Source organism: Azolla caroliniana, unplaced genomic scaffold (assembly GCF_043228905.1).
Source record: "Azolla caroliniana isolate FFs.n. ecotype wild unplaced genomic scaffold, voAzoCaro1.0.p SCAF_3, whole genome shotgun sequence".
Lineage (NCBI taxonomy): Eukaryota > Viridiplantae > Streptophyta > Polypodiopsida > Salviniales > Salviniaceae > Azolla > Azolla caroliniana.
This window is the reverse complement of record NW_028230438.1, coordinates 24,328,872-24,400,645: the sequence shown is the minus strand read 5'-3', so window position 1 is coordinate 24,400,645 and position 71,774 is coordinate 24,328,872. Positions and strand designations below refer to the sequence as shown.

The 71,774-nt window shown below is 36.5% G+C and overlaps 7 protein-coding genes across 9 annotated transcripts; 4 read left to right on the top strand and 3 right to left on the bottom strand.

The window, feature by feature from the left end:
• The first annotated feature begins 3,062 nt into the window (after positions 1-3,062).
• LOC147866770 (pectinesterase 3-like) lies at positions 3,063-5,846 on the top strand. The gene is made up of 2 exons (XM_087317252.1): positions 3,063-4,863; positions 5,044-5,846. Exons 1-2 carry the CDS (start codon positions 3,504-3,506, stop codon positions 5,739-5,741), a joined length of 2,058 nt encoding a protein of 685 aa, XP_087173378.1. The 5' UTR covers positions 3,063-3,503; the 3' UTR covers positions 5,742-5,846.
• A 6,598-nt stretch (positions 5,847-12,444) lies between these two features.
• Positions 12,445-17,799, top strand: LOC147866769 (3-oxoacyl-[acyl-carrier-protein] reductase 4-like). Its single transcript, XM_087317251.1, has 12 exons — positions 12,445-12,594; positions 12,625-12,870; positions 15,110-15,252; positions 15,473-15,526; positions 16,096-16,176; positions 16,267-16,407; positions 16,491-16,523; positions 16,623-16,757; positions 16,913-17,006; positions 17,088-17,170; positions 17,298-17,352; positions 17,398-17,799. Exons 1-11 carry the CDS (start codon positions 12,450-12,452, stop codon positions 17,328-17,330), a joined length of 1,188 nt encoding a protein of 395 aa, XP_087173377.1. The 5' UTR covers positions 12,445-12,449; the 3' UTR covers positions 17,331-17,352; positions 17,398-17,799.
• Positions 17,800-18,490: 691 nt separating this feature from the next.
• On the bottom strand, positions 18,491-31,960 carry LOC147866768 (DNA polymerase delta subunit 1). The gene is made up of 30 exons (XM_087317250.1): positions 31,547-31,960; positions 30,796-30,906; positions 30,607-30,713; positions 30,361-30,520; positions 29,490-29,685; positions 28,933-29,068; positions 28,688-28,825; positions 28,519-28,596; positions 28,234-28,325; positions 26,614-26,680; positions 26,456-26,527; positions 26,254-26,340; positions 24,180-24,299; positions 24,004-24,102; positions 23,291-23,398; positions 23,105-23,200; positions 22,970-23,035; positions 22,842-22,898; positions 22,262-22,349; positions 22,118-22,197; positions 21,925-22,038; positions 21,613-21,727; positions 20,935-21,107; positions 20,713-20,784; positions 20,521-20,595; positions 20,346-20,435; positions 19,483-19,643; positions 19,331-19,404; positions 19,158-19,245; positions 18,491-19,070 (listed from the first exon to the last, which is right to left on the bottom strand). Exons 1-30 carry the CDS (start codon positions 31,821-31,823, stop codon positions 18,983-18,985), a joined length of 3,285 nt encoding a protein of 1,094 aa, XP_087173376.1. The 5' UTR covers positions 31,824-31,960; the 3' UTR covers positions 18,491-18,982.
• A 2,302-nt stretch (positions 31,961-34,262) lies between these two features.
• On the bottom strand, positions 34,263-43,709 carry LOC147866767 (downstream neighbor of Son). 2 transcript variants are annotated; one of them, XM_087317247.1, is made up of 14 exons: positions 43,450-43,709; positions 42,984-43,042; positions 41,107-41,233; positions 40,948-41,030; positions 40,646-40,808; positions 40,273-40,478; positions 38,456-38,685; positions 37,483-37,578; positions 37,282-37,400; positions 37,098-37,196; positions 35,531-35,640; positions 35,354-35,441; positions 35,087-35,265; positions 34,263-34,887 (listed from the first exon to the last, which is right to left on the bottom strand). In XM_087317247.1, the coding sequence occupies exons 1-14, from the start codon at positions 43,534-43,536 to the stop codon at positions 34,680-34,682; spliced, it is 1,854 nt and encodes a 617-aa protein (XP_087173373.1). In that variant the 5' UTR covers positions 43,537-43,709; the 3' UTR covers positions 34,263-34,679. The 2 variants fall into 2 exon arrangements, with proteins under 2 accessions (XP_087173373.1, XP_087173374.1); XM_087317248.1 differs by lacking the exons at positions 40,948-41,030; positions 41,107-41,233.
• Positions 43,710-51,000: 7,291 nt separating this feature from the next.
• LOC147866766 (delta(12)-oleate desaturase-like) lies at positions 51,001-52,134 on the top strand. Its single transcript, XM_087317535.1, has one exon. It carries the CDS (start codon positions 51,001-51,003, stop codon positions 52,132-52,134), a length of 1,134 nt encoding a protein of 377 aa, XP_087173661.1.
• A 4,715-nt stretch (positions 52,135-56,849) lies between these two features.
• LOC147866765 (transthyretin-like protein) lies at positions 56,850-64,539 on the top strand. 2 transcript variants are annotated; one of them, XM_087317246.1, is made up of 6 exons: positions 56,850-57,088; positions 58,009-58,097; positions 58,272-58,329; positions 59,852-59,953; positions 63,632-63,758; positions 63,877-64,539. In XM_087317246.1, the coding sequence occupies exons 1-6, from the start codon at positions 56,954-56,956 to the stop codon at positions 64,338-64,340; spliced, it is 975 nt and encodes a 324-aa protein (XP_087173372.1). In that variant the 5' UTR covers positions 56,850-56,953; the 3' UTR covers positions 64,341-64,539. The 2 variants fall into 2 exon arrangements, with proteins under 2 accessions (XP_087173372.1, XP_087173371.1); XM_087317245.1 differs by having other exon boundaries at positions 56,854-57,088; positions 63,862-64,539.
• A 1,141-nt stretch (positions 64,540-65,680) lies between these two features.
• LOC147866764 (ATPase family AAA domain-containing protein At1g05910-like) lies at positions 65,681-71,183 on the bottom strand (the record flags this gene model as incomplete). The annotated part of the gene is made up of 10 exons (XM_087316778.1): positions 65,681-66,418; positions 67,119-67,365; positions 67,454-67,519; positions 67,657-67,843; positions 67,961-68,203; positions 68,417-68,556; positions 68,637-68,825; positions 68,959-70,698; positions 70,928-71,023; positions 71,118-71,183. Coding segments are annotated over 10 exons (3,336 nt in total), but the record flags the coding sequence as incomplete, so codon positions are not given.
• Positions 71,184-71,774: the final 591 nt, after the last annotated feature.

The window sequence follows — 71,774 nt, the reverse complement described above, 5'->3', positions numbered from 1 at the left end:
GTGCTATTGCAACATATGTGTGAGGAAATGTTTTATGAGTTTGCGAGCACAAACTCTATGAAGCAATCAACTATGCAATCTCATCTATCGATGTATCCATGATATTTACACAAAGTCTTCCACAGTCCAAAGATGATAAACTTGAGTAATTTGCATATGCTTGCAACATAAGCATGAATATGGCAAAATCTTCTTGAATTACTACATGCATTACATTGATGAACTCATGATAAACCTAGCTTACATCAACACATATTTCCACACTCTACCAATAAGTCATAACTTGCCTTGTTTGCTTAATGTATTCACACATAAATGTTCTATTTGCATCAATCATTTATGAAGAATATTTTGGATATTATTAATCATCAAAATCTCTGCTTAATATATTTGCACATAGATGTTCTATTTGCATCACTCATTTTTGAAGAATGTTTTGGATATTATTAATCATCAAAATCCCATATTTTTTTCATAGTGTTCAAATGAATATTATTAATTTGCACAAGAACTCGTACAATGCTGATTAGTAATTTTCACATCATCATTAACAATGATTAACAACGTGATCATTGTGAGGACGTCGGAAAACTTTAGATGAAACAAGTTAACATTAGAAAAACAATAGATATGATTCTCTTATGCACGCATGCAAAACAATTATCATTGTGATTAAATTCAAACTAGTTTATTAAAACTATTATCAAGGTTATGTAGTGATATTCTTGCAAGAATTCATAACTCTACTAGAAAGGATATGACATATGTTATGCCAATTTCCAATGTTATTATACATGCAACCTCAATGCATTTCAACATGATACATTTTTTGTTCTTGAATGAATACTCATTCGAGATAATGATAACAATATTATACATTTCATTTATTTTTGGGCACAAATCTAATGAGGTTTTGAAAATTTTGAGGTTATAATGGCACAACAAATGCATATGCAAAGGCTTGTTTTCTTCTAGACTTACCAAGTCATACAAGAGAAATCTACTTATTATAGTCAAAAGACACGATGACTTCACCATGACTCAATGTTGATGCATAAAGGATGAACTCTACCTCTCAAGTGTGTGTAATCGTAGCAAATAGCACCAAAATACTTAATCAATTAAATATTAAATAACTAACTTGATAAGTTTATTGTCCTATAGAATTTGAAACAACTGTAAATCCTCATGCATTATCTCAATTCAAGGTTTCTCTTGAGAAGAAAATAATTCACTATTGCCTTATTATCTATGTCAAAACTTCAAGAGTTTCAATGAAACTCAATGTTTACTTAAGGATGCTAACTAAATATTCATGCACGATCGAGTGGACCTTATGCGCTTGTCACGTAATAACCTGTCAAGGGTAGATCTAGGTGGGTGGGAGGGAGTTATTTTACAAGTCTCTAAAAGGCATCAACAACATGTAATTATCCTTTATAGTCAAGAAGAGCACTAAAATCAATTGAAGTTTTTAAAATTTTGTCTTTCTAATTTGTGTGAAAAGTCAAATTGTTGTGGACCTTGTCCAAATTGCTAACGCATAAAACATGTCAAAGGAAGAGTGTGAAGCATTTATAAGTTGCCTCAATCTTAATGTCATCCTTTGACAAAATAAGAACGTGATGTTTTCAACGTCACTAAATGATCTCAAAGACTTTTAGACATCTCAAGTTTATGGATGATAGCATAGATTTTTATGTGACATACTTTTCTACTTATACGAAGGTGGTTAACAAAAATATAATGAGCATAAAATGTGGACTCTATCTAAAAGCATTAAATACAAGCCAAAATGAGCACGCTAATCAATTGAGAACTTGACAAATGATCATGGAAACATAGTCCATGGATTGTGTGTATGTTGAGAGAGAGAGAGAGAGCAACGAGAGTATTAGGTAGGGGTAGGTTGACGTCAAATTGATGTTGAAGTTGGTAAAGGGACTTGAATGTTGATGGTGTGGGGTTTTTCTTCTTATATGTTTTGCAAATCGATATAAAAACAAATTTTGCTATTGTCATTGAAATCAATATATGTATGTATAGTCATTGATCAAAATGACATTAAAATCAAATAAAATTCCAACCATGTGGAATCAACAAGTCCCTGTTTTGTTGTTCTTAATTCACATAAAAACAATGGTTTTATAAACTTGTAGAAAATGCATTGTTTAAATATCATAATGTGCCAAACAAACATTGTTATGCTATAGACAAATAGAATGTTAGCAAAAAGAGAATGTTACAAATGGGCTTGGCGATAGGGGGTCAAGTTTTAATATTAATTAGAATAAAAGATGTTGAAAGGGGGTGAGACTTTTTATTATCCATACTGGACAACAAGATCGTTAAAGTAATAGGTTAGTGCAAATCAGAAATTCCAAGAATGTGAGGGTCAGATGGGAAAGCAAAACGACCAAAAATGGATATTAGAAGCACGATCTTAGAACATGGAGGAGGAACATAAATGTCAAAGGCTGTGGATGAATGACAGCGATACACTGAAGAAGTACCTAGTAACTTGGGGCATTAGCGCGTTACGAAAAGCGCGCATACGGAGCAATAATCCAAAATTGTGAACTTTCGGTGGGCTAGCAAGAGCGAGTGCACATGGGGTTGGTTACAGACATCAGAGGACAGTTAGGCTCAACCCATGATCACCACAGGATACACGAACACAGAAACGATGGGGGCCACAATCATCATCATTATATACGCATGAGACACAAAGGAACTTCAAACAAGCATGTAGTGAGTTGGGGAGGTTTCCACTAGGCACTAGGTTGACTAGAAAGAACTTGTTTTGGGAGAGGGAGGTTATAACTTATAACTCATAGGTATTAAGGGCCCACACTTACTACACATGTGGACTACAGGAAGTTTATGTTTTAAAATGAGCTGTCATCAATGTATAAATTAATCAGCTCTCTACTTATAAAATTGTCAAAAGAAATTGTTTTTTTATCTGATTAAATTATATCATGGAGAACAGTATTTTGGTTTGTTTTATTTTATTGGCTTACAACATATAGTGCTCAGTATTTATTGGCTACCACTTGCTAAATCAAAGTAAGACCAGTATTAACAATAAATACAAAACTAATCAATCTAATATTTAAATAAACAAACGATATATATAAATTACTCTATGCATTTTTTGCAATTTGTAATAATTGTATAGAATCACAGCGATTAGCCCCTCGAACTCCATCATTAGCATTTCTAATTCATTTTTAATCTAGCCAATGTAATTACTAGCACACCTAAGCCCCTTCTGTAACTACTAGTGCTACTGCTATTACGTTCCTTGTCCACCTCCTCAGCTGTTCTCACAATTATAAGTCTAATCATCAGCATTCCTAATTCTAGGAAGAATCACTAGCATTCCTAATTCTTGGAGGAATTATTAGCATTCCTAATTTTCGGAAGAATTATTAGCATTCCTAATTCTTGGAGGAATCATTAGCATTCCTAATTCTTGGAAGAAATTGAAGTAAATAATCATGGAAGTGGATCACCACGTGATGCCGCGCGTGCTCAGCTTCTCGAAGCGATCCAATTCTTCGCTCCGCGCGTACGGGAAGCTCGACTCTGTGAAGCTGAATCCCGAATACGAATCAAGCTACACCGAGAATAATACCAACATCAAGAAATCGCAGGCCCGTTGCTTCTTCGCAGTGATTTGCGGGGTCTTGGTGGTTTCCTTATTGGCGGCATTATGCATCCTGTTGGCAGTGCGTGCGAGACATAATAACAGTTCCGATCCGGACCACGGAAGCGGCAGTGTGGATGACCTTATGTCCGGCACTGCCGCGATCCAAACCGCGTGTAATGCCACACTCTACCCGGAGCTCTGCTTCGACTGGCTCTCGTCCCAACCAGGGGCTCTCTCGGCCAATCCCCTCCAATTGGCCACCATAGCCCTCGGCCTCGCTGGATCCTTCATCAACGAGTCGGTATCAGTATTATTGTCCACTGCGGCTACTCTGAAGAACTCGTCCGCGCTCTCGCAGTCCATCCATGATTGCATCGAGCTAATGGACCTCTCGACCGATCAACTTAACTCATCTGTGGTGGATCTGAAATCGCTCAGCTTGCTCGCGCTGAAATCCGAGCTCTTCAATATCAAGGCCCAATTGAGTGGTACCATGGGTTTTCAATTGGCATGCTCTGAGGGCCTGTCGGATGTCTTTACCAATGTCTCGAGTTCTGGTGGCGATGATAATATGAGGGTTCTACTCGTCGACTCGCAAGAGAAGGTCTCGAAAGGGATCATCATCGTGCTGGGGATCGTAAACGCGCTCTCTAATCTCGGGACTGATGTCTCCTCCTGGAAAGACTTGGTGTCTCAAAAACTCCACTTTAGACGCCGCCGGCTCCTCAATTTCGATTCAGACCCTTCCAATGCCGGTAGCTTCATCTCATCACAATCCCATGGTCACATTATTGATGCTCATCACTTCTCATCAATCCCATCTGAAGACCAACATAACATGATGCATCTGAACAATGACCAACATAACATGATGAATCTGAACAATGCCGATGGGTTCCCCGATTGGTTATCGGAATCCGATCGGAGAATGCTTCAAAGTGCTACGAGTGCGGTGACTGCCGATATCATCGTGGCTCAAGATGGGAGTGGCAAATACAAGACCATAAAAGAAGCCTTGGCCAATGTTCCTTCCAAAAGAACAACCACTTTCACCATCTACATCAAGAAGGGAGTGTATAGCGAGTACGTTACGATACCGAAATCGATGAAGAATTTGACACTCATCGGAGACGGCATAGGGCTAACCATCATCACCGGAAGCAAAAGTTTCACGGGTGGGAGCACCACTTACAACTCCGCCACCGTAGGTAATACAAGGGACATTTCGATCTAGTTTCTCGGGTTTACTAGCACTAGAGATTTCATTGGTGGTAGTGCCCCATTCATTATCATACTTCAAAGCTTTTTTGCCTGCCTTCATAGATCAATGTATATATGCATAATCTGGGAATTAAGAATTTCTAGTTTGGGATTGTGATATTGTGCAGCTGTGTCGCCCCCGTACTTCATCGCGAGAGGGATCACTTTCCGCAACACAGCCGGGCCGAGTGGCCACCAGGCGGTTGCCCTACGTGTGAACTCGGACTACGCGGTCTTCGATTCGTGCGGGTTCGACGGTTACCAGGATACGCTCTACGCGTTGGCGAACCGGCAGTTCTACACGGGGTGCACCATCCGTGGCACCGTCGACTTCATCTTCGGGAACGCGATCGCCGTCTTCCAAAAGTGCAATGTGTTGGGCCGCCAGCCAATGCCCAACCAGAAGAACACATTCACGGCACAGGGCCGGAAAGTGTCGGACGACGTGAGTGGGTTTAGCTTCCACTTGTGCACAGTGGCCGCAGACAAAGACCTACTCGCATCGGCCTACAGTGTGAAAAGCTATTTCGGGAGGCCTTGGAAGGCCTACTCCCGAACGGTGTGGATGCAATGCAGCATCTCGAGTGCCATTGACCCTGCGGGTTGGCTACCTTGGGATCCGACCAATCCTTACACCGACACATTGTATTATGGTGAGTATCAAAATACCGGCGATGGAGCGAAGACGGGGGGACGCGTGGCATGGAAAGGTGTGCGGACGGCAATGTCGAAGGTTGATGCGAATGTATTTACCGTCCAAAATTTCATATCTGGGTCTAATTGGCTCCCTAATACCAAGGTCTCCTTTCAAGCCTCTTTATCCTGAGTGACGAACCACATACATGTTGTCCATCATTAATCCTATCATTTGGATCATTCTTTTGTAACTAACCAATTCCTACTAAAAACAAATTGTATTCATTACCCCTAATTATGTATCTCATGGTTTTTATTCTAAGGAAAAATGAAACAAATCTGTATAGAGAGAAAGAAACATTTGCACACGGAATCGTAACTCTTGCACGCGAGTTTTCTAATATAAGCAAAACATATAATAAACCCCCCCATTCCAACACCCAAATCATCGGAATCTCCAAACCTGTATACTACCCAACTAAAGTAATCCATATTGGCCATGGTTCAGAATTTTCGACAATACCCAAAGTGCATTCCTTTTTTATGCAATGCAAAGCAGTGAGAAAGTAACTTACTCATTTCCAATGTCTATGTATAACAAATACTACTTGTATGCATGTTCTCATACTTGAATTACTAAAAAACTTAAGTTGGAAGTTGATGATGTGAAATCGATTAACATTTGAGTTAGGGTTATCACTCACAAAATTTAATGCCATGTTAAAATCACTCAAATACATAACTCTCTCTCTCTCTCTCTCTCAATTTATCTTCACTTACTTGCACAACACAACTATGATATACACTACTAAAAGAAACTACTTGTTTGGAAGGCCTAACGCTAAAGTTTTCTTGAAGGGTCACTTGATATGCACAAAAATATTATTTACTATGACAATGTCTATATTCACTTGAGGCAAGTGCTACTAAGATTGACTTTGTATTATGACCTTATTGATCAATATCATTAATGTACTCACAACAACATGTCATGTTGACAATAATATTGATAAGACTACTCTATTTGGATGCGCCACATCGGCAATATAAATGCTTCTATGTGTGAAAGAAATGCTATACAATAAGGTCTTTTGTTCTATATATTTCAAAATTGCAAAAATAGTAGGAAAGATTGTCGGTCATATTAGATTTCAAACAATCAATGTTTTTTAGTTCCTTTTTCTTAATGTTGAAATTGATCATAAACAACCGCAAAGTGGAAGGATCTAACCCTAACTTAAAATAACCTGAAATATCGAAAGAAAGTGGCCTTTAAATGAAGAATGATCTTTGAAAGGTAAAATCACTTTCAAACTAAAGCTTATAAATCCAAGAAACTTAAATGATGATTGATGCAAATATAAAATCATAATGTCCATATAAAGTAAAGAACAACATGGTCTAACATGTATTATCATTAAAATGTGTATTGTCTTTACATTCGTCCCTTTGGCTAGTTTTGTCGTTATGATAAAGTACACGCTCATCAAGAGAAGTAAATAGGCCACAAATATGGACAACTTGAGTTTATTCATACTAAAACAAAATTACAATTATCTATGTTTCCTTAATATCCATGGACCATGACAATGATCTTAATGCTTGAGGCAACTTTACTATTGTTAATGATTACTGAGATGATTTTATAGGCACGAAGTACATGACTACTTTGCACGACATGGGTGGTTGTTAGGGGACACAATATCCAATGTTGGTTGTTTTCATATGGACGTCATCAAACACATCAATTGTGACCTAGCAACTGTCTGCAATTGTCTTCTTCTTATCAACTCATTGTCTTTGTTGTTGGGTGGGTAGTTTTTAGGGGACACAATATCCAATGTTGGTTGTTTTCGTATGGATGTTATCGAACACATCAATTGTGATGAGCAAATAATCCCCATGATCTAGCAATTGTATGCAATTGTCTTCTTCCTATCAACTCATTGTCCTTGTTGGCATTCCTATGCTCTCTCAACAATAGTTACACTTTGTTTACGGAGAGCGGGCCTGTAGAATAACCTAACAATGTTTGTTTAACTATGTGCATTGTTAATGCGTGTAAGTGTGAAAGAGAGAAAACATCGATGAAGTTCCTTTATCTATACAAACCCATAAGCAATTGTGGGTTGATTAGCATTTATGGGATTAGATGTTGTTTTCACAAGTGATTACTAATCTCTATACCATTGTTTCATTGTATCTTTTCAATGGTTATAATCTAAAGCCTTAACAAGAATGAAAGGTCCGTAACTCTAATTATGGATGACATATCTTGATACGTGGTTAGTGAAGGTCTTCATTCGAAGTTGCGAACTAGCAATAGGCAATTGTTTCTTCTGCATTGTTTAAGTGAGAGATAGTTGTCATTGCTTCACACAATGTTTGTTTGCTCATCAAAGTTAAATATCTTAGATCCAACAAGTTTGTTGTGTTGACATTATTAACGCTAATATAGTGGTCATTTGAAAAATTCATAGAGGTCAACTTGAAACCAAAGATGGACATCGTATTGTCTTGCCTACTAGCAATTCAACATGTCTCACCACCCATGTAGCGGTAACACTAATGCAATGGTTTTCACATGCAAGTATTAGTAGAATTGTGTGTTTTCCCTAGAGAGAGAGAGAGAGGGGGGGGGGTGACCTTGGATAGAAATGGTGGCACACTTTATAGAGAAGATGGGAGTTTGGTTGGGAAACATCACGGTTGAAGCTAATTGGTGGAATGTCATTAATTCTGGAAAGGATGACAAATATGCAAGATCGTTGATAGTTAGTCATTTGTTGACATCTTAACAAAGTACGTCAGAGTTTGTGCAATGACATCCTCCACAAGAAAGGGGATGTGTAAATTAATTACAAATGGAGGTTCTGGTGACATCAAGGTTGTTGAGATGGAAAGGTAAACAACTTCTTAACCTTCAATTTATCAGATGGCTAGATTGGGTTTGGTAACAACCAATGATGTTATGTTGGTGTGACAAAGAATATTAATGGCTTTTTGAACAACAAGATCAATATTTCGTATTCCAAGAGGTTATTCCTTTATTTGGTAAAAGCTGCAAGGATTATTATCATCATATGGGCCAAGTCTTGATTTAGATGGGGAATCTCAAGAGCTTGATTGGACATTTGTTGGAAACCGGAGATTCGTTATGATATCAACAAATGATGCTTATCATAAGTCAATTGACCAACATAAGTGAATGGAAGAAAGGGTTATAAAGATATGAGGTTTTTGTAAGCCCGTTATTTGGTGGTTTCATGTAATAAAGGCATGTGGGTGTTCTTGATTGATGCTATGAGCTAAGGTATTAGTTTGAGGAGTTATGGTTGGAACCTTAACATTGGGGGATGCATTAAGCAAACGAAACATTGCTAGAGGAATGTGTTTCTTTTATTCGATGGAGTTGGAACATAGTAGGTATACATTTCTTTCATGCCCAATGGCTAGAATGGTTTGGAGCTGTATTATTTAGTGTGGATGTCTTTAACTGGAGTTACAAGAGACTATCTTCATTTAGTTGGGTTCTTGCATATGTCGAGAACAGTGAACGAATGCCTCATTTCCAAAATATTTTCGAGTTCTTGAAATATTAAGGGTTATGGTTCAATCGGAATATGCATAATGCCTTCACTTTTGATTCACAAGTTGGGGCGAGAAAAATATGTTGTAAAGTTAAAAGAACTTCTTTTGTGGCCATTGACAATGCTAGAGAAGTCATGAACTTTCAACTTTAAAGAGAGAGAACTTTGCAAGGTCCCATATCTACATATTTGACATTTGATTTGGTGTGTAGGATGGGATTGAATTCGTACTTGTAGTAATATTTAGATCCCTAGAAGGGTCCTATTATCTATATTTTGTTGTAAGTCAATCTTCGTGGTAGTGTTTTTTTCCATACATAGGTAGGTTAGGTTAGGTAGAGGAGACTAAGAAGTTGTAACAAGTGGATTTTACATAAAATTAATATAATTGTCTGTTTCCACACACACACACATTTAGCATCCGCAAAGAGGCCAATATTGATCTGTAGGACCTAAGTACAACGATTATCTTGATGTGTACTCCCTCCTAAGAAGGGATATTCCTACAAGTCTCAATGTAATAAGCAAGTGATACTCATCCTCTACTAGCCCTTCCTCACATGCCTTATATTTGGCTGATTTTGATTCTATGATGCAACTTCAATACCAAGGTTGCATGATCGAGTGCAAAGGTATGTTAGGGCTCTACGAAAGCTAATATTCATGTTGATGTAAGGTTGAATATGATCAATAAGCCTTATTGCCATATATAAAACCCAACATTTAAGATTGATGTTTGCAATATAATATTCTAAATTTGTCCTATTAGCATCTTTCCACTTATTCCTTGGTGGGTCCATTAATCTTTCCTCAGTAATTACATATTTCATAGCATCACTCGAAAGATCTAAGAGATCTTCCACATCCCATCTTTTGAACCATTTTTGGGTGTCAACTACCCAATTAGATGAGAGAATTCCGTTCTTATGATTCTTTTGAAGTTTACATCCAACATTCCAAGCAAAATGTGGTAATCTATGTTTTGGCATATTCTTGACTTTGTAATGTATCTATATACTCTTTGTAGCACCACTATCTCTATGGGTAGAATAGTTGTTTCCAAGAACATAACTTGATAGGAGGTGGTGGATTTAACTACTAATTGTCTCCTTAAAACCATCGCTTGAATCTTCTCAATCTCATTCCATGCATAAAGAGAGAGATAGTGTCTCCCCACACATCCACTCCATAAATCAAAACTTGTGTTACCGTGGCATTAAATAACATTAGTTTCACTTCCCATCCATAAATATCACTATGGTTGCATTTATGTTCCAACATATAATAACTTTTCCAACCAGCTTGAAGTCTAAACTCAAAGCATATGCTCAATTTATTTGTGGTAGGTACATCGATACCAAGATACTTGATGCTTTGTATAAATTGTACATGTTTTCCCTTATATGTAAACATGGCTATTGGTGAGTCTAGATGGTTCGCACTACACACATTTTTGTTTTATCCACATTTACAGTGAGTTCACTATTTTGAAAAAAATGTTTCTAATGCTCCGAGTAAATGTTGCATACCATCAACATCATATGAAAAGATAACCACATCATCTGCATATAAAAGCAATAAGATAACTTGTTGATAAGTTTTGGGGCATCCAATCCTTCTTCTCTTGCAACCCTGTTCACTGTTTTCTTCTAATTTATCAATGCATAAACCAAATAGGGTAGGTGATAATGGACATCCTTGCTTAACCCCCATGTTACTGAAAAAGAGAGTGAGAGAATGGAGGTAGCTTATTTGTAAGGTTGCCAAATGGAGGCTAGGAGGTCACAAGTTCAACCGTTACATTTGAGAGTGGCATCTAGTAAATTAAGAGTATATGTATAGAGTAATAAAGAGGTGAGAAATTGGGTCTCAAAGACAAGTAGTGTAACAACTTACCATTAGGGTAAGGTAATTATAATAAAAAAGAGAGGGATGAAACGAAATAAGAGCTATTAAACCAAAAGTTAAGCCAATTGCACTTTGTTGACCTATCATAACTAGTGCACATATTAGAAAGAAAGAAATATTAGTGTCTTTTAAGACCAAATTTGGCTCATGAGACAATTGATTACAACAAAATGGGAAGTGTACCCAATCATCTAAAGGAACAACATAAATAAAAGAGTTTTAGTATGGTACAAAAGATGTTATGATATAACATATTCTATAAAGAAAATGACTATGTATTAGGATTGGTTTTATTTCCATCCGAGTCTATCGAAAAGGAGTGGGAGGTCAAAGGGTTTCAACATCCCATGGACATGATGTAAAAGGTATTCCGACCATAGCTTTTAGGTACTGTAGCTCACGTTCCTTTATCTTCTTATTTGCTTCTACAGAACGAGTGACTTTGAGGGCTAATATTCGAGCCCAAACATTTCAGATGATCATTAGCTTTAAGTAGACTAGTATTTTTGCTAATGAGGTGATTGGTTCTTATGTTTATCAACCCTTGTAATATGTTCAATGTGATTGAGCCTTTGGATATACCAAGTAAAATAAGATTGGCTCGTTATTTGTTATAATAGATAATTGAGCCATTGTACATAAATGCTTTGAGCCAATGCTCATATTTGTACTTATGATAGATGGCACTGTAGTTGGTATGAAGCTTTTACAATTGAAGGTGTGAAGCTCTCTTGAATAATTCGATATTAGTTAACATGCAACAATTACAATGATGCTTCTAGTTTTACCTTTGCATTAGAAACGTCATTGCATAGCTCTCGTTATAGCTTTTCTAAACCTCATAAAACAAAGTCTCATAAAATAGCTATACTAAAAGAAAACTCCCACCTTACAAGGACTAAATTTCAGAAGATCTTGAGAGTAGGTGGATTTTGAAGAACAACAATTTCTTATATAATACAAAATGTTTCAAGAACCAGAAAAACCCAGGCTAAGGTTTTATAGCGCACAAACTTTGCAGATCGGACTTTTATTGCCGGTAGCAAACAACTACATAGTGCATATGCATCTCATGTAGTACGGAAAGATTCACTCTATACGAGTAAACTCGGGCCAAGCGAACGGGATTCACGTGGTGAGTTTTTCTTTTCGATGTCTTGCACCATCATCATCTCGGGCACATGGGGGGGTTAGATCGGAACCCGAATGAAGTCAAGTGTAAGGCGGGCACGAGAGAGGTCGAGCCGGGGTTTGTCCGAGTCTCTAATGGCCGGGTAGCCCAAGGAAGGAATGGAGCCATTCTCTCTCTTTTTGCATGATGCTTTTTCATATTATTTACATGGAAAAAGCTTCATCCTCTTCTCTCTCTCTCTCTCTGTGTCTTTCTCTGTCTCTCTCACATGAATGCCTGCTTACTTACTGCTCGCACCACCACCACCACCAAAGCCTTTCATGGTTTTCTAAGAAGTTGTTTTTCTTCTTCTTCTTCTTCTTCTTCTTCTTCTCTTCCAGCAGTACAAAAGGTCCCCCGCGTTCAATGCTGCTGCTCAACCACACTTTCTCCCTCTCGTCTCTTCTCTTCTCTTCCTTCTCTCGCGCACAAGCACCAGTCTCCTCCTCCTCCTCCTCCGTTTTCTTCATCGCCGTCATCTGACATGTCTCTCCTCGCTTCATCTCCCTCCGCTTCCTCCCTGCACACATCCTTCGCCAAGCTTCATCTTCTTCCTTCTCCTTATCCTGCATTTCCCTCTCGCTTCTCATCAACTCCATCCCATGTGAACTCGCGATGTCACTCTCTTAGACATCCTCACCGTGCTACGGGTAAGTCTTCCACTCTCTCCGTCTCTGTCTTTCTTCCTCAAAAATTGTACCAATTTGAGGCTTCTGCTTTTGCTTCAGGCTGATGTAAGAAAAACACTCACAATAAAAAACAAACAAAGGAATGGAAATTTTAGATCTATTCAAACACATTTGAGACAGCTTTTTTCTGAGAGTTCCCATGCAAACAGGAAAATATCTATTCTGAGATTAGATGGATCTCTCTTTTAGAACAAACCTTTGTTTTGATTATTTTCAGTGCCTTTTTAATCAAATGTTGGATTTTTCTTTCGAGCATAATAGTACAACTAGGATTATATTCATATTTTCTATTGTTTTGTCTTTTTCAAATGGAAGCCAATATGGTCATGATGATGACTCTTGCATGCATGCAAATGATGTTCAAAATGTGTTGTCACTTTCTAATGGAAACTAGTATGATTGTGATGATGAACCTTGCATGCCTACAAATTATGTTCCAAATGTGTTTTCGTTTTCAATGTCAATCGGTATGATCATGATGATGTTCCTTGCATGTAATACAAATAATGTCCAAAATATGTTGTAGCATTCTAATGGAAGGCAATATGATTTTAATGATGATCCCTGAATGTATGTGAATAAAATAGAAGTAAATATGGTTGTGATGATGTTCCTTGCATGCATACAAATTATGCTTAAAAAATGTTTATTGTTTTCAAATGGAAGTCAATTGTGGTGGGGATCCTTGCATAGATACAAATTATGTGTTTTCTTTGATTGGAGTAGAAGCCAATATGACTTTGATTATCCTTGAATGTATACATATTATCCTTGCATGGAGTGAATTATGGTCAAAATGAGTGGTCTCCGAATGGAGTGGTCATGATCGTGCTGATTATCCTTACATGTATACATATGATGCCAAACGTGGTGTGTGCTGGCTACATTTTCAACATATCCTGTATATGTACATGTAATACACATAATGATTTAGTGATTTTTAAAATGATCTTCTGTACACGCAATGGGGCATGATTATCATATAGAATTCTAAAGTGAAAACCATTGCAAAAAGGTACTGTAGCTTCATTTAAAAATGATCCAATCCTCAAAAATTAACGATTGCATGAGATTCAGTTTCCATTGTGAATTCTAGGAAAGCATTCACAATTCTGTTTGTAGATTGCCGCCTCATATGTATCAGATACATGTAAAATATAATCGCAATAGATGTTCCAAAAACGTCAACCTTTTCTAACTCGATGGATTAGTGCTAGGAAGACTAACTGCTCCGGAGAGTCAAACACATTTCATTTGCATACTGCAACGTTTGAACTTTTCAGAAATCGAGGAAATAGAAAGATATAATGTCTAAGTGTCTTTATTCTTGTTTACATGTTAACAAAAATTGAACAAAAATTGAACAAAAACTGAGCTTCTTCGAAAATGTGGGAAAAAAGAAAATGTCTTTCTACATGGATTTATTATTTTGAGATTTATTAATTTTATTTGGTAATTCTTGTAAAGTTTATTTTTCTTGCACCATGAACGGTGGAGCTATCTTGCACTTTAATTGGAAACATTTTGGAAAGCTTAAAAATACTCTTGATTATTTTTTCATATATGGAGAGTGCCTATAAACCATTATTGGGGCTTCAGGGAGATGACTAAATGTGCAATCATATATAATGAATCTATGCTTTTGTTAGTTGGACATTTCATTAATGATGTTCTTGTGATAATTTCAGGCAGAGTTTAATAGGGAGAAACAATGTTTCTGTTCATATCCACTTTTGATTTCTGGTATCATTCTTTATGTTTGAGACCAAATTTATCGGATAAGCCAAGTAGTATAATAATTTAAAAGGACAACTTCATCTCCTGCTGAATTGCTTTCAGTTTAATGTGCAATTGCTCATCAATGTGCATCATCGCAAATCTATTGGAATGTGTTAAAACATTAAGTTATCTTGTAGTATTAAAATTTGTTATTGTAAGTCTTTGCATGCAAAATTATTATCACATAAATTTCTATGTTAAAGAACTGCCTTTATTTCCAGCATAAGTCACATATTCTTAGAACTGCAGATACATTCTTTCAGAAACACGTCACTATTTACTTCTCATAGTCACCAATCTGTATATACATTCTTGCAGAAAGAAATATCACTAACATCAAATGAGTTCTTCCACAACACACGTCACCAACAAAACATGAATTCTTGCATACAAACATAACATAGACTTGGTCTCTTTGCAGTGGTTCGATCCATGGTTGCCACAACACAGGAGATTTCTGTTGAAACTGTAAAGGCTGTTGAGGCTCCTGTTGCTGTTGTAACAGGGGCATCCCGAGGCATTGGCAAAGCAATTGCTCTTGCTTTGGGAAGTGCTGGTTGCAAGGTCATATACATACATATTTATTTATTTATTAATGAGAGACACGTTAACCACTCTTAAGAGGCCTGGCCGATGAGACCAAACAAGAGATTACATTTGAAAATGCTTTCTCATTTAAATAATGACAAGTTAAAATAAAATGCTAAAGATGCCGAACTAACAGTTTACCTTAGGATATCTTTGGAAAATTCAGTCACCCTTATTATTATGATTTATACTTCAGGTATTGGTTAACTATGCTCGATCATCCAAGGAGGCAGAGGATGTGGCCAGGCAAGTAAGTGGATGCTTGCCAATTTGCTGTGATATGTTTATGCTGTAAATGGTAACATGCAAAACACAAAGGTACTATAACTTTAAATACAGGTGTGTTTCCCTAAATTTTAGAATAGGAATACAAACATGTAAGGGTGATTCTGCTTTTTTAATATTTGTACACTCTTATAAGAGAATGTGAGCAAAGACCTTGTCTTCTTCATTTGGCCTTCATGATGATGCGCATTATTTTATTATGATATAGAAAAGTTTCTGTTACATACACTTATTTTTTTGTGGACTAGATAATTAATTTGAGGTTACTGATGGATGATTACATCCTATTGGTGGTTGTGTATCATGAAATCTGTAATATGGGTATGTACTTTAATTACCTCTTAGATAACTTTGTATATTACCTGCATGTTATTATATGGTCGTTTTCTAAAATGAGTTGTCAATCAATAAAAAAGACCTAAGATATGTAAGGGCGAGTATCTCTATCCCTGAGGTAAATCTTACTATGATTTACAATGTTATATAGAATTGTCTTTCAATGCTTGTTTGTGTTTCCATTGGTCTTTGATATAGATTGAAAACTTAGGCGGGGCAGCACTTGTATGTGGTGGAGATGTTTCTAAAGAAGAGGATGTGGAGGCAATCATGAAATCAGTGAGTGGATACTATGGATGTGTATTCTCATTTTAACTCTTGCCTTGGTTTTATTATGTATATTTAATGCATTATTCATGTCCTCTGTAGGCTGTGGACAAATGGGGTGCAGTAGATGTCCTTGTGAACAATGCAGGAATCACCAGAGATACATTGATGATGAAAATGAAAAAATCGCAGTGGCAGGAAGTTATTGATTTGAACTTGACTGGAGTCTTCCTCTGCACACAGGTGGTTTCTTGGTCGATTCGTTGTAATACATTCAAGTTGAATGAATGTGAGAACTTAATATGTATATTTTGACTATATGGCAGCAAGCTGCAAAGCTAATGATGAAGAAGCGAAAGGTATGCCAGAGAATTTGGTTGTGCGACTTCTCTGACTTTATAACTCGTTCATTGTTTCCTCTTGACACTATGAAATTCCTACATGGTTCAAAATCTTAGGGAAGGATTATCAACATATCATCTGTGGTTGGGCTTACTGGTAACGTGGGTCAAGCTAATTATAGTGCTGCTAAAGCTGGTGTAATCGGCCTCACTAAAAGTGTAGCCCGTGAATATGCAGCTAGAAATATAACGGTAAGCATCATGTTGCATGTAATATTTATTAGCTAGTAGTGATGCAAATCGAACTAGCTGTCTACAAGTTTGCCTTGGGTTTGGGTTGTGATGGTCGTTTCTGTATTGCTTTTTTGTTAACTGTGACAAATGCCTTGGTGACCTTGTCTTTGCAGGCAAATGCTGTTGCCCCAGGCTTTATAGCATCTGATATGACATCAACTCTTAGTGCTGATATTGAGAAAAAGATTCTCCAAACTATACCACTAGGTATCTTTTTTGCCATATGCATCCATGCTTTAAGGAGAAACAGCAATTAATTTTGACATCATATTTGGTTTGAACTTTCAGGTAGATATGGTGAGCCAGAAGAAGTAGCTGGCTTAGTGAAGTTTTTAGCTTTAGATCCAGCAGCTGCCTATATAACTGGACAGGTCCTTTGCTCTTATTGATTATGGAGTCAACCAAAACTAATGAAACGTCTAGCATTTCTTTAATTTTCAGGTGGTTTGTTTCCCTTGTCAATATATATAATATTTACTATGGGCTTACTATTGACAGGTTTTCACGATTGACGGTGGCATGGTAATGTAAAAACAACACAAAGTGACGATGACTCGAAGATATAATTTCATGAGCATGGTTGAATGACTCGGATGACTCGAAGATATAATTTCATGAGCATGGTTGAAATGTTATATACAACATAATCTCCCCGACAGATTCAGAGGTTTTTGTCGTGTAGAAAATAGATTTCATTCGGACGTGGAACAGGCACAAAAGCATAAAGTTTATGTTATAAAGGTGGGATTGTTTAGTCTTTCATTTTCAATTAGCTGTATCACAATGGCAAGCAATAATTTATCAATAGGAAATAATTGGAAATTAGTCATTATTAAACAAGAACATTTTGGGTTGCCCATTGACTTGAGCCAAAAGTTTGGATTGATTTGACTTTCTTCTATTCATATGATTTTGCAATTGTGAGTAATTCTCGCATTGATTATAAATATTTGGATTGAGTAATTTAATCAAGAAGGTGTTTCCTTCAATATTTTTAGCATTGTACACTCATCTGATCCTTCCAATGCTTTATGAAATTCTAATATTTGGATCTTTACACCTCATCACCCTCAATCTTTACGCTCTTTTGTATTGTTTTGTCTCATGATCTTGAGACTTCAGCACGTTAGAGCAACCCCAATATTTTTAGCATTGTGCACTCATCTGATCCTTCCAATGCTTTATGAATTCTAATATTTGGATCTTTGCACCTCGTCACCCTCAATCTTTACGCTCTTTTGTATTGTTTTGTCTCATGATCTTGAGACCTCAGCACGTTAGAGCAACCCCAATATTTTTAGCATTGTACACTCATCTGATCCTTCCAATGCCTTATGAATTTCTAATATTTGGACCAACAATTGATATATAGACTTGACATATACCAGTAATGTCTGGATCAACGATCATTTGGTCTTGCAAAGGAGGTTAGAACCAAATACACATGAGCTTTATATGTTACACGTATTTACTGATTCCTTAGAACCTTTATTTGCTAATTTGTGTTATGAGCTGATGCCATGTATATGCAACCTATATAACCTACTCGAACTAGATATCGTTGGTAAACAATTTTGCTAGTTTGCACAGCCATGTATCTTGATCTACTTGAACTCTACATCTAGTCATATTTATACGCATCTTATAATAAACCCTGTTCAAAAGACATTTTTAGGGACAATGCATGTGAGTGGTACAATGTAATCATTAGCTTTCGACGTCTGGATCTTCACCGCTTAACGCCATGATTAACCAATGCGTAAGAGGTGTCCAGCAAATTCTCGGTATGCTGTCAGTACATACATGCTGAAATGTTAATTTTAATACATGTACAAGAATCTGATTGTTAATACATCTGATTGATGTTTAAGATTTCTTTTCTCTTTGTTTCTGCTGTGTGTTCAGAATCATCAGCACCAACCTCGGAAAATGTAGTGCCTTTTGGATTCTTAAGGCTCAAATAGGTGTTGAATGGTACATATGGTCACATCTTGACAAGTTCTGGGATATGCATGGATTTATGACGGATATCAGATGGATATCACTGATGTAGACTGATGGATAACACAGCCTTGGCAATGTCGTGGATAAAAATGTCCTTTAGGCCCAGCAACATTTGTCAGTACCTCACCATGAGATGATTAAGCAAAACCCCGAACGTAAAACAGTTTATGCATTGCTTCTTAGAAGTCCCAACGCTCTAGTTGGAGCTCAGCTTCAGACAAGTCTTTCTGTGCTTTCTTGCGCCTATAAAATATGGGGCAATCTCGGCTGCAATGTCAAGATAAGGGATTAATTTCAACAATCCCCATATAACATAACTTCATGGTTTAATGTGCTTTGGCATTGAAGCTTCACCTAGTGCACAACACATCTTGGTGCAATGATCCTTGACATCGTTGACATTGAGTCCATAACCTATTGAAGAGCTGTTCTAATTCTCGGACTGTGGAAGACAAATAAGCATTAGATTTTATTCTAAATGTAAGAAACCTATACATTATTTATTTAAAAACTTATGCAACACTGACCATTTGTTACAGTCTTCTGATAGAGTTCGGGTTCCCTGCCTTTACAGTGTTTGCATAATGTTTGACCCTCACCACTGTACCAAAATATGTACTCCATCAATTATGAAGGTTACACAAATGTTGCATTTTTAAACACAGGGACAAACACTGACCTGATTGGGGTTTTGCATCCAATACAGCTTAGCTGTTTCTTTGCGAACTTCATAATGCCACTGTTTGATGGAGTTGAGATAGAGACTGACCGTGTGTGACTTCCCTGAAGTAACTCCTTGCTTGCATTTTTGAGAATTGGATCAAATATACGTAGCAATGGCTGTAAGTTAAAAGGTTCAAAACTGTTTCACTGTGTTATATAAGAATATTCCTCAAAAAAGAAAACATCAAAAAGCAAAAAAATTTATCACAAGCCAACAACAGGTAACATTTGAAACAGGAGAGCATTATTCAATAAGTATTCGAGAAAAGAAACTGTAAATGATGGATAGACTTGGACACAAGTCGTTTCTCCTTGTCACGAATTAAGTTTCTTAAATCACGACTCCTTGACTGAACCATGACCCCAGTGAAGGGCAGACATCGAGAAAAGTTGTTTCTTATCAAAAAACTCGGGAGCAATTAATGTTTTCATTAAATCATGAATCCACTCATGAATGCCTCTAATTCAAAGGTATATAAGGTGATTTTGTTCTAATCATCCCTGAGTCCGTCGCTTAACACTAACATTTATAGCAACCTATTTACATCACTCTATATAATTATATAACATATATATAGTTTTGATGGCTCTGTAGGCTGCTTGCAATATAATTTTCTTGACGTGACAATCAAAATATAAGTATTTCTCAGCATTGTTCCTTCCTGGATCTCATAGTTGAGTGACGAGTCCAAGGGACATGCCTCTACTTTGTTCAACGCAAAAAAATGCAAAATGTCCCAAACAAGTAACAGTCACAAAATAATGTCACGCTAAAAGCAACCATCTTCCATAACTAAACAAAAAATGAAGTTAAAACACCTTGCTCAGCTGGTTTTCCAAATAATATTGTGCATCAATCGGCATGTTGTTCTCAAGAACATATATCGGATCTTCTGATTTCTCATAAGCCTGTAAGTTACAAATATAAAGATGGGAATATACAATGTCCAGATGAAGATGAGAGCAGTTCTCGAAATTTTGAAGGAAAACATACCTTGGCACCTTTTGCAGCTTTAATTATAACATATGGTACACGATCGCCTACTGAAGGAGCTGTTGCTGCATCTCTCTACACATGAAAAGTGAGCAGTCTCAGATAATGCAGGTTAAGGGACAAAACTATTCTCATATGATTGAACTTTCAATTTCTCTTAAAATTTTCTTTCAAACAATCCCAAATAATCACCTTGCGCATTCGTTCTGCAAGCTCCACATGTGCAGCTTTTACTGCATAATCATCTCCAGTTTTTGTGAGGCCCTGTTTTTATAAGGTTCATATTAGAACCTATTTTTTCTGCTTACATTTGATCAGTCACTATGGAATGGAGATACAATCACCAGGAGACCACGAAATTCTTTAGATTTGTATAATAGCAGAAGAATTATGTAATCCCATGACAAGAATCACCTTTGTAATGACCAGCAGAGAAAGGTCCATACGATTCATCAACAAGTCTGCTATTGTATTCTTTACATATTGAATTGCACCTTGAACATTCCTCTCAATGAGTATCTTGTTCAAGCATTCTGTGACCACATTTTTCACCAGCAAGCAATTGTCTCTTCGTACTGTTTCAATACCTGCAGATAGAAGCATGTTTTGTAAACAGTGGAGCCTGACAAATTTTATCCAAATGAAGTTTGTAAATAGGTCACATGGGGTTTTTCTACAATACTTGCTTCTACAATTTTACAAAGAAATTGGACATGCCTGCAACAAGTGATATAAGCATGGAAATTTTAGTTTACATCACCAGAATAACATACATACTCGTATTGACCAATGATACATTCAGATAATTTAGAGTAAGCATTTTCTTCTAAATTGTCCTACCAGATATGATTTGTTAAATCTAGATGCTCTATTTAACACACAGAAAGTAAAGACTTGATTGTCAGTTTCTGTGCAGCTAAACCATTGCTTGCATCGTTCTGCATAAATATGTTACAGTAGCACACAGTTTAATGATGACTAGATGTGATATAACCGTTTGAACTGTTATGCAATGTTTGAACAACATAGGACCAATGAATGACATCATTAAGAACAAAAACAAGCCACACTTCTAACCAGAAATCAGTATACCTTTGGTATCCATTTTGTCATAAGCCTCTGGTTTCGTCCAAAGGAGTCCAGCATATCTCTTCTTGCTAATAAGCAAATATGGAAAGTAAACTTTCTCAAATTCCAGCTTTATTGGCTGTAAAAGATCATTCAATAAAGAGTTTTGCTTAGAATTAAATGTAGTGTAGTATTTCTGACAGTATCAACTATGTAGGGACCATGGTGTATAGTTTTCCCTATATTATAATTAATTACTTGAAGACAGGCTTATGAAAAGAGCACCTTATGAGCAGCTGTGTATTGGAAACTATTTTTCAGTTAAATAAGTTATACCTTTGTGAAAGTTCCACTTATAAGATCTGCAGCTTCCTTTCCTAACTTCATAGCCTGGTCAACATCAGGAACACCAAACCGTACCATCACAGAATCTGTATCCCCATAAACCACCTACATTGGTAGCAGAATCTTTCACAAATTCTTCACAAGTTCTTGTTAAAATCATTCCACACAAATATAAATAGTTTACCTCAGCATCATACTGGTATCCATTTTTCAAATTAAAGCGATCTTCTACTAATTTCTTGGTGTGCTCAATCATTTGTCTACCTGAAACATAAACAACATCAGATATATGGCCTAATTCATTTCACAGGGATCAAACAAGACTTACCATAGCTTGTGACACTACTAGATATTTCAAGGCATGGGAGTTGTCCAATTGTTGCACCTGTAAATCCATAAACAGAATTTGCACTGACCTGCAACACAACCAAACATCAATGTTGAATGTTTGATGCACAGTTCAAGGTATTTTGTCAATGCTACTACTCTCATGCTCTCTTGCTCAGAAATACTACACAAAGATCAGATTCTCAAAAAACTTTACAATCTGTTTTAGCAATTAGCTCTGTAAGTATTTTGCTGAGAGTACTCCAGATTCCTTGCTCAAAGATGCTACAAAATTACCAAATTTCTCAAAATCCTTTAAACCCTTTACAAGATGTTTAAACAATTAGCTCCATCGGTATTTTGCTGAGACTGCTGCCATGGTCTCTTTGAGGTGTACCAAAATTCTCAAAAACCTTTACGAGCTGATTTAGCAATTAGTTCCTTTCAAGGGAAAAAAAACTACTCACTTCATTATACAACTACACTATGATCACCTATCCAAATGGACAAGACAAACACCAGTTGTGCGTTGTGTATATTCTGTTCGGTATTCCTCTATACATAAAACACCTTTAAAGCACCTTTAAAGCCAGCTGACGACCATCGAGCACAGCTTTTTCCAAAGGATCTGTGGCTTCCTGGAAAGAAGGCAAACATGAAGTGACATCCTGTCCAAAAACACTAAATAAAAATGGTAAAATCATCAAACCTTTAAGTCTGCCTTAGCCCTTTTGCGAGCTGCCAATAACTCTTCAAGAATCTCCGGCAATATTCCCTGAAAATGGTTTATGTCAATGCAAACAAATATCATAACATTGAAGCAATTTTCATCCATGAGGAGCACCTTCTCTAGAGCAGGCTTAACAAACATTTCCCCCGATGGTGTCTTTGAAATATGCTCTGGTGCAAGGTTTAATTTTCCCAAATCTTCTGGTCGAATCTGGTTTTAACTAGATTATCTTAGAAATACAATTCATAAACACACCAAAGACAAGGAAGGAGTTGCAATGGCAGTAAACAGAAATCTTACCAATGTACAATAGCAGAGATTGTAGGCCATCATTATGGATGGGTACAACGAGGCAAAATCAAGAGTTGCAATTGGTTTCTCATAAAATCCTGACTTGGCTTCTAATACCTATTATAGAAAATGATAATTTACAGCCATTAACTTGCAGAGTTAGATTAGAGTAACAAATGAAAAAGTCATAATGAATTTAAATTTGATCAAAATAGCAATTCAAATATTCCGGCATCACATTTTTAAGGAATATATCAGTAAAATCTCATAACATGCAGTAATTTCTGGGGGCACAATTTCTCTGGTATGAGCCCAATAAGTTACTGTATGTCATATTGAATTTTGTGATGTATATTCCTCAACATTCTTTAAAGTGTATAATTCATACATTAATACTCTAAACCATGGCCCAATTAGGTAAACATCTACATTTAGCAGAGAACCTAATGATTTTCTTGATGCTATCCAATTGCACGAACATCAAAATTTGAAATTCTATTATAGAAAATAATAGGACCCCTATACATGCACATCTGCATATATTCATTTCATACTCATAAAAGAATAAGAAGAAAAATTAGCATCAATTTGAAATCTCAATCAGTACAATGATAGAACAACTGAAAGGCGGATAACAAAATACAGGAAATGAAATATGCATTAACATCTCTAAATGGAAAAGGCATGCCAGAAAGAGAGATAGATAATGGCATCTTACTTACCGTTGCACCTTCAAATGTTTCATGACCAGATGCCTGCCCTTTTACATTGGGAAGAAGAAGATTTTTCTGCTTAGATTTCCTGAGTATTTGGGATAACACCTGCATGGTTCAGAATATAGGTCACGTGCTTCTTCCGTAGAACCCAAAACAAAAACATTGAAGTTTATTACAAATACCTTTATACTTTGCCCACGCGCAAGAAGAAAGGAAATAGGAACACCTGTCACGCGTGCCATCTCAATGTAATTATATATGAACATTAGTTTATCTAACAGTCTCTGGGGCAAATACGCATCCTGCATAAAAAAAGTAATTATTGGTACTACACATACAATTGCTCAATGCAGGAAATCTAAAAGAAAAGTCATTTGACATATAAAATTGATATGCAAAATCAAGGATATGAAAATAAACTAGCAGAAGACTGGCCTGGAGATCAGCCTGTAAACCCTAACACGAGATTACATATGTGTTGTCTCGTCTTTGAGAGCAACAAAATCAAAATAAAATAAATATTACTGAGTAAGTATAAAAGTAAATAAGATGAAAAGATATATTGACATCTTTTAAGAGGCCACAATGGCCTATAAGACCAAACAAGAGATTACATCTTAAGTGTTGTCTCGTCTTTGAGAACAACAAATCAAAATAGAATAAATATTACTGAGTAAATATAAAAGTAATAAGATGAAAAGAGACTAAAGAATCTGGTTTTTCAGCACATGCAAGTTAGATATATTATAACTTTTGTCTTCTGAAGATCTCTAGCATAGGTTGATCGAGAAGGGAGATAATGGTCTTTATCTATCGATGACAAGGGTGCTGAGGTCATGGTCCATGGGCCCATGGCGTACAGCACGATAAATTGCAACTACCCAATCTATTGTAACCCCTTTCTAATGTCCTCCTCGGAAGCCCATTTATGTAACCCTTGATTGACTTGGAACATTAGTAGGAGTGATGGGGCTAAAAAAAAGTTGTGATTGTTCTTTGTGAATGAGCTTGTGTGGTTGTACTATTGTCCTTCATCAACTTTTCCTTACGTCTCTTGAGTTCTAGTGGGAAAAGTCCTAGTGGGCCAAAGCCTTGTTTAAAGAAGCAATGGTATCTCTCCCTCTTATTTCATAAAAGACACTGCAATGACAAACTTAGTGTTCTTCGGATTCCACTCCTTGATGACACAATTGGCAAATTCATTCTTCTTAAGGTATTCGTGTATATCTGCCTACCTCAATCTCTAACTGATGTGATGAAGTTTGCAACACATAGGAGAGATGTATGTCCATATATGGTGGTCTGATGATGAATCCATCCTCCAATGTGCGTTAAACATGTGTCTTGTAGTGGGCAATCTTCGTACCAACTAATATTTTGGGGCTGATCCATATTATCTTGTTTTCCAAGTTAATAATATCAGTTCAGATCACTCTATTCTTTTCCACTTTGGTCATGTTTAGATAGGGACAGTCCAAGCTATATTGGAACAAGGGTAGTGGATTTATGCATATGCCATGTGACTCAAACCATTGCTGCATTTCAGCATACTAACAATGAATGTTTCCATTTTCAGCAAGTTGTCTTGATGACATAAGTGCCAAACTTGAGTACCTTCGTTTAGGAAGCACCCAAAGACGTTGGATACAGGTCTCAATGATTATTGGGTCTGCTCCCATCTCTCCCCAAATTATATCATGGGCACTGATGCTTTGCTCCTTATCATGTGGGCAATCATTGGCACGTTTTTACTCCATAGAGACGAGTCCCAATGATTTGCCTTGCTAAGATTCAGTCCCCACGTTTTTACTCCATCGAGACGAGTTGGTGTATCAAATAAAAACAACTTAGTTCTTGGCTCTTGAACCTGCAAATGTGCACATTTAGATGTCTTTGTAGTCCCTCCAGAGAGTCAGAAATCAACACAATATCATCAGCATATAGTATTTGTATAGATATACCCACTAGGCATGCTCCCAAACCCCCCCCCCCCCCCCCCCCCCGATCTCTCTATGAAAGAGAGACTAAAGAGAGTGGGTGATACATATAGAGAGAGAGAGAAACAGAGACAGACAGACAGAGCGAGAGAGATGAAGGTACATTTGTAAACACAAAAAGCAAATGAGAACACCAAATGTTTAACCCATCATGGATAAAAAATCATGCAACCACATTAAGAATCAACAAAATATTAACAAACACATACAATGTCAAAAGCTGTGTCCATCTTTACAGTGTTGACGATAACATGTTTACCTTCAAACAATAGACAGCCAACCTTCTTCTAGTTTCTGGATTCCCATTTTGAAGATCAGAAATTATGGAGTGATGAACATCCTCTTTCTGTACCATCAAAGAAATTTACTTTCAATCAGAAAGAAGCATCACAAGAGTCCTATTTGGTTAACACCTGAGCAGATATATATAGCAGAGCATCATTAGTGCACAAGTGCAGCACCTGTTCTCCTAGAAAGTGAGCAGAAACCGAGTTTAATGAATAGGAACTTAGTTTGTAATCCCGTTGCATAACCTATACAGTCATATTTTATTTGGAGTATTAGTTAACAATTGCAGAAAGTGATCAAGTCTGGATTCCCACAAAACTCTCAGAAGTACCTGAAGAAGGTCAAACTGCACACGTCCTTCAATTGTTATCTCTTTGCTCTCTCTGGTACCATACTGCCTAAAACCAATAAGGGCTTGCTTAAAAGAATATCCAAAAATACTTCATTTGTTTCAGCATATCGAAACTTAACGATTGTAAGGACTTTACATAGGTTGGAATAAGTACATGTCAAGAGTTCCACAGCATTGCAACACCATAGTTTCAGTAGATGGTTCAGGGGGTCTCTTATTAGCCAAATGCCCATGTGGCTATAGCTAGCAACCCAATAATTCGGAGAGATCCTAGAAATGCTACCCTATTTTTTGAAAGGGACATGTTATAAAGACCATCTTTGGAGTTAGTCTTATCTCATAAAAGTGGCATGTTATGTAGTTTATGTGGCAAATGCATTGATGCATGTTATCTGCAGCCTGTTGAGTTTTGCACCAGCAGCTGCATGCTAAACAGTCATCATTCCATTAGCAACCAACATCACAGTTGGACAATCTACAGTTGCCAAGCCACGAGCTGCCATTGTCAGAAGTCCTTGAATATGGAGACGCTTTACACTAAAGTTAAATTCATGGTTTTACAGCCAGTTTTGCTATTTCGACATTGGTAAGATTGTTACAAGCCAAACTACTTGTAACATGCACCATGCCTTCTGAAAGAAGATTGAGGATGATGACAAGATTGTAGATCACACTGAACCTCTAATTCTCCCTATTGAACAGGAAAAATACTAGAATATCAAGTTAAAAGAATGTGATGATCCAGAATGCCTTAAGCTTTAGTTAAATGGCATGATTATCTTGATGAGGGTTATACTTGCAAAGGTGTTTTCCTCTGTACATACATTACTCTGATTCCATTTTCAGGGAAGAAAATTTCCTTAATAGGTGTTTCCTTAATAGACGCTGGGATTTGTAATAGATGACTAAGACTGGTTTAAGGATGTTCACACCACATTACTTAACGGTCCAATAACAGTCGGAAGGGCCTATGATTGGGTGGTAGATCTCATCTACTTTTCCAGTATTTTATGCATAGGCATAAAAAGGCTGCACTCCTATTTAATTACAGAATCCTGAAATATGCTGCATTTAAGGTCTATGCAACATGAAACCTAAGGATGGTGCCAAAACAACATTTTATGGGATGCATACATCCAGGTAAGCTACTGTCAAAACATTCGTACATTAAATGTTCATCACCATTGTAATCAATCTACATGCAAACTTCATTACATTATGTGCATACAAGAAAGGCCCTTTCCCAAATGGCAAAATAAATGTTGGATAAACAAATTTCAAATAATTAATATGGCATTGGCATATGTTTGTGATGCAAAAAGATACCCTAAGACAATCATTTGCATGGCAGCTTTCTTTTGTCAAAGAATCCTAGCAATTCTTGTATTTATCATGAGTATATGTGTCAATGTTATTACTCAAAAGAAGACTACATGGTACAATTGCAATCTTTAAAAAATAATTGCATTCATACTAAGTTACAGAATTGCTGAGAAGCACAAATGAACTGCATGCCAAATTGCACATATCATTTTGCAGAAACACATGTCTCGGTAAATACCTATGCAGATGAGAAAATTTGAGCCAGGTTTACTATACCTTGAAGAAAATGATGTGTCCTTGATCCGAACCCGACTATTTCTGATTCGACCTAAGATAGGAAATTCCACAATCTTTAAAGTCTCAGCTCTCTGAAATTTTGAAAAAGAGAAGTTATGATTATTTTCCAGCAAATAAAGAACATTTTGTGTAAAAAATCTGCTAATTTTACAAGGTTTTCCTTGAATCATGAATATTAATAAACTTGGAGCCTGGAGGAAGAGTGCCTTCCTCTAGTAGTGATATTCAAATCAATGACAGGAAAGTAGAAAGCCAAATAAGCACCTCAATCAGGTATGGCAAGTCAAATTTGCAAATGTTGTAACCAATGATAATATCTGGATCTACTTCCCGAACAAGATCCTACATGACTTCATTGCATCAATCAAGGGTGTCTTAAACCAGTAACAAATTACCAAATTTTAATTATAAACTCTAGAATCAAAGACCATACCCTCCATGCTAGTAACACTTCCCTTTCTGACTCAAATGACATTACATCCACACCTACAATTGGTGAGCATGAATTTAAGGTCATTACATTTCGAACTTTTGGCCGGTCTTCCCCTTGAATAGTTACTAGATTAGCAATCTGCGAACATAGATACAGCAGAGTTAATAAACAATAAATTCATAAAAAGAGCAGCATTCAATATTTTTTCAATGAACACTCTCTTATGGAAATCAAATTTAGAGCACCTGAATAACAGGATCATGTTCTGGCTCAGGAAAATGGCCCTTCCTGCCTGCGCACTCAATGTCAAAACTCAAAATACGAAATGGAGCCATTTTTGAATATTGTCCCACAGGACTATGACTTATCAGATTGTTGTATCTATATTCTGTTAAGGAGGTTCTTTACAAATTCCATGCAAATAAAATCAAGTAGTGTTTCAAAACACAACCTCAGCATTAACTGCACTCTTCTAAGCTGAATATTGTAGACTGGAAAAGTTGAAATCAATTCCACGAGACCTTAATGTTGAAATACAGCTATAGCCTATCAATGGAACTGATCAATAGCACAGATATCAATCTCTTTATTAAGTTTACAAGAAATTAATGATAGACATATATTGAATTATCTACGCAGAGTCCTGCTGCCTAACTGGCAAAACAAGGGGCCAACCTGAGCCAGGGCGCAAGAGCTCACATGTACAACCTAGACATGTTTTAATTCCTCCTGTTCACAGACTAATCCTACAGAAATAAAGAGAGAACTGGGATGCAATAGATGTCACGACAAGCAAGGATACAGCAAATCAACTTCAAGCTGACAGTGAGACAATTTTCTTTCTGTGTCATAGTACATTCCAGCCTTCAATTCAATCCAGTTTCCACCAACGATATCACAGTCTATCATAAATCTCAATGCGAACAAAACATTGCTTTCATAAGTAACAAAACACTTTTGGCCTAAACCATCGATTGATAAGCCCCTCTCCAAGATACCTGTGGAAAAACATGACTTTAGATTAGAGCCTATTTTATGATAAAAATCTAGCAGCCTGTAGACCTTGTGAATCGCATTGATGGGAAACACACCAAATACTTCAAATATAAGCTCCTTGACTGAGAAATTGGTTCCAGGCACATAGCAGGTCAAAATCAAGGTCAATTTATTAATTCCTAATAGAATTAGAGAAGAAAACTCAGAGATGCAAAAGCACATGTAGAAGATTGGACTATTTCAGCCACATCAAGAAAGAAAACTTCATAAGATCTTTTGAAGCCAAGTAAGAGCCCCTTATTCCACTTGTTTAAATTTTCTGGTTTACACCTATAGTTGACCTGCATCAGCGAGTTTTTCCACTTCACATTGGATATAGAGCACTCATGTCACATTTGTGTAATATTGACCAATAATGTATTACTATCGAAACAGATCATGTGTGCATTGCATGTGTATGCCTAAGCCTATAAAGGCGTATGTGTCAGTGTGCATATACAGTTACCAATCTATATACACAGTAAAATTTTATTTTTCAATTGCAATTATGCTAGACGCTTAATCTATGGGATACAAGAAAAATGGTAAGTACAAGCACGTGGTCTTAGCATTGTAACCATCAGATCTCAGCAATAGGAGAAATAAAAATATGTGAATTAGCATATCAAGTTACTGACCTCTACAAGTAGCTACCATTGTTGGAAGAGCTACAGTTATTTTGAAGAAAGGGCGTGATTTTTGGAGCTGGAAGTACATCAGACTTCTCTTATGAACTATTTCCACATTAGTTATAAAAACTGGAGACTTGCTGCTTCTACTGGATTCCCTCATCTTTGCCTAACAGATAGTATGATAACGTGTAAGGTTGTTTTGTCGACACCATTATACATCCTGAGACCAGAAAATACATGTTTAATACTAACCTCTAGCACATGTCTAAATTTAGGAATATCATCTGGGCCCATGCCATCCAAACAGCTTATATAAAAGTAAGGCTGAAAGCCATGGATATGACAGCAGACGCTGTGACCTGCAAACAAAATATGATTCAAATTATAACGAAAATATATGCATGAAAATGATTACAGTGCTAGCAGTGACAGTGAGCTTACCTTCCCCAGTGACGCCAAACATTCTTAATATTGCCACTGGACCAGATCTCTGAGGAGTTAGCTTCTTATTACTTTCTCCAATAATGTAGTCAATATCAAGCTGTTGAAAAACTGGATAAGCAAGCAGCACAAGGAGGAAAGAGTTTTTCAGGAAAATATACTTTATTGAGAGACTTAAATGACATTTCTTGGTTATTTAACCCAAACTCCTTAGCAAATATAACGATTTATAGGGAACATCCAAAATCCTGTGCATAGTAACTGATAGAAAGGAGGAATTAGCAAGTTCTAGGCCATCCACATGGGTGGATAAGATGTCCATGTACCTTACTATTGAGAAAAGGCACATTTTAAACTGAACTACAATCTGACTCCTCATAGATCATGAACAACAAATGCATAAAATGCCTCGTACAATATAACAGATAGAGAGGGAGGCACAACGATCATGATAATTTCAACCTAAACACCTGCCAAAATGATATAGTATCCAAGCTACCAAAAAATAGTTAGAACGAGAGAATTTCTCAGCAGTTGACTATCATGAAGAACAATAAAGATTGACTTGAATGACACATCTATAAGTAATCTTATTTCCCAACAACAATGGCCTTGGTGAGCTTGGTGAGCTTTTAAGCTATGATTATCATACAGCATGGTCAAAATCAACCTCAAAACTTATAAATGTGAGCTTCAGACATGTTCGTTTCTATAAAAAAGAAGAATCTTGAAACTGAATCCAAAGACATACCAATATTGTGTTTTTGCACGTCTTGCCCAAGAGAAGGACGCCTCCACTTAGAGAGACGAGATGTGAGACCCTCTATGCCAGATTCTCGTAGCTCTTCATCTCGCAACAGAAGCTCTTCCATGAACACATCAACATCCCCTTCTTCTTCCTCTTCTTCTCCTCCAGCAATGATGCTCGTAGGCTTAGATGGCACAGGAGGAGACTGAAGATTTCCATGCACACGTTTGGAAGGAGGGACAGAGCTGGAAAGCGGTGTGGTCTTTCGCTTCGACTCCATGGCTCCCTCTCTTTCTTCCCTAGGATTCTTCTAAATCTTGTTCCTTTTCAGCTGCTTCTTCGATTCTCCAGCTTCAGCTGTTCTTTCTTATTCGGCTCCAGCTACGCTTCTTCTGTTTCGTCTTCAGCGATTTCTTCTAGACCTTTTTCTTATTCGTAATTACACCTTTTCTGATTCTTCTTCTTCTGCTGCTGCTGCTGTTGCTGCCTTCTGTGAGCAATGGATCCGTTCTACTTCTACGCTCCTTTTTCTCCTTCCCTGCTGTTTCTACTCTCTGCTAGCGATGGGTCCTTCTTCTTCTAATGTTTCCCGCCAACAAAAATAAATAAAGAAAAATCCTCTGGAGAGGCAGAATGTTTCTCTGAGCTTTTAGAATTTCCAAGAATACCCTCTCCTCTCCTCTGTGTGTGTAATTCAAAGAAACAATGAGAACTTAGATGACCAATACAAGGCCATTTACAGTTGGTTCTTGCAACCTTCATGCGGGTCTGAAACAGATATACGAATGAAAATGCACGAGTTTCGCCAGGACATTCGGTCAGATCGATGGATGAAGCGAGAGCAGGATCAGAACGAGCTTTCTCTATCATTTTGCATTGTCCACTACTATCATCTTGCCCCTACCTTGGATTCCCATTTAGATTCGAATTAACTATGTATAGGTTTTAATAGTTCCCCTATTGTCTCCAGCTTGGACTTGGTGAAGTTGAATATCTCGACGTCAACGTGTAAGGTTTGTCTCTTTGGTATGGCTTTCTTCTATGCTAGTCTGTGCAAGTTGAAACGTCTCTAACATCTCTATCACCAAAGAAGGACAAAATTATCCAAATTTTGCATGAATTAACAACTAATTGGAATGAATGAGAATTATGTTGGGGTTTAGGAAGGAAAGCAAGTGAACTTTAAGTGTTTTCACTCATCTATTCCAAGTATTCAGCCAACCTTTATTGAGCATCAGTGAAAGGATTGTTTGTTGTACATCATATAAGTGGGTACATTTTCAATGCATTGCAATCTAAGTTGAAAGGAGGTTGCACAAATACTAATTAACACTTGACAGTTGCATTTATGCATTGCCTCACATCAAATCTCATTGCAACCAAAAAACCTCAAATTGTTGGCTATACATTTATCATTGGGTAGCCTTTATTAATTGGAAAAACGAAGAATCTGAATCTAGGCTTCTTGTTGGGTAATAAGACATCATGTTCTAGAAAATGATGATTTCAATATATTAAAATCTCGTTTTATTAAAAACACAAACTTATTTTGCCACCTTGAAAGTATTACATCAAAACATGGTCTTAATCATTGATTGTATTCATTGCCATTGGTGGTAAAGCTTTTGTTTTGCAGTATTAACATCATCATCATCATGGGATGTAGATTAAAATTATCCTTCATTTGCATTAAGAACAATCCTAATGACTAATTGAAGTAGATAACTTGTAGCTTCAACGATAAATCAATTCCAAATATGATCAAACTATGTCAATCGAAATCAATGAAAAGAGTCCAGAAAGCATATTCAACCACCAACCATAGCATATACATTTATGCAAACTTAAAATTAATGAGCCCAAAGCAATAACACTTTCAAAAGAGAGTTGACCACATTTGGGAATGTCTTCTAAGAATAAATAAATTCTGCTTCCATCTTTTCAATAGCAGCAATGCAACCAAAATCCAAACCACATACATACATGTATGTATGTATATACATCCAACAAATCAAGCATATGAAATAGGATCCAACATCAACTTGCTCGCACTACAATCAAAGACAAGTATAAAATGAACTAAACTCTTGGCATGTGCCATCATAAAGGAAATGAGTGTAATTTAATTGAATTTAATATATTGACTACATCAAACTCTTGAAAGCAATGATCAAAACAAAACAAAATGGCCATTTTTCATGAGAATTTGGAGAAGTGAGAGGTTCACAATATATGCAAGGGAAATCCTTACAACATGACACATACACCTTGGTCAAATTTGAAGTTTTTTCAATTCATAGCAATGGCCATATTTCAAGTGACTTTGAAATATTGAATAAAAAGTTTAAAACATTATACAATCTCATCATTACTTTGTCGTACATGTTTAATTCTCAATTAAATCATACCCTACAAACAAAACTCTACTAGCAAAAGAATTATGTTGCGGGTATAGGTGAGCCCTTCTAACAATACAATATGCAAGTGAAATAATCCTAAGCCTCTGTAGACTGCAGCAAGTGTAAACCATTCAAAGTTTAATCATCCATAATAATCAATCTTGGAAAACATTAGAGGTACAATCAGAATTTAAATAGGAAAATGATAAAAAAATAAAAAGGGAAAAAAACTGCACATTCTTATGCCTACCCATTGAATAATCTAGAACGCAAAATTGATGGTGATCCTCTCCATGGTACATTTTATTTCACAATAAGAAAAAATGTAATTGTGGCAATTATTTGTCAAAACATAATTTCACAAAAATAATCTTAATGGATCTGTTACAATGTATAGTTCCTAGTCTTGTATAATATTGTTGAATTATTTGCCTTTGAACAAACGTGAATTTTCCATACCAATTATTGTATCTTCACACAGTAGGCCTTGGATAGTTAACTCTATCCATAAACCAAGCAAGAAATCTATTTGGCATAATAACGCTTCACAAAAAATAATCCTAAACTATTCTAGGTACAAGGTACAACCAAGCCCATTCATGCATAACATCTGAAGATACTCACGATATTTTCCCTGAATTGATTTGGATTCATCAGCATCGATGAATACAGGGATCAAATATAATTACAACATTCAATCAGAACACAGGATAAAGCAGAAGCTTTGAATTCTCTACTCAGATAGCAGACAGGTCCACCACGAATGACCCCTCCAACAGCTTAAAATGTTTTATATAACCAGCTCTCATCCTTGAAGTTAAGGTCAACCCTCTCAGTTCATCTCGGAAAGTTGTCACTGAAGTGTGCTCTTCTTGCTCAATCTCATCGGTAGCTTCAAAATCTTGGGCTATGTTCAGACATCCTGACAAAGGGTCTGTCATTAAACTGCGAAAAAAAGTTTCATACAGTTTTGAAGCAATGTCAGAAAATAAAATACCTTGCATAATTAGGGGTATATATGTAGCTTGAAGTTGAACGTGGTTTTAGAGAATTATAACTACATATTACACTAAACTCAGGTATTTTCCAGAAACAACTTGGTCATTTTGTGTATCTTCCAAAGCATAAATAGGAAATATCATACCTCGCCTCCAAATTTCCAGAGTGAAACTTTTGCATGACTGCTGAGACTCTCCAAACAACCCATGGGAGTAAAATGCTTCCTCTCAACTCTAACACAAAACTCTTATTGGTAAAAGATTGGGTATCGGTGGCTTCATATAGTTCATTCTCTGAAGTACGGTGTAGTTGCTTGCAAACCACCTGCATATTTTGGGTGAAGCTTACCAGGTTTGCTTCTGGCAGAATAGTGGACAGAAAAGACATTACAGAATTCTATATGGGATCAAACCTCTGGTGTGACAAGAGATGCATTTTGAAAGGAAATGGGTGAGTAAAGCACTGGAACATCTTGCCCTGTTGTTGAGCTTAGTAGGCATCTATGCATGCAAAAGAAAGATATTGTTAAGACAATGAACGAGGCATAACCTTAGGGTCTTGTCCTAATGTAGTTATACATATCACAAACCTGTGGTTCAATAGAAAGTCATAGAGTCCATGAACATTCCTGTGACCATTAAATGCCAACATTGATTGTGAACTACTGTCAACCGCAACCATAGAATCAACCAGCCTTGTCTGCCAAAATATCTCTCTGATTCTTTTTTCCTTTTCATAATCATTTTTGTGTTATAAAATACAAAAGCATACACAAGGAGTTGCTTTCGATAAGCTATAGACTTGGGGTTCAACTCTTGGTAACTAGAAGTATAGAATGTAGAAGTTCAGTACATGACTTTCTGCCTCCAGCAGACAACCATACCAAATCACACCAGTTGTAATTTTAATTACCCATATGCCTATTTCCAAGCCAACCAATTTTACAATATTGCTACTAACGCTAAATCTCATTCATCTTACCTTTTTTTTCATAATACATTTCTCTTTTAGAAAACATGCAATTGTATTAATAATTGTGAAAAACACTACAATGGTACCACAATTGAGTGGTGTCACCGCTACATAGTAATGGGACATGCTAAATTGCTAATAGGCAAGACAAACACTCTACCAAGGAAAGAATTTTAATTTGCATCAATAAATAAAACTGCCATATCAATATTCGTAGATATACTCTATTACCATCAAATACAAAAGCATTGTCGTATCCCAATTATGATACAATTCCCAATATCTTCGAAAGAGGAAAACGAAATCCATCTCTAATCTCAAGTCAAGCTGTGTGAATGGTGCATACATCCACTGTCTTCGCATCAAACAACATGAGAAAACCTCTCTCTCTCTCTCTCTTAATTACCTTACCCTAGTGGTAATTTGTTACAATACTAGCCCTTGGTCTTCAGTTCAAGACCCAATTTCTCACCTCTCTATTACTCCATACATATCCTCTTTATTTACTACATGCCACTATGGAATGTAGGGGTTGAAGCCATGACCTCCTAGTTTCCATTGGGCAACCTTACCAATATGAGTTACATCCATATGTTGCACCTAACTACAAAACCATATTCTTCGTAGAATGGGAAAACCATACACATTAATACATGTTAGAGCCCATTCCATTGTCTAACATCCAAACCATTGCTTCCATGCAACTTAGCTCACATGCATTGCAATGTGACACGAGCATTGGAGCAAAAGTGATGACAGTGGTCGACTATGCATACTTTGCCCTAAACAAGTTCGAGAGTCTAAGTATCACACTTTGATACAATGCTCTACCTTTTATCATATTTGACCACGCTTTCCACACATCTTTGACCAAACCCAATCACAATGTGCACTCTCACTTGCAACATTCATTGGTAAAGTTCTTGAACATGGAGAGTTGTTACTCACTTTGACATGTATTACGTGAAATGTAATATTTTTGGTCTCATATGTCATATTTGACCTCCGAAAACGAGAATACACACTACCTACCTACCTATCTATCTCACGCGCACACACATTGTTGTTCTCAAAGAAGAGACAACATTTTATGATGTAATCGCTAATTAGGTCTTATAGGTCATTTTGGCCTCTTAAAAGATGTTAATATATTTTTCGTTTCTTCTTCTTTCTCATGTAATCACCTGTCCTGGGTTGCTCTTTTCAAAATCTGTCAATTCTTGGATCTCCTCGATTGTTGTGTCAACTTTAGTCAAGCACAATGGCATAGTGAAAGAGATATCCTGCAACCAAAACCATATGTCAATTTAAAAAAATCTGATAAACACTACGAACATTCACACCCATAATGTTCCATTGCAAACTAACCTGCTCTTGGAGAAGAGCGCGAAGACCGCGTGTAGATCTTGTGATATACGCATTACATGATTTCTTATCTCCTTTAATACCTCCACCTATGAACATAGCATAGAACTGGTGGGTGTAAACTGCACAACACTTCCCAGTTAAAGAACTTTAATATATAATAAATCATAAATTAAGAATATGATACGCTGCAGCGTTTCTTACAATAGAATAAGTCACACTGCCCATTTCTGAACATATAATACAAAGATCGAAATGAATCTTCCCACATTTGCTGCCTCTTAGACAAGAACTCCTTTTCTATGTGCCAATTCAACATAAAAGTTAGAATAAAACTTGACACAACATCACTGATGAAATTAGTATGACGGAAATTTACCAAAACACCCTAATAGTTCACAAAAATGCCCATTCTATTTTTGAAATTCTAGAATAACGAGAAGTGCTTAGCTAATGAGAATATCTGGTATCTTAGGCAGTTTTATCATTCGAATGATATTTATTTTGGTTTATCTTTCTCCAAGATGAGAAAACTTAAAGCAAGTACTCTCTTGTTCCATCTCATAGACCATTTTGAACTCTTAAAAGACAATAACATCTCTTTCTTCCTCTGCAATTTCTTGACAGAGAAAAAAAAGATAATTAAGATCTACTGGAGGCCAAAATCATTCCATGAAACAAACCATAATAACAAGTATGGGTAACTTCGGTTATCTATTCATGAAAAAATGGAGTAAATGATTCTTAAAGTTTCATGCTAAGGTTCAGAGAAACAAAAATTATTTTTTCCCAGAGGTCTATGCTAATGACCATCATTGAGCTGGCTTCACAATTGATAATAATCTTTCAAGCATTAAGTGCATAATTACTACTCATGGGAAGAATAGCACTATGGCAAATGGTGTCCAAAGTTGTTTGGTGTGATGACACGAGGCATAATCTCCAACATTGTGTGGTGTCATGGATCACAGTAATGACAAAGTATGCTGATTGCATCTGAGAGAGAGGAGAATGATTTTTCAGTATTCTGCAAAATGAGGGGTACTCTGATTCAGGGATATTGAAAGACTGAGAGTTATTTGGGGAATTTTGTGGAAATTGAGGCATATTTTGGTATATTCCCCTAATTATCACTTTTTACTTGACAGAAACAGGCAAGATAGATTGCAATCTTTACCAGCTGTTCCTCCATGAGCAGCAGAAGACGCCAATGCAGATAGCACCAAAGGTGGCAGAGCAGATTGAGGATGAACCCATGAATGTAATGCTTCTACGAAAGACATTCCTATCTTGCATTCAGACAAACTATTTGTTGTCTCTTTATTACAACGTTTGTCCCCTCTCATTGTTGCACCAACAAAACTCTGCATTCCTGTAAACATCTCCTTATTTGTAACTCGTTGGAACCTGTAATAATATCAGAGCTATGATTGAATCAGCCCATCAAACCTTAATGAAAATGCATTCACAAGAGCAACCAATTAATGTTTATAGAGTAATTTTGAAAAAACTTTGAGATTCCCCTGCTGATTTCTTTTTCATTCCACAGGGCCCTTTGATCAGCTTCCAGAAAAAGAGGCAAATTGACCATGTAATTGATCTTTCAGAACTTCAACAACATCATTTGGAGAATCCATCATCAACGCTCAAATTAATCTAAATCTTAGGATTAGCTTAATTTATGTAAGGGGATATTCCAACGATTTTTCAAAAACTTGTGGATATTCTAGTAAACAATTAAAAAATAAGGCATAATGTGGTGTCTTTCCCTATTTATAATGCACCCTTTAAACCTTGCAAGCATGTCCCAATATCAGATCCCCAATCTTTTGTCAATGATGATAATAGCAATCGCACATAAATACAAATGTATCATGCTGGTGAACCATATAACTAGAAGCCATGATATTTCCTTATCTACCCTTTTAGAACATTTCTATGTGTGCATGTCTATATTATATAGGTGAATCACATAGCTACCAGCTTATTTACCTCCTTATCAACTCATTCAAGATGTATATACATAGGTGGGTACCAGTAGAGAGAGAGAGTCTCGTAAAAACATTCATGCATAGATTGACATATTCGCATTCGTGGGGCCTGCCCCACGAATGCAAATATGAATACATGTAAATGTATTCGTTTTCTTTCTGTTTTAGAAAAAAGATTGTGCGAGCGAGCGAGTGAACAGCAAGCAGCAAGCGAGGAGCCTCACCCTGTTCCCTGTGCACGGTTACCCTCACCTCCCTCTACATCCTGTTCTCGGCCAAAAACTTAAGGTTTCGGATGAAACCCTAATTTCAGTCAAAATCCTAATTTCGGCAGTATTTCTTCTTTTCGGCCTGCATCCTCGCCTCCCTCTCATGCTCTACGCTAATCCTACATCCTGTTCTCGGTTGCAAACTCAGGGTTTCACTGAAACCCTAAGTTTAGCCGAAACCCTAATTAATTAATTATTAATGAATTAGTTGATTATTAGTAATTAATTAATATTTTTCAATGAATTAAGTAATGTGTTAGTAAATTAATTAATGTATAAGTGAATTAATTGATTAATGTATTACTAGATTAATTATTATATTAATGAACTAATTAATTATTAGTGAATTAATTCATTATTAAGATACTAGTAAATTAAATATTGTCTTAGTGATTTAATTAATGTTTTAGTGAATTAAATCATTTTTATTATATAAATTTAAAACGAATGGTTTTATAATATTCTTGGGGCATTTTTTCATTCTCTTTTTTTTCCAGAAAGGCTTTTTCATTCTCGAATTTCACGCATGGATCAACCTATGCATGCATGCATATCATGCTACAACCAAAAGAGTTCAGGCTTTACAAATTATGAATAAAGAGCAAAAGGAGAGATTAAAACTTAATTCCTGCTAGTCAAATAGAGAAAATGCAAATGAAGAAATTGAAAGATCATATTTCATTTCATAAACATTGATAGCTTGAGAGAAATAGGTATATAAACATTGATCTGACCTCTCAAATGACATGTTTGAAGTGAATCTGATTGTTGTTTTAAGGCTCAAATCAAGAGGGTATTTTTCTTCTTGAATGCAAAGCAATGATGCAGTGAATTGGCTTTCAGAATTTGACAGATGAGCTCCTTGCAACCCTTGTAAGCCAGCCGTTTTATTGTTTAAATTTGCTACTTTTGGCGCAGACATGCCTTTGAAAGCTTTAACCTGCACCACTTTATGGAAAGACAATCATCCAGTTATTACGCTTCTTATCCTTTATTTTTTAACACACATAACATGTTAGCCAGAAATTACATGAATCATGATAACAAAAAGGGACATAACAATTTACACGATAAAATGAAAATGGTGCTAATGTACCGAAAACCTACCATATCCACAGTAAGTCCTGTGTTGCTTCCTTGTAATGAAGAAGAAATTTGAGTAACATCTCGAAAAGTGTTGAAAGATGTTCGATGATTAAGACTTCCACTTGCACTGGCAATCTTTGGACTATCATCAACATCTTCATTATGAAGTTGCTCCACTTTCTTCCTATAAAATTCCAAATGGTAATTTTAGAAGTTCAACGTGTATCCTCGGCATGATTGCCACCATCTTCCAAAAAGAAAACAAAAGAATGTTTGAAGTGTCTGTGGTGTATATATAACCTAAAAGATCAAATCAATCAAACCTCTCTGAGGATTTGTTACAATAAGGTACAACTTTGTCTTTATTTTCCTGTTCTCCAAATTTCTGAGGAAAGAGGGGCAAATCCTGTGGATAGCACTGGTCTGGTTAAAACAAAATCCTTTCCGTAACTTTCTCAGCAAAAGAAAACCGGTGTACAAACCTTCTTATCTTTCATCAGAAACTTGTTTGATCTATCACCTGGCTTAGTAGCAGCATAAATATCAGGGACACGAGTATCTACAAACCGTGTAGACTTCAAGTTTTCTTGCTTTCTCTGCACCATAGATCTGAAATTGCAGAGTCCAAGGTTTATTGAGAGCAGTGTTAGGACCACACTCTCCTACTGAATAAACTAACCCCCTAAACATAGTAAATTAACGGTAATTTTGATGTAGAAAGCCAGAGTCTAGCTCACTACCAATTGCCAAACCCTTATCCTCCAAGCCCATAAGCCATGTATAGAGATGGACATATCATCCAATATGGCACAAAGGGGAAAAGATTGGACATACCTTGGGTTCCAATGTGCACAAATTACAATAGTGATGATCATCCATGACCATCACTAATATGCATAGTAGCCACCAGGCACCAGAAACAAAGATAACAAGTTTCCCAAATCAAGGAAACAAAAAGGGAAAAATATTTACATGATTAGAATATATTTATAAATTATTAAAGCATGTGCACCTTATGCACATTTATTAAGGTTACAACTAACAATGGCCATTTGCCAATAGATGTTCAATAGATGCAAGATCGCAATTTAATCAGCATCAGCATTCTCCCCAAGGGAGACCTTTGTCTCCTCATCATCGTAGACACTCTCTAGCGATAAGAGGATGAAGAAATTGCCATATTCAACTACTACTCTTATAATAGATGATCTAACTCTATATGCACAGATATCAAGGACTAGCGCTAAAGACACTTCCTATAACATGAACTCTGCTTGCAAAATCTGAGGGAAGTAAAAGCCTTGAAACATCAATACAGACAGGAGGTGCTCAGATAGACTCCCTGAATTAGAAGCTTTTTCATATTAAAAAGAAAGAAACAAAATATCCATGATTGGAGAGCTTGAAGAACGACACAAACAATAAAGGTCATGCAATAGTGTAACTAGCTTTCTAGAGTCTATGTGTCTGCAATCACTAGGATTTATGTCTAATACATAGCCACCAACGTTGCATCCATCCACAGGTTATCCACAGATATACTGAGATTTGTAGCCCTAGCCTTGATAACTGTTTAGGTTAAATGTCACCATCTATTCACGAATAGTCCACTTCAATTTTTGAAACTTTCAGGAAGACATATTTAGAAAGGTAACAAGTTCAATCCAATTAAACTTTTTTCTAACTAAATTCCTCACTTGAGGCAGTTTATTCATAATTTCTCATTGTGACGTACATGAAGGGAAACCTGGACAAGTTAAGAATTTTTTCCAGACAACCAGTTCATAACGCATGAAATACTGATTACCTAGTTATTTATTACACGGTAAATCAAAACCATATGGGGTTTATTCAAACATCTAAATATTCTGGAAGATTTTGGGCTTTTAACTTCAATATTAAAGGAGGTTTTCAAGTAATGCAAACACAAATCCCATTACCTCTGTGTTTCCAGACACTTCAAGTTGTTTACGTGTGTGCATTTTGAATGATCTATTACTAAATATCCACAAGTTTAAAGCTTTTGATTATAAACGTTTCAAAAAAATTGGATTTTCAAATGATGCAAGAGAATTTTTCACTCAAATTTTGAACATTGCTTGTCATGAACGCGTAGGTTGCAAACGATGCCACTGCAAATTATGAATCGAGTAATTTGTATAGGTTGACATGACATTCATTTTACTCCATTTCCTAAATTTATATTTGGTATTCAAACGGTGTGAATGCAAAATTCATTGAGTTCAGGTTTTTCTTGAACATTACAATTTTTCATGCATACATGCTTATGGAACTTAAATCGATCAGATAGCAAGAAAGCATGTTGAAATAGACAGAAAGAAATAGATCTGGATCAAACCTTCCAGTTGAGCTGGCAGTCTGATCCTGATCATTTTGCAGACGTTTGAGCTGCTCTGACTGCAATGAATCAATCAGAAACAAATTAAATTCCAAACCATGTCAACTTAACCTTTTCACACAGATCTAGACACGACAAATAAACCTGTTTTAACCGCAAAGGAGAAATTAGAAACAAGAACATTCCAACAACAACTATGAGTCTTACCATAAATGTATAGATGTGGCAAAAAAGAATAATCAAGTCGAAAGAATGAGGCAGAGATAATTGGATTTGAAAACAAGAACAATGAATTTTTACATATACATCAAAACATGACAAGAAAAAAACTACTATAAAAATGCAAAGAATGAAACAGTAAAAAACGACATGAAGACAATATAAAAAACAAATGAAATTGTTCGTGCAAATCAAAAGTGGGAAAACCAATTCAAAGAGTAGTTTAAAAGAAAAACAAAATTCTCACACGAAGTTCTGATGGCGTCTTTCTTTTCCCGATAGGATTGGCGAAAATCATTTCTTTGTTAGAAGGAAGAACTGCAGCCTCAGCCATATGAGAGAGAGAGAGAGAGAGAGAGAGGGAGAGGGAGAGAGAGATAAAGTTGGTATTTACATCTCAACCATATCAAGAAAATGAACTGCTCGATTGATGAAGAAGAAGAATTGAGCTTCGTAAGGAAACTCCAATTCTCAGGAAAGGAAGAAGAAGATCTCTTCAAAAGGAAACCCTAATTAACAGGACTTACGGAGATTAAGATAAATATTCGTCAAATTTGAAATATTATATCCCGCCTTCAATGTTTTTTGTTTATATTCTTTTTTCTTTTTTTTCCTTTTTGTCTTGTGCTTTTTATTTCTGTCCTTTTTCTGTTTTTTCTTTTTGCTTTGTGCTTTTCTTTTTGCTTTTTGCTTTTGCGTTCGCTTTTTGTTTTTTCTTTTTTTCTTCAGTTTTTTGCGTTCTCCTTTTCTTTTTTCTTTCTATAAGAAATGGCAGTTTTTTGCAGATTTTGCAAAACTCAGGGATAGTTTCGTAAATTTTGAAAACCAAGGTGTCCTAGTAAATATCTACAAAGTTATTGGTGTGTTTCCTTGTTTCTATAATGATACTAGGTGGGTGCATGAAGTGGTTGATATTCACTTCATAGCTATTGCTGATATCAATGGTTAGTATCCAATTCAATGTAGCTCTAATTGACTACATATATGTAGGTATATTGTATGTATGTTTGTGTATAGTTGCAAAAGCATGCAATCACTTGAGGAAAGTGTCAATGTTTATAGGTACAATTGATATTTATAAGTCTGACTATGTACATCATCACAAAGTTACCAAATCCTTTGGCAATATTATATATAATACTTGTCTTGAGTTATTGACATTGAGGGATTTGATTAGTTTTGAACCAATATAGACACTTTCTACATACTAAAGTAACATTGTAAGTTTTTGCATGAGTTTGAAATGTAATAACATCATGCCTCATGTGTAGCTCTACTTCATTTGTATAGATGTTAAGATAGATTTCTTTTTTTTTTTCCATGAGACACGAAATGTGACCTATGAAACATGGCTTATCCCATGTTGAGGCATAAATCTAGAGGATTTTTGTATATCTATGGGTTTTGTCTACGAGAAAGTATTGTTTCTATGTATGGGTTCATACAATATAGGCATAATCCCTCAAAACATTTGTGTCAGATCAACATGTATTATCAATGAATTACCCTCAATAATATGAGTTACGATTTGATTGTTTATGGAAACCGTATGCTATAAACAAGTTCTTTTTGTTCTCCGTTGTGGTGTGCATTATATCATCCCTCTAAATTGATTTGTGAATATCATTATCAAGTTTGAGGTAGATTTTGCAATGTCGTTGTTTTGAATCATTTACGAGTCACTTAGAAATTCTTTGTTGACTAGTAAAACTTTTTGTCATTGTTGCTGACGTCTAAAATACTTACCCTCCCCTTTGGTCATGTTTGTAAATGATGCATCCATCTTTTCTCTTGCAAGTATTGTGGCATATAGACAATGTCATGTTCCTTCAACTAAATGTCTATGGGAAATTGAAAACCAACTACACAAACAAAGTCACGAGAATCCCCTCTCTTTTCACGGATAAGTAGATGTTCACACTCTCCTTAACTAATTCCAACGTCATGCCTTTAACTCCTCAATTTTCTACAAAATGAAAATATCATCATTTCATCCTACTTGTTAAGGTAGGTCTAGGTGTAACGTTATCAATATATAATTGAATTTCCAAATTGTGACTAGCAATAAACCATTTCGATGACCTATTGCATACAAATATGTTTATTCGAAGGAGGACACTTCCCATATAATATTTCATGTGCAACACATTTGAGTTCACCATGCAAATATTGAATTAGGTGACAATGGTAATTGCATATATTGATCGCCTAAATTGGATACAAGGAGATTGTTATGATTAGATCAAATTAATGACAATATTGCGAAATAAAAAAAGAGTACACGATTCCTCACAACCTCCCTCGATCTAAGGACTCCAATGATCCTTAAACCCTTACAACATCCATACCATTGCATATGGTGTAGAGATGTACTTCGACTTGGATTAGATGATCACTACTTCAGTACAAGAACTTTGCCAAACCACGAAAATCTTTGGGTCTCACAAATTAGAAGATAAAATGAGGTAATTTGTCCCATATTGATATCTTAAGGCTCCTCCACCACCAAATAGGTGCCTATGTGTTGTTGAATATGATAGGTTGTCTCAAACCTCGAAGATAATTATCTTTCCTTATTTATTTATTTATAATAAATTAGCATCCCCATTTCGACCTCAATATATGCCCATAGCAAATTCCTTGTCTTCAAGTATGTTCCAATGCTTATCCTTCATTTGACTTCATGAATAGCAATAGGGACGGGTTGGTTTCGGTTCGATTTAGTTTATTTGCCTTGAAACCGAACCGAACCATTTATATAAAACAAAAACCAAACCAAACTATGTATGAACTCTCGAGCTATTTAAACCTAACCATTTACCAAACCATTTAGGGAAAAGTTGAAACCAAACCAAACCAGTTAATAAAAAAATTTAACTTAATCATTTAAATCAAACTAATTAAAATTTTAAATAAACAAAAATACATTAAATTAAATAAGTAGTTAAGTTAAATCTATTAAATAAAAAAATTTCTTAATTAGACTATTAAGGTAAAAAAATAGTTAACCGAAAAACCTTGAACCAAACCATTTTTACCTATAAACTAATAAACCCAAGTTTTAGAACCAAACCAAACCATTAATTTTGTTGGGAACCAATCAACCATTAAACCATGGCTTAATGGTTCAATTCGGTTTGAGCCGAAATCATGCCCATTGCTATTCTTGAAGTGAGAGAAACCTGGTGCTCAAACATGAGTTCTCATTGGAGATATATGAATGATACCTAGAGAACCCATATTATTGGGAATTGTTAAATTGGGACTCGTATATGTCATTTCTATCACATGGGTTTGTTCAATGACACCACAACATGGATATAGACGCATGCCTCACCTTTGGACATGTCACGCACACATTGAGGACGTGGGAAATTGATGAGCATTTAGTTTGTACGCGTGTGCATGTGCATGTGCGAACATTGAAATAATCTACTCCTCAAAATATCATGGTGTTAAAGAACAATTTTTGCTCACTTGCTTAGTTACCCAAAATGGAAAACAAAATTTAAATGCAAGAGTACATATATCATATATGGTTTGCCAAAATTGGAAACTGTGAATACGTAATATCTAATGTCAACCAATTCGCACTCAATAGGTTATACTCTGAAATGCACATAAAGAGAATCCAAACTATTATGCCTTGCTCCTTACTTCCTGCTTTATTAATAGTTGATACATAGATACCCATTTGGGTTGGTTTGGCTACCAACTAATGCATGCATACATGCATGAAGGCTTGTGCTTGCTAAAAAGGTGGCACAAAGGTACAACAGAATACACTCCAATATTCTCTTAATACCGGACAATAGAAATATATTATATACATATGGTAAACAAATCATGGAAATTCATGTCTATAACCATATCATGATCATTGATGATATTGTGTCATAAAATCTAGAGAATGGTATAGCTCCAATTTGTATCTTCATAATTGGTCACCTATTTCATTCTCATCCAATCCATAATGGAGACTTCTAATCTTTGCCATTATGCCCACTGCCCAGGTTGTGCTTACATCTCCTAATACAACTATTATTCCAAATACCGCCATGTTCTATGTTAGGACTTTTTGTAGATTGAATTAGGTGTTAAACAAAACTTGTTGATATCATATCATCATTAAATGTTCTAGTAGGTAATGTATTTTCATCCATCAATTTTGAGCACTTCATCATTAAAATGAGAGTTTATTCTTTTTTTTCTTTCTTCTTTTTTTTTTCAAAAAAAAAGATACTACATTAGTATTAGAAAACCGCCATAAGGCTAAACATACAAGCTATACCGATCCCCTATATTTTTCTAAAGTCTAACCATTGGCTTGAATAAACACTTTGGTGTTGAGTAGAACCACTCCACCTTACCAAAATACCGTCTATAAAATGAGAGTTTATTCAATGGTGGGATTATGGATATAACCACTCTCTTGAGTTTTGTCTTTGCTATTTATTACAATGTGCATTCATACGGAATTTACAAGCATTATTGTTGAACAAAAAAAACTGAAATGGCATCCCACGAATTGAAATGGTGACTTTGGTTATGCAACATAGGTTGGAATTTATTTGTATTGCCAATTCTTTAGACATAAGAGCAAAGACTACATATATTTTTCTTATTGTAATTTGTTATAAACATGTGACCCAAAAGCAATGAATTATATATGTATGTTGCAACATGTATTTCAAGCTAATGTCATATGATGCATGACCACATGTATTATATGTTGCATTTGTATTAACAATACTCACCAAAAACCAACAACGAGGCTCATAAACCATGATATTCTTCTTACCTTTTAATTAATTTTCTTCTTCTTCTTACCTTTTATTGTTTACTACCCACACAACTTTTGTTGTAATAAACCGATCATGTTCAAAATTTCCAAAAGAAACACATTTCTCTTGATTGCGAGGAGGTTTTGTGAAAGTAGTTTAACCAACAAGAAAAGGTTAGGTGCCATTTTTGTTCTCACCTCTCAAAAGGCTTTGAAGGATTTTTTGCATGAATTGAATATGTGAACTCTTTTTAAATAATAATAACTTTAAATAATTGCACAATTGTGTGAGACAAGGTGTATTAATACTCTTGTATATTTATTAAAAAAAGAACATTACAATCTTCAGAAAGGGGATAGAGAGGAGAAAAAACATATATTTGTCAAACTGGTGTTTAACAACACAATCCACTTTAGGGTTTGTAGCTAGGCACATTCATGAGAGACAAAAATGATTGAAATTAGAGGTGATTTGGGTTTGGGTTTGGGTTTGGGTTGGGTTCGAGGTAGAGGGAGGGGGAGCAAGACACCAAGTGACTTTAGGTTAGTTGGCTATAAGACTATTCAAAGAAGAAAATATGTCATGCTTTTAATTAGTAGGTAGATTGAGTTCATATGGTATATGTGAGAACAATTATGTTTTGTATAGGGTGAAACGTTAGCGCATAGTAAATTGTTGTGTGGAGTGTAAGGCTAACATTTCCTCGGGTTTGAACTTAGCAAAAAACAAAACTATGCTTCATTTCAAATTATGTTATATTTGCCACAAGAGGATCCAAACAAGTTTGTGAAATACCAAATCTTGGTAACTAATAACATTCATTGCTATTGTAATTCATAAACAAAAGCTTGATAGTGAACTAAAAACTTTTTCGTCATTGTAATGTCCAAAGAGAGAGAAATGGAAGAGGCAAAGGTGCTTACGGGATCACATATTATGTGTATCTTTTTAATGTTCTTTTTTGTTTGTAATGTCATACAACATATAGTTAAAAATCTAAAAGTGCTCTTATTAATATCATATCCTCATTATTTTCATTTGGTTTGTTAAATGTTTTGATGCTATGTTCGGACCTAGTATTCTCTAGCAATAACGTATGTGCATTCGTTTTGTTATGCATTGTTTTTCATTGCAAGCCACTGGTATTCTCATTTGCTAATATTGTGTTTCTAGTATTCCATTTTGTTTGTTTTATTCTTGAAATAATCTTATCACCACGAAGCAACGCTACCTTTTGAACATTCTTTTTTGTTGTGTATGGTATAAGTTGGCCATAAGGTATTGCATCCTATAACTCTTGATCACCAACATTGTCTTTCTAGTTATTATTATATCTATAAGAATAACTATATATATATATATATGACCACTTTTTGCATGTAGAGAGACAAAGAGATTCACTTGTTATTGACTGAAGTTTGGTTATTCCAAGTGGCCCTTCCAATACTATATATATATATATATATATATATATATATATATATGAGTTATGATAAAATCTATTGATTAGTGCAAGAAGCAACCATATCATAACTCTTGTGATTAGTGCAAGAAGCCCTTCCAATACTATATATATAGGAGTTATGATAAAATCTATTGATTAGTGCAAGAAGCAACCATATCATAACTCTTGTGATTAGCGCAAGAAGCAACCATTAAACGCAGGTTAGTTATTATAAAAATACTCCCTATCCTTCTTCTTCTAATTGAATCTTCTTATTTTAAATATTGCTATTGGGTTTCTATTGTGTCTAATCGAATGGGTCATTGACAAGTCAATATCAATGATTGATATTATTGTAATCTTGAAGTATTCATATGATTGGATCCTTGAATTGTAGCACGATAACTATATCAGTTTCTACGTGTAATAATGTTGTGCAAAAGTGTTGATATATGCATACACATGTCCTTCTCATTTAGCTTATAATAATGTATAATAATTATTCATTGCTCAATGTATGATGTATGCATATTGTTCCATGGAATTTTTTATGATCCATCTATACACCAATATGATACCATTGCTTGTTTGCCATGCATTTGTTGTACCACGTAATAGGCCCTATGATTTTGTCCTCCATACAAATACATAAATCTCATGTATTTGATTGATATGCATGCATGGTTTTTCTTCGTAACCATTAGAATGTTAGTCATCTAGACACATGCATATATCATATTTTCACATGCATACATGGGTGTCTTATTAGCCATATGAATGTCATCCATCTAGACATTATATATATATATATATCATATTTTCACATGCACGCATGCTTTGTCTTCGTAGCCATAGGAATGGCATCCATCTAGACACTTGCATATATCGTATTATCCATGCACGCATGGTTTGTCTTTGTAGCCATAGGAATGGCATCCATCTAGACACTTGCATATATCGTATTGTCCATGCATGCATGGTTTGTCTTTGTAGCCATAAGAATGTCATCCATCTAGACACGTGCATATATCATATTGTCACATGCATGCATGGTTTGTCCATAGCCATGGAACATCACCCATCTAGACACATCCATATATCATGTATATTTTTGTGACATTTACCATGATGTATGTTTTATATCACATGATTTTAGTCTCTATACACATAAGAATGCTACCAACGAACAACCACACAATCATTAACTAGTGTATAGTATATCCCATGAATGGTTTAGTTTTCGCATACACAAAATGTCATGGTCATTGATATACACATTTTCCATCCATCCATATCGATGCATATAATGTATCTATAGTATCACATGTGCCCAATATAATTTTGTCTCCATATGCATAAGAAGGCCGTCCATCCAAAGACATGCATGCTCGATTACATGGCTCCTACCCATGGGCTCTCTTTCCAAATTTTAATGATGGTTGAGGCCATGCAAAGTTCAAAGTCATGGTGTTGTACCTTTTCAAACATTTTTTGGATGATCCAAAAAGAGAGAGAAAATATGTAATAGGTTTGTCTTCAATCAAATAATCATTTTGTGTTTGATCCAGAGATGGGTGTTGGAGGACCGATCAACAATGAGAGTGAACCAATGAAAGTGACAAGAGCACCACACACAAAACCACCTTTCTCGGTTAGTCAGCTTAAGAAGGCGATACCTCGACATTGTTTCAATAGATCTTTAATAAGATCAACATCATACTTGATACAGGATCTCTTAATGGTTAGCATCTTGATATATAGCACAAGTTTTATTGATCGTTTCTCTGGATTACTAGGATGGATTCTATGGTCGCTATATTGGGTGGCACAAGGATGTGTTTGCACTGGTGTTTGGGTCATAGCACATGAATGTGGTCATCATGCTTTTAGTGAGTATACCCTTGTCGATGACATGGTTGGTTTTTTCTTGCACTCGTGGCTTCTTGTTCCTTATTTCTCATGGAAATATAGTCATCGAAGACACCATAGCAATACAGGGAGCCTCTCTAGAGACGAGGTATTTGTGCCAAAAACAAGGAATAATTTAAGCTTCTTTGCTCACTATCACAATAACCCTTTTAGCAGATTGATGATCATTGTAGTGACATTGACATTGGGGTGGCCATTATACCTGACTTTCAACGTCTCAGGTCGGTCATATGAGAGACCGGCTTCACATTATAATCCATATGGACCCATATTTAACAAGAGGGAGAGATTCCAAGTGTTCCTTAGTGATGTATCACTTGTTGGTGTTGCAATTTTTTTGTATAAGTTAGCTTCTAGACATGGGCTTCCATGGCTAGTCCGGGTTTATGGAGTGCCTCTAATGATTGTTAATGGATTTCTAGTCCTCATCACATATTTGCAACACACTCACCCTTCACTTCCTCATTATTCGGATTCAGAGTGGGAATGGTTACGCGGAGCTTTGTCAACAATTGATAGAGATTACGGTGTTCTTAATCATGTGTTCCATCATATTACCGACACTCATGTGGTTCACCATATATTCTCTTCTATGCCTCATTATCATGCCGAAGAAGCAACAAAAGCAATCAAACCTATATTAGGGAGCCACTATCAATTTGATGGAACTCCAGTGTTGGAATCACTATGGAGAGAATTCAAGTTGTGTGTATTTGTGGATGTTGATTCTCCTATGCTAGAAGATGGTGTATTTTGGTATGGAAATAAGTTATAAAAGCATGTGATATTGTATTTTGCAAAGCAAAATCCATCCTACTTATGGATGTGCATGAAATAAAACATATCTCTGAGATTTATATATTTAACGTCTTCCATATGAACTCTACTATGTAAAAACCATATGAGTATGATTATACGTGCAAAGTTTTTTTAATGACTTGGGTAGCATATTTCACATATAATATTCCCCTCTCAATTTCACAAAATGCCAATAACCAATACAAGTACCCAATTGCATGAATTTTTTTTCTGATTTGCCTTCTGTCGATCTTGTTGCCACTACTAGAATAATAATATTATTTGTTCTTTGCTTTTCTCCTCTTTGTTTTGCAATATGTAATTTCATATTCAAATAAGTATAGGAATTAGAAAGATGGTTGCCAAGTGGTTAAGGGGTTGTGAAAACATAAGAGAAACCATTTTGAATCTTATGTAGGATCAAGCTTTGAGATTTTACAACATATTAGATCCCCAACTAGTTCCTTAAATAGATTTCTCTCGTTCCTTTAGGGTCACTTTATTAACTAATTCCCTTAATAGCCTGAACATATTAGTGTGAAAGGATTGTGAGTATGCCAATTTGTAAGGTTGTTGACTCTATTGTTATCATTTTACTTCATTAACTTAAAATCACACTAGGTTGGTAAAACTCCTTTACTTTACTTGTGCCATTGAATCATTGACCTAAGAATGCGTACTGCATATAGATAATTGACCAAAAAGCATGCAAATTGCAATATAGTTTCAGCAAATGACTAGAGAAAGTGAGTGCAGTACTTGCATTAGATAATTGAACTAAGCATGCAAAATAGTTTGGCAAATGACTCAAGAAAGTGGGTGCAATACTAGAATTAAACTTATAGATAGAACTTTCATAAATAAAATATTACCATCAAGCTTGAAGTGACAACATTATGGACATCATTGATGCCCATCGATGTGCATCTTGTTTAGGAATACCCATATGTTCATTATGTTTGTAGATGATGAACTCTAATTATATGGCAATTCCACCCTACTAAACATTGAGTCCATGGTTGGCAAATCTAACCCCAACGCTATAACAACCACGTATATAAAGGAGGTGTCAATCGTTAGTACATTAGCTTTCAATTTCTTTAACTACTCGTTGACCAAAATGGGCGCTATTATTTGGTTGGATGGAGTAACCTTTTGTGACAACTAGATTTAAGTATATCGATTAACGGATTGGAAGAAGAGTGTTTAGCCTCACCAATAAAGTCTCGATAGCATAAGGTTCCCATATCACCATGTGTCATGGTCCGTACGAGTTTGTCCCTATTCTTAATTTAAGAGGTTTCACAACTATCCTACCCTTAATCCATTAAAATGAGCTATATTCAAATTGGTTTGTAAGGTTATGACTATAACAAATTGGGTGATGAGGGAACGACATATCTTTATTGGTTCACAAACACAATAAGAAGAAAAATGAAAGTAAATCTATAAACATTGCAATTAGAGAATAAAAGAAATTAACTAAATTGATAATGTGTCACCGCTAGATACGCAACATTATATATGTGCAATCAAGCATATTATGTATAAAAAACCCCTACATTTGCCAGTTTCCCCAAAAACAAAAACTAGGTGTCAAGAAACAAGGTATATATAGTTAAGAGAGAGTTATTTGCAAACCATCCAAAGTATAACATCATATAAAACTTGAGCTTTTAGAAGAATTACCCGAATGCAAAGCATATATTCATGGGGAGACTTTTACAAAATTTCCAAAGTGTTATGAAATAAGATACACACTTCTCACAAAAATCCCCCCAAAGTGAACAACAAAAAATATATATTTAGAGGCATGTTTTTACAATATTCCCAAAGTAAATTGAAAATAAGATAATCTATTTGAGGCATGCATAATTTTATGAATTTCCCAATGAATATATTAAACAAGATCCTATATCCAGTTAGAGATGTACTTTTATATAGGTTTCTTGAATTATGACGGGTATAGTTGTTGTCCGCCGGAATAGTAACTGACGGCCAAAAGCGTAGGAATAAGAAACTATATAAAGCGTAACGTATGTAACAGTTCACGCGGGGAAGCGTGAACGGCTAATTAGACCCTGCATATATAAAGGGCAGAAAACCTCGTAAGGAGGTGCGTGTAAATTTTGGGAATTGGAAAAGAACGCATGATAATAGAATACTATATTCTCTGAGTTTCTGTGTATAGCTACGACTAATTCAGTGTCTGTGTCTCGGATACGTAATCGTAGTAGTACGTAAGCGCAACCTGTGATAAGGAGTCGGTTGTAGCCGTCTCCCCTTACCCACAGAGGAATCACAGAGGTTCTCTCCTTACGTAGTACGATTAAGCTCTGTTCGTTGTTCCACACCCACCTTGGGGTCTAGGTTGAAGGACTGACCACGGACCATGTTTCCTAAGAGGCAACACTTTTGGCACGCTTGGTGATTTGTGTTTCCTCACAGACGAGCAACAACGAATGGATGTTTAGCCGCAGACGACTCAGAGAACCAACAAGACAAGACCGGCCAATAACAAGGTCTGTCACACGCCAGGCAAAAGCCGCGCATCGGCGACCCTAGTAATACCTGCCAGGAGCGCAAAGAGGATTCCTTGCTCCCCAAATACCTCGACGAGACGAGGGGACCACGCTTACCGCAGCCTCTCGGTGACCTTCTCCGATTCGCCGTAGCTCCCATGATGGCCTTTGCCTACCCCCGCTTTAACGGCGAAACCGACGTCGCGACTCATGTTCGCATGTTCTTGAACGTTTGGAATGCGAACCACATGGCACAGAACCTTTCCGAGACGGTGGCACACCAGTCGAAAATGACGGAGTTCGGATTAACATTAGATGGGTGTGCGGCGTTCTGGCATTCACAGATGGATTTACCGGCCATAACAACCTTCGATCAGCTCCAGTCCGCCTTCTTGCGTTTTTTCCACCGGAGGGTTCCACAACACGAGATTCTCGGGCAGTTTTATACAATTAAGCAACTACCGACCGAGACAATAACAGACTTCAACTTACGGTTCCAAAATTTACGACGGAAATTGGATCGAAGCCTTGCGGAGGAGGAGGCACGGGAGACATTTCTGGCAGCGTTACGCCGGCCCATCAGGGCAACGCTCAACAACAATAGCGTGAAAGGGGAAACAACGGATATGGTGATTGAACGAGTGTTACAGCTCGAGTTGGATGACGAGGAGGAGAGGTTTTCGATGTCATCCTTACGACAAGCGTTACCTCAGGATGAGGAACGCCAATTTCGTCAGGCAATCCAATGCACGATTTGCTTGAACTCGGGGCATTCCGCGGTGGAGTGCAATATGCGAATCCACTGCCCAATCTGCCACTCGAAGGTTCACACAATCGACCAATGCGAGTACAATATGTTAAATAGAGCCACGCCTGCGGTCCACAGCATGGACACACAACGGCAACCAAATCGGGTGGATCAAAGGAGGCAAGAAGACCGACCCCGGTATAAGGATCGCAACCCGCGGGAGGACAGGTACAACCAGAATCGCCGGAATCACAATGAGTCCGAGGAGGAGGACCCGGAGGACGAGGATTATCGTGGACATCCGAGTTATGCCAAAGGAGGTCGACGATACGAACATCAATGCCCGATGAACAAACGGGGTGGCTTCAATGGCTATCGAGGTAAGCCTCGACAATATAGGGATCATTGACGTTACGACGAAAGCTCGGGGGATGAGCGGCACCAGGAACAATGGCGGGATCAATAGCAGCCACCGCGTACGTCCCGACAAACGAGGCCGGACCGCGAAGAGCAAGTAGCGCCCGGAGAACGACACACTCCACCTGGGGCTGAGAAGGGAGAATCAAGCATCCACTATTTTTTTTGTCAGCAACCCGGACATTATGCCACACAATGCCCAGCACGCAAGGGAAAGGGGCCCGCCTAGCCAGATGTTGTCTCTTTGTTATTCGGATGTTATAAGTTATATGCGTGCTGAAGTATTGGACAGACAACAATCTTTTGTATGTTCGTAGCCAAATGCCATTGGGAGGGGGGGGGACTTCCGTGGTACCAATAGTTCAGAGGGTACTTTCACAAATTTGTGGTGTCCCTAGGTTGTCCCAAGTTGATATGGGACTCATAAATGGGCCCAATCATAGTCCCAAAGAAGGCACCACTTTGGGTTGGAGGTGCATCTGAGAAGTCCCAAACATAGTTGGGACTGCCTCAAGCAAGGTTTAGGTTGGGATAGACCCAAGCAATGCCAAATTTGAGTTGGGACAGTCCCAAATGTAGTTGGACCAATCCCAACGACCAGCCAAAGGGTAGCCCACCAAGCACCTCTTGGCCTAACGGTTAGGGTAGCCCAACAACTACCCCGTGGCCTATATATGGAGGAGTTTGTCCTCATTTTCATTCATTCCTGACTTGTGAGTTCTACTATGACGTCTTGTAACTATTGAAGCTCTCTCTTGTCCCTGTACATAGTTTTGGGAGTTGTTCGGATTTTGTCTTGGCTAAGTCTTGATTCGTCCCGACTCCCAAACCCTCTTTTTGGTTTGTTCCCATTTTGGGAGTATTGTAAGCTTTTCTGTTGGATATACTATATAGTATAAATTCTCTTTTGTCCCAATCATGTTGTGTGTGAGTTTCAAGACCCCCATAAACTAGGGGCATAACAAATTTCTCAGAAATAAACTTCCGCGGTATCAATGGTTCCGAGGGCACTTTCGCAAATTTCTCAGAAGTAAACTTCCTCTTAGTGATCAAGATTCAAGGAAGTAAAGAAGCGATTTTGTCCGAGACAGAAGGAGAGACAGACAGCTATGGCAACCCTCAATTTTCAAGACTTCTTGTCTTGCTGTGGCAGCTCTAAATTTGCCGAAGAGATGGCCAAAGCTTCTCCTTTCTCGTCTCTCTCTGAAGCTGTCCTTGCCTCGAGAGAAATCTGGTGGAATAAGGTACTCTTTTATATATCTATCTATCAGCCATCCTTTCTTTTGTTTTTCTCTCGATTCCAAGTAAGGAAATGAGTTTTTTAATTTTTTAATTTTTTTAATATTTATTTCTCTAAATCACGCACAATCAAATATATTTTCTCCCAGAAAAGGGCATGAAAATGCCATAAACCTTTGTATCTCTTTGCTGAATCGGGTGAAATTAATTGAAACAATATACTTACTTTATGGAATCAGAGTCCACAAAAAGTTCATCATATAGTCGAAGGACTTTTTATTTTATATTTAGTGACGTAGTTCATCATAAAGTTGAAGAAGTTGCGATTATGTCAACTATTTGTTGCTCCTTGTCATAGATCCATCTCAATTTGTATGATCAATTATGACAATGCATATGCAATTTCGTTGGATCAAGTTTCTAAATTTACATTTGAGGATGGTTAATCTCATAAAATCGAAAAAGATTTACAAAACATGCCCACCTTCATTGTAAACACACTATTTGCATCATTTATAATTTTGTTCAAGTGCTTGATTCTTGATTACTTGGAGAAAGCACGATCTGTTGTATAAAGTGGTCAGAAATGATACACCGCACAACCAATATGTGAACCTTAGATCTAATAGAAGATGGGCCATCATGACAAGATTTAGGGTATTTTATGATATTTTGAAGACACTCTGAAGAGTGAAATGTAAGTTGTGAATGGAATTTTTTAGAACATTTTCATGATATCTTCAAAAATCCAAGTGCAAAATAGATGTCGGTCATGATAACCCTTAACTATTGAAATTTGTATAGGGCCATTTTGGAATCAAGATGTTTTTAAAGTAAAGGAAGACTACTCCGAGAAATTCGAGAGTATACCAGTAAGGTTTGTTTCTACTAATAATGGAATTGTAATTCATTTGATTTAATCCAGATAGATATACCAAGCTGGTTAGAAGCATTCGCAGCCCATCCTCGAATTGGGGACTTGGAGGCCTTAAAGAGAGATGCACCAACTGCAGAGTATTATTCCTTGCTTATTTGATTTCTGTTATCTGATATTTCATATGCACAAAAGCTCACCAGTCCTTGATATGGAAATACATTATTTTGTATTCTCACGTTCTTTCCATCTGTACCATTTTTGCCACTACCATTCAAATGTAAAACTAAATTATATCCTTTTTAACATTCTAGATGGTGTAAAGGGGAACAATCAGTGGCATTGAAGAGTGCCAATGATAACATCATGCAGGTAGAACATGAAATATTGCATGCATTTCATCTTGTCATTAATTTCTGGTTTGTTGCCTTAAATATATTACTGTTTTCAAACAAAATAGATGCATTAGGAAATCCCTAATCTATTTCTATACTGAAACTAACCTGTCTAACTTCCCCAATTGAATCACTGATGTGGCTAGCATTTCACTTCTGGGGATAAAATAAATGAAGGAAGGGAACAAACATCTCCTTAAGATTTTTAATTTGTGAAGAAAAATTTCCCATCCAATAATCTAGATGAATCGTGAACATGAAATTTGCCACCATGTTCGCCCCAAGCACTAGAACCCCCTTTTGGTATATCTTTATTCATAGCCAAGGGAAGCGAACACAATAAGTTGTAACACAAAAAGTAGAGCATAGACAGCTGCAAAATCCTAGTTTAGGCCAAATTTGATGACTGAAGCTAACAACAACCTCTAGAACAGTATCCATTGGGCAAAGTAGATAAGGTAACAATGGAGCCGAGTTTGTGCAGATTTTACTACTGAAGAGAGTCTTTGTAGCAGCCTTAAATTCAGGATTCGAATTCTACATCAAAAGAGGTTTGTCTGAATAGGGCAAGACTTGATCATGCTGCCAGATGTCCACCTCTTCTCAGTATTTTGACCAACTGACTGACTTATGACTTTTAAGTGATTTCATGAGTGGCATATATTTACGATTGGATCCACTGTGCACACACCTCCACACATCAGATTCAAATGTTGATTGGCCTCAGCTGTTTCAGAGTAGCCATGCAATGTCAGCTTGCCTGATTTGACAAGTTCTGGGATCGCATGTAAATAAATAAGTTACCTTAGAATGTCATAAGACACCTCGATGATAGAAACCTTATTTAAAATCCACACGTATACAGAGGAATGATTTTGAGACGTGAATGTAAGATATATGGACATAAATCATTGTGCTATGAACTTTTTCGGAGAGATATTTGTTATAGATCAAGTTGAAATGTTGTTGAAAAAACATGGTTCACACTATGGGGTGGAGGAAAAAATGGCTTTAGCCAATGGAATATAAAACAAGTCTCTGAGAATCCTTACCAACAAAGCTAGAGATCATTTTTAACAAAGAAAAAACAGTCATATCTATCTTCTACCATTTGCTTGTAGTGTTGTACAGATAAAAGCCTTCTCTATTCTTTTGGAAAAAAAGTTCCATTCACTTCATATCTATCTTCTACCATTTGCTTGTAGTGTCTATTCTGGCTTCATTAAACGTTGTTCAAGCATTATGATAATCCTCGTATCTACTCATGTTAGACACTAGTGGTGACAAATATTCTAATTAAGAAACTAAGAGACTGATATCCATATACATGACCTCCAAGATTGACAATCCTGAATGAAATAAAATATTAGATAGGATGGACATTGTTTTGGGACCTTTTGCCGTTAGAAATTCTTTTCATAATTAGACTCAAATGGCTTTTTTATGCCCCGGATTTTATTGATTATATTCATGTTTCTACTCTTCTGTTTGATGAACAGGAACTTGCAGAGTGGAATCAGCAATATGCATCGAAGTTTGGCTTCATTTTTCTGATATGTGCATCTGGAAAATCCAGCTCAGAGATACTTGCAAGCCTAAAGGTATTAATGCATATCTTAATGCGTTGCAAAAGGGGAGTTCAAAGCTAGATATCAAAGATTTGACCATGATATTTTAGAATTTTTTTCAGTACCTATTCCTTGTGAAATACGTTATTAAAATATCCATATTCACTGAAATTTCCTCTTGTATAATGAGTCTCAATATGACAGAAGTTAGAATAACATAAACTATGAGATTAATGTTGCCAAAGAAGACCACAATGTCCTTTGAGACCAACGTTATAAGACATAACCTTAAGCCGATTCACATGTCTGGATTTCAACTTATTTGCGCACACTATGATGCAAACATAGATATTTTCTATAATTTACTTTGGTATATGCATATTTACAACAAACTTCATTTTCTCTTGTAATAAATCCAATCATATTATGACTTAGGTGGCTAACTGTGGGATGGCATGTTTTTCTATTTAATCACATGCATGTAGTCCCATTGTAGAGCAATCACCTTGAAATTGATTTTCTTTAAAGAACTTGTGCTAGAACTAAAGCCTCTCCTAATACTTATCTTCTCATAAGCTATATTCTAATCTGCGTATCTATTCCCACCACAAGACCAAAAACTTAAGCTTCTACCGTAAGTGTTTGGGCTGGTTGTAACTCATTAGAGATGACTCCTCAATACCATTGATCGTGCCTTGTTTCTCTCTATCTAAACATGACCAAAGTCTAAAAGAATAGAAAGAAAGATATATTAACGGCTTCTAAGGCCAAAATTGGCCCATGAGACAATTGGTATACAACAAAATAGGGATTTTACCCAATCATCAAAAAAAAATAAAAATAGAACTTAAGCTAAAAGAGTTCTAGTATTGTACAAAACGTGTTATGATGTAACATATTCGATAAAGGAAACGACTTTGTACTAGGCTTAGTGTCATTTCCATCCAAGCCTCTCGAAAAGAAGTGGGAGGTCAAAGGGTTTCGGTTTGGGTGTGAGCCGTGGTCCCGGTGTAAAAGGTACCCCAATAGTGGCTTCCAGGCGGTGTAGCTCACATTCCCTTATTGTCTTAATTGCTTCTACACCATGTCGAGTTGCTTTCAAACCCGACATTCGAGGGCGTTTGGTTCTTCTTTGGTTTTTTGCTTCATCAAGGAAGAGGTTGAGTGGTGCAGGTGTGTCCACATTCATCGTCTCCCCTTGTCCCTGAAAAACTTCATTTGTTACATGTTGGTGAATCTTAGAAACGTTATCGTCAACATTTTGTAGTTTATTCTCTCTATGTTGTTTTAACTCTAAGCTATATCTACCTAACTTCTTTATATCTAGAGTATCTAATAGTTTGGGGAGGGTGGGAGAGGGACCGAGCATGTCTCGGTATTTTGCCCTTATCTCAGCGTAAGTTGGACACTTGCATGTAAAGTGGTACGCCTCCTCTATCTCTATGTGACATAATGTACACATCCTTTCCTCTCTAGGGATGCCATTAGTATGACCATTCTCAATCTCAAGTTGGTGAGATGATATTCTAAGTTGTCCAATGGCAACCCTTAGTGCATTTGGTAAGAATGCATCTAGATATTTTGGTCGTATAATAAAACCTAACTTAGAGAAGTGCATGAAGTGTTCCTTATAGTATAACATTTTAGCTGGGATTGGCACTAGTGGGGCGATCCATTTATACCGAGTGTAAATTTGCCATATTTCTTGGCGTATTACTTTATTACGGTCCTCATGAGAGATTAAAGTGTTATCAATTGCGTGGTTGTACCTAAGGGGAGGTAGGTATTAATTTCTAGACCGTTTGCATGAAGCCATCTCACCATCATGCCATACCATGAGCTAGTATAGCTAGACTCATATAGTGATCGAGATACCTCAAAAGCTTGATGAGATATCCTATCATGTGGTTGGCTATGTATCCTATATCCTATGAATAAAGACTACAATTTGAAAGAGTGCTACTAACATCGGGGTTAAAGTGAACTCAGCTCTAATCATGTCATGTGGTACTGTTAATTTGCTTCGGAGTTGGTGTGATAACATCATCACCAATGGCCTCTCCAATTGCGTCCACATGAGTGATCCGAACTGCTATTATCAACTTGGAAAACAAGATAAAATGGATCATCCCCAAAATATCACTTGTTGTAAAGATGGCCCACTATAAGAAACTTTTGAATTTGCCAATTGTGTCATTAGGGAGTGGAATCAGAAGAACACTATGTTTGTTAGTGTATTGTTTTTTATGAAGTAAGAGGGAGATACCATTACCTCTTTAAACAAGACTTTGGCCCATTACACAAGGTAATGGAACACAAGGACTGACGGTGCTTGGGACTTTTCTTGCTGGAATTCAAGACCCACATGGAAAAGTTGTTGAAGGACAGCAATACAACCACAAAGAACAATCACAACTTTCTTTAGCCCCATCACTCCCACTCATGCTACAAGTCAATCAAGGGGTACACAAATGGGCTCCCAACTAGGACATAACAAAAGGGCTACAATAGATTGGGCAATAGCAATTTGTTGTGCATGTAGGGCCCGGCCCCATGGACTGCGATCTCACCACCTTTGTCATCGATAGATAAAAGCCATTATCTCTTGACATCGTAGGTTCTTCCCTTGCTTCGGAGACCTCTCCATTCTGGATTGACCTATGCTAGAAATATTTCAAAAACAAAAATTACAATATATATGACTTGAGAATCTTACATGTACTGTTAACAAAGATGAGTCTATTTTTATCTTATTTACTTTTTTTATGTAGAAAAACACTCAAGAAGTAATATTATGTAACACCAATGGCTGGTTTCTTGTCATGTTCTCCTTATGCTCTTTGGATGAACTCTTCTATTTGGTCAATGCATAGAATGGGGATGATACTGGGCATCCTTGTTTCACTACCATGGTGCTCATGAATTCTCTAGAAAAACATTCGTTTGTCTACAACATCTTTATCTGATATAACCTGACAACCATTGCTTTCACACATGTTGGTATAGCCTGTGGGGTTGGGGTGTCCTTTACACCTGACTCTCCTCCATTGCTGACCGCAGACGATTGTTTTGGTTAGAGACCTGCTTGTCCTACAGCCCTTGCCAAGGAGTTTAGCCATACAAGATCTCACCATAATCTTGTGATACTGGTGTGCTGATTTGTATTCTGTCTGATACGTTGTACTTGTTATTTAATGACTGTGGGAATCCAGTTTAGCATTTCTGAGCATGGGTGAAGTACAAATGCAGCCTTGCCATTCTGAGGTTTTTCATATTTTTTGTTACCTTTTTATATTCAAATTATTATCTGCATAGATGTTGGTCATGTGAAGATTTCAGCAAAGAAGAAATTTCCCTCTCCATGCATTTTCCTGTTATAGCTCTACATGTCCCCTTTGGCTCTTTTTATGGCACAAAAATGTATCGTGTCTCTTTATAAGTTCATAGTGTTTTCGGTGTGACCTTATGCTTGTGCTTGGCTGCCTTATTAATCGTTGACCCATACTGGATCTGGTGAGTCTTCTACTTGCATCCTCTTTATGCTAATTCCATCATGCCTTCTGTAAATTCACACTATGTGTTTTTGAAAAATGACAATGTGACAACCCATTTCCTCTAATGTGTCAACTTCAAAATTGTATATCAAATCAAAGGCACCATGTTTGACTAGTACATAGTCAATGACACTAGTTCCCTTGCATGCTTTGATAGGAGCGATATGGTAGCAGACATATCGATGAAATTCAGGTAGCTGCTGCTGAGCAACAAAAGATAACAGAAATACGACTTGAAAAGCTCTTTCAAGAACGTGGATTTTTAACCACAGAGTTGTCATCTGGTATCTGCTCCTCTAATTTAAGTCAATCTAATTTTGGTTATTCCATTATTCAAATTATAGATTCTTCTTGTTTCTCTGTTGAATATGAATTTGATGTGGGCAGGTAATTTGACTGCAGAACGGCGGATGGGTCAGATTGCTGGTCATCTTAAAGATGGTGTTGTGAATGCAAAAGCAAAAAATTCTTCAACGTTACCAAATCAGCCTATAGAAAGGCCACCGATAACTACCCATGTGTTAGATGTGTCGATTGGGAAACCAGGCGCTAACATTGATGTAGAATTGGATATCTGGAAAGACCGTTCAGAAGGACAAATATCTGGTGAATGGATAAACCTTGGCTCATCTATAACAAATTCTGATGGTCGATCAGGTCCATTGATACCACCATCAAATAATGTGATGACTGGAAGATATCGACTAACATTTAATACGGGTACATATTTCCAAAAGCTCGGCATAATGAGCTTTTATCCATACGTATCAGTTGTATTTGAGATAAAGCCCAATCAGATCTCCGAACATTTTCATGTACCAGTTCTTTTGTCCCCCTTCTCTTACACAACCTACCGTGGAAGCTAACAATTGCATTGGTGAGAAGAATGTGGGAAGGAAAATTTCAGTTACATGTCAATTCTTTGTTTCCATGTCCTGTATTTTGTTATTATTGCACACGTTATGATCATTAAGACTGAATTAGTTCTCTATTTGATCATGTTCTTTTGAAACATAGTGTTTGTAGCATCCATTTCCATCTAATATTAAATTGGCTGTTGCAACCTGTGCTTACATGCACAATCTCTATATTCTATGGAATCTTTTACATAAATTTAATAGTTATTATGTATGAAAATATAGGAAATCCTATCTCATAGTTTCTATGATATAATATATAATATATAACCTAAAGGACTGAAATCAGACACTAATCATGAATACAAATATGGGTGAGTGCAAGTTGGAGTTAGTTGTGGCATCTACATCACCCAACAAATAGAGCTAATTGGGATGGGGAAATCTTCCAAGGAACCAAAAGATTTGTTTGATAGTATGGATGACTGGCTAGGAAGTGATCGGCTTGTTTTTGTAGGTTGGTCTGGCCTTTTACTTTTTCTCACTGGTACAACCTTTGTCTCTTCATGGCATATACTCATGGATTTAGCTAGTTATTACCTGGAATGTTGCAACTTCAGCTAACAGGCTCACTCCCTGCTCCTGCAAGCTCTATACAAGCTTTAAGCTCTCATCCACATCATATTGAACCACAAATAAAACACTGATTCTAGCCTTTTCTATGTTGATTCGTGAGACCATTCACTTCCAAACCTAGTCAATAGTTTATGTATCTGTTTTTACTTTCAAATTCACTACAAATATCCAACAGAACTTATGACACAGCTATCAAAAAATAATGCAAAAAACGATCCTATATTTCTGAACATCAAAAGGTTCATAAGCAATTCTGCCCATGACTTGCATGGCATAACAATATTTTATACAATGATACTACAAACATACAATTATCTTCATAATAATATTTTAATTCAAATCTCAGCAACCGTTTCATCCCAAATCGAGATATCCCATCAAGAAAGACCTTACAAAAGCCCATTCAACATTACTAATGAATAACGAAGCAAAGATTTCATCAATCAAAATATATCTGGGCGACAGTTTCACAATATAACTGGTCAGAGCTTTGCATCTGCCTCTCGTATTTTTGTTTCATACAGAAACTTTTGATTGATGTATAAAGGAGAACATCATCATGCTTCAGAGATGATGCTCTTTACATTGAAATCTGAACCTGCAAATTGTCTATATGTTTAAAATTGATCTCAATATTATACCTCCTTTCTCGGTATCATCTAATTTGAACTTCCATTATGAACTCCAAATTCTCTATATACTCCCAATGATAATAATGAAGAAGACGGCACTTTCCTTTCTTAGAAAATGTATATAAATTTCCATCTCCAGGATGACACTACCTAAAACATTTTGAATACTAGTCCTACTAGTAGTCCTAGTCAATTATTTACAGATGAAAACCACCTCAATCTTGAAGGAATAAATCTTAGTTTTGAGAGCCATGAGATTTCTCAGCTGCAGGAATTTGAATGAAATGTAGGATCCTCTTGATATTGAAGGTTGGTGAACCGTTTCCAGTTTTAATGCCCCACTATGTAATATACTTGGGAAATGGGAGTGGATGTATATTTGATTTTCTGGAATGTTGTTTGAAAACGCCATATCCATAGATAAACAGTTTGAAGGCAATCTTTCTGCAGGACTCATTTAGTGCTCTGAATCGACATTCACCTTCACCCCTGCTATGCTTTGTTTCAAAACTTGGAAAGCCCAATTTCTATCATCAAAATCAGCTTGACTCCGAAATTCTTGACAGATGACTGCATGTAATTTTTCAAGCTCTGAGACACCATACCCTTTAGTGCGCCTTATGAATTGCTTTTTCAGCTTTTCGATTTGATGACTACTAGCAAATATCATTGGATCATCTAAATCCATTTCAACATTCTCCTGATTCCTATGCTCAGAAGGATATTTCTCAGGAGATATTGGATTTGAATCATTTGCATTGTTAGCATCCTCTTGTCCTTCCAAGTCCATTTTGGAGACTAAATCATTGCCACTAGACCCTACATCAATACAATAATACCTGTTTAATAAGTATATGAGCTTCAAACAAGTTCATGTTTATATCTTGGAAACATTTTAACTTTGAATGTAGGCTAGCCAATACGAAGGCTCTACTCAGTATTCTCTGTTAAGTTAATTTGGATTTCTTTACAATTCTCTATTTCTTTACATTGGCAGGTTCAAAAGGTATAGCCCTAATATCCTAAAATACAAAAAGGGAAAGAGCCCAATATTGACTTGTGTGAGAAACTTCTGTTCACACTAAGTCCCAATGCCTGTAACAATCAGAGCAATTTTCACAAATTCCAAATGACTTGGGAGTGCAGACGAACTATTCCGCAACAAAATAGATACCATGATCTAATCAAGTCTCGCTTCAATCATAATAAAATAAAAGCATATTATCTAAGGACCATCGTGTATAATCCAAGACAGATGGACTACTAGAAACTAAATTCATTTTCTAGTCAAAACATGAGTTTCAAATGAAATTTCAAGGTGTATTAATATGTCCAATTGTCCCATAAAAAATATCAACTTCAATAAAAGATGTAAAGGATCTCCATAAATCATATACTAGATTATAAACCGTCTCTTATAAACTGCCCTTAATGTTTATGCAGAGCTTCAGAGATTTTATGGATCAAACTCACCCACTCAACATGTGTAAGTAGACTAAAAAGACAGTTGTGTACATACCTCCTACATCTTCATCACTATTAAGCCTTGCTAATCGTGCATTCAACTCCAGGTTTTGAGAGAGACCACTTTCTGGTTGATTACCATGCAACCTTGCACTAACATGTGTCTGCTGAGAAATTTGTTGGTTACTATTCTGAGTACACTCTAGCTCCTTTTCATTCAATTTGAGAGGACCCCCTTGGGCTGCTATCGCATCACACTGAATCACTAAATCCTTATCAATCTGGGACAGCATTGCATGTGCCTGGCTCATTATAACACCAGGAATAAGATTAAGCATTTGAATAATAGAAAAAACTCATTTTTCTGATACATTAGGATTATAAGCATACTGCATCTCGAAGGGCGCAAGCTTTGCTCACAATACGAGCACCATTATAATCATCTTTATGGTATGCCTGACACCGGTGTTCATAAACATAAATAAAATATGGGTTAACATCAATAAGAAAATATAGAAATCATAAAAGCCTCAGCTAGGGTCTATGGTCTAAAATGCAAATATGCAAAAGAAATACATTGACTACAACCATACCTTTGCATTAAGTGGGATCAACTCCAAATCCTGTAGAAAGGCAGATCGGGTAAGATATTGCCCACTATCAGTGTGTTGCAACAAAGTTGAGACATCCATGGGAGTTTGAATAGCTGCATGGTAGTCTGGTGCTTCATCCTCTGAAACTGGGTAATGAAAGACATTGAAACATTTTTCATGCAGCAGTCTGCATGAATGATGCAGAAAACGCATTTAAATTAAGAAACATTTCAAACAAAAAACTGCTGGATACAAAATTGAACAAACTGTTTGGTGATATTATGCATTTAATCATTTTATTTACCGGTTGCAGATTTCCCTGAGGCACATTCTCATTCGTCTTAAAGTATGTTGCTCTTCCTCGCATTGAGCTTGCAACTCTGCTCGGCTTCTCTCTCTTTCTTGTCTGGGTGCTTTTGGAAGTGCAGGGGGGGTGGCAGGTTTATTTTTTTCACTATACTTTTGTTCTGAAATCTCCTTTACTGTTTTAAGGAGCTGGGAAAAGAATTTAGCTCTATCCTCGGATCTTGGATATTCCAATTCATAGCTGGCAGAACAGAAACAATATGGAAGTGATTTAATCAAAATATATAAGAGAATTTTGTTGATCAATAAATTGTTAAACCATTAAAACATCTCTAGCTAGTAGAGTGGAATAACATGCATTACTAAATTTCCCAAAATATAGATAAATAGATGCTTAACCATAAAGCAGAATACATCAAATTGGTCCTCAAAAGGAAAAGAAAAAGGAACATACATGGAGCTACCAAAAAGACTTGCAACTTGTTCATCAAGTTCATCTTGAGGAACTTTTGCAGTAGCCAGAAATAGCACAGGCAAATTGGATGGTAACTCTGCTAGAAGCATCAAGAGAACAGCTCTGAGTTGCACATGGGCCTACACATTAAGCAAACATTATTAAAAACAGTATTTATCAATATTGAAAAGAACATGTCATCTTCTAGTCCAAGACATACCGTATCCCACCATAGATCTATCTGTGGCAAGAATAATACTGCAGGAGTGGTTCTTCTCGACTCTCTAAAAATGTTTATGAGTGCTTCTTCAGGTGTCCTAGATCCCATATCAGAAAGAAGTGAAGGCAATGAAAGTGAATGCACAGGAAATTTTTCCAGCTCATGAAGAACCGCTGGACCAAGATGCTCCTGTTTAAAAAGAGGTATAGTCAGAACACGTCTCAATAGAGTTATAAATTGAGAATTCATAACTTACATCACTTAATAGGTAAAAGTAGCTGGTTGATATTAATTGAGTTATAATTGAGAATTAATAACTTACAATTCCAGCTGCTTCCTTCCCACATATCAAGAGTCTTGGTCGATAGACAAAAGGGTAAGAGGACCCATATCGGAGAGTAGAAAATGCTGCAAGCTGATCAGCACCCTTTGCACATAACTTCGAAATGCCTTCTGTTTTGTGCATTGGAAAAATACCAGATATTGATTCCATGATGTATTTCAGCCGATTTTCCAAACAAGGAAACACAATAGAAGATAAAGGCATCGATTGTACTAAGGTGCCCCTTTGTGCAGCTGGTGTAATTGTTGACATTGCTTCTAGAAAGTCAAGGCGTTTAACTTGAACAGAGTTTACATCAACCATCAGAGGATCGTCACTGGTATATACTTGTGGATATTTCCTCCTAAAAGCCCCAATTGCTGCTTCTGTGCATAGAGCTTTAAGATCAGCCCCACAGTATCCAACACAAGCAGTTGCAAGCTCCTTACAGAGATCGTCACTCGCCTGTTGTTTCCATGAACTAGTATGGATTTTCAAAATCTCTTCTCTAGCCTCCGAATCCGGTAAGGAGAATGTTAACTCTCGATCAAATCTACCAGGTCGCCGTAAAGCACTATCAATTGCATCAACTCTATTGGTTGCTCCTATCACAATGACTTGTCCTAGTGAATCCAACCCATCCATGAGGGCAAGAAGAGTAGAGACTATAGAATTATGAATTTGCTCTTGCTTGCTTGAGCGCACTGGAGCTAAACCATCAATCTCATCAAAAAATATTATAGAAGGTTGATTACGTTGTGCTTCCTCAAAAAGCATTCTTAGTTGTCTCTCTGCTTCACCAACCCATTTGCTAAGAACATCAGCCCCTTTGCGCATGTAAAAATTTATTTTTTGACCCACGCGTGTGGCTGAAGCAGCAAGTGCTCTAGCAATCAATGTCTTACCAGTACCAGGTGGCCCACATAGAAGAACGCCCCTTGGAGGTTTGATACCGTAGTTTTGAAAGAATTTTGGGTAAAGTAAAGGGAAAAATACAATCTCCTTGAGTGATTGGACGTAGTCAGAAAGCCCTCCAACTTTATCAAATGTTATAGAATCATCCACATGCAATGGCTGAATATCTGCTCCCCCTTTGTGACTCAATCCTGCTGTTGGAATTCCACTGGCCAATTGATCATTTTGAGAACCTGATAGATTCAAATCCCGGTTTTGAAATCCTAACAAATCAATCCCGCCACCGAGCCATGATTGACCTGACATTATACCTCCTCTGAGCCATGATGGTCCTTGTGATTGTACAATTTCATCAATTAAGAGAGAATCATCTGATTCATCGGCCCTCAAAGACCGATGCCTTTTATTTGCCTTGAAGCTGACACGCTTCTCTTTCCGATTATGTTTTCCACCATTTTGTTGGGCAAATGATTTTGATGGAGACCTTTGTGGATGCAATGGTCTTTCCTCATGATGTGGAGAAAAGCGTTGGACTTCAGTTCGAGTCCTCAGTGCATAACGCCGCCTACCCTCTACCTCATCATCTTCATCTTCCCTTTCATCTTCATTTTCATTTTCTTCTTCTCTCTCCTCCTCTTCTTCGTCCTCCTCTTCAATGTCATCATTTTCAGAGGATGATTGTTCTTCATCCTCATCAGATGATTCGGAAGATGTTGGCCTCAAAGAGCGAGTTGTACTCCTCGGCCTAAGGCCTTCACGTCTCGGCAGAGGCTTATCTTCACCACAACTAGATTTCCTTCCTGTTGACTGCCTAAATGGCCGCCTCTGCAAAAAAATGCTTCATCATTTCCCTTCACTTTAACAAAATGCATAAATAAAAAGCAGAATAGTAATTTAAACACTCTCAACGCTTTAAAAGGTTGAGACAGGGTCTCTGAAAAGGATATTACCATGTTATAAACAGAAGTTAGAAAAAAATATTAAAGATATTCATCAAGGTAATTTAATAAAGTCCCTGAATCCAAAATCAGGTTAGAGGAAATGAATGTCTCACCAATTCAAAGTCATCTTCATTGTCACTAAAAGAGTCGTAGTCCCCCAGAGTGGTAGGTCTCTTTTGCCTTGACGATCGCCTCAGGTTTGCCACAGGCTGAGACAATCTTACAAAGTGTAAAAAAGTTCTATACTACATTGCAAAGATCATACTACCATCGGCTATACATTTTGGAGCTCTGAGAACTGACCTTATTTTTAACATTTTGACCTCGGGTAGAAGCAGCGGAGGATGACGCACGCCCCTGAAAACAGGGATGAATTTAAGAAAGAAAGAAAAATCAGCACAAAAGATCTATTGATCTGAAACAAAATGGGACGAGGATAAAAACTGATTGTTATTTTAACAAGTTTCTCAATATAAAAAACATTTTCAAAGATCCAATGTTATAGTGGCTCACGCAAACCATAGGCAAAATGTTATTTTCACTGGATAAAAACACTTTAATCAAGTTTATACACAAGAAACTAGGAAACTGACATGCATTCAAAAGTGATCACCAATGGAAGGGAAGGAGAACTAGAAAACTCGTCATCTTAAACCAATTGTCTCACATAAAAAAATACAATTCCACTCAAGGGTCAAGTCCAAATATGATGCATACTGAATGGGAGATTCACCAAAAAAACATACCAAATAAATTATTAATTAATGCTAGTTTGAACAAAAAAATCCTTTCCATCGAAAGTAATAAGTGTGATCATTCCACTATAAGTTTTAACAATGTTATACGCAAAAAGAAGTTCCCTTTTTAAAAAACAAATGCATAACCTTGAACTGTCTCAAATATAAATCCAACAGCTTCTTCATGCCTGACAAACAAAATATTTCTCTAAGTTGACTTCAC

Coding starts and splice junctions, on each gene's coding strand:
- LOC147866770 (XM_087317252.1), top strand. CDS start 3,504: ATGGAAGTGGATCACCACGTGATGCCGCGCGTGCTCAGCTTCTCGAAG. Junction 4,864..5,043: donor TTACAACTCCGCCACCGTAG/GTAATACAAGGG, acceptor GATATTGTGCAG/CTGTGTCGCCCCCGTACTTC.
- LOC147866769 (XM_087317251.1), top strand. CDS start 12,450: ATGAATGCCTGCTTACTTACTGCTCGCACCACCACCACCACCAAAGCC. Junction 15,253..15,472: donor TGGGAAGTGCTGGTTGCAAG/GTCATATACATA, acceptor TTTATACTTCAG/GTATTGGTTAACTATGCTCG. Junction 16,177..16,266: donor TGGAGGCAATCATGAAATCA/GTGAGTGGATAC, acceptor TGTCCTCTGTAG/GCTGTGGACAAATGGGGTGC.
- LOC147866768 (XM_087317250.1), bottom strand. CDS start 31,823: ATGGAGTCGAAGCGAAAGACCACACCGCTTTCCAGCTCTGTCCCTCCT. Junction 28,597..28,687: donor AAGTGTTACTAGCATGGAGG/GTATGGTCTTTG, acceptor GAAGTCATGTAG/GATCTTGTTCGGGAAGTAGA. Junction 26,681..28,233: donor GACACATCATTTTCTTCAAG/GTATAGTAAACC, acceptor TATTGGTTTTAG/GCAGTATGGTACCAGAGAGA.
- LOC147866767 (XM_087317247.1), bottom strand. CDS start 43,536: ATGGCTGAGGCTGCAGTTCTTCCTTCTAACAAAGAAATGATTTTCGCC. Junction 38,686..40,272: donor TCAAACATGTCATTTGAGAG/GTCAGATCAATG, acceptor ATATTATTACAG/GTTCCAACGAGTTACAAATA. Junction 34,888..35,086: donor TCTGGAAATTTGGAGGCGAG/GTATGATATTTC, acceptor TTTTTTTCGCAG/TTTAATGACAGACCCTTTGT.
- LOC147866766 (XM_087317535.1), top strand. CDS start 51,001: ATGGGTGTTGGAGGACCGATCAACAATGAGAGTGAACCAATGAAAGTG.
- LOC147866765 (XM_087317245.1), top strand. CDS start 56,954: ATGGCAACCCTCAATTTTCAAGACTTCTTGTCTTGCTGTGGCAGCTCT. Junction 58,098..58,271: donor AGAGATGCACCAACTGCAGA/GTATTATTCCTT, acceptor TTAACATTCTAG/ATGGTGTAAAGGGGAACAAT. Junction 58,330..59,851: donor CCAATGATAACATCATGCAG/GTAGAACATGAA, acceptor TTTGATGAACAG/GAACTTGCAGAGTGGAATCA.